General features: G+C 48.7%; 1 protein-coding gene across 1 annotated transcript; it reads right to left on the reverse strand.

Moving 5' to 3' along the window:
- Positions 1 to 270: 270 nt before the first annotated feature.
- On the reverse strand, positions 271 to 27522 carry TRAM2 (translocation associated membrane protein 2). The gene is made up of 11 exons (XM_069728361.1): positions 27340 to 27522; positions 14287 to 14350; positions 12904 to 13013; positions 10964 to 11080; positions 8361 to 8419; positions 8124 to 8208; positions 3904 to 3974; positions 3637 to 3741; positions 1714 to 1857; positions 1420 to 1589; positions 271 to 480 (listed from the first exon to the last, which is right to left on the reverse strand). The coding sequence occupies exons 1-11, from the start codon at positions 27454 to 27456 to the stop codon at positions 407 to 409; spliced, it is 1116 nt and encodes a 371-aa protein (XP_069584462.1). The 5' UTR covers positions 27457 to 27522; the 3' UTR covers positions 271 to 406.
- Positions 27523 to 72089: the final 44567 nt, after the last annotated feature.

Raw genomic sequence — 72089 nt, forward strand, 5'->3', positions numbered from 1 at the left:
GATGGAGGTAGTGCCCCAGGTGAAACGTGCGATGGTGTAACTGGCGTCGGGAAAAGTTCACTGTACGAAGGATTCCAAAAAAAGAGAAAATACTGTAACTCGCCCAGAAGGAGAGAATGTCCACGTTCCGGGGACTCGAGGGTACCAGGTACAGGCTAAAGGCAAGTTCGGCACGTAGCGGAATTTTTTGAATATTGTTTTAAATACCATAACAAAAAGTTACTAATGAGGATTCTTAGAAGGCACTTTTTAATTCTCGCCCAGACGGGGCACAGAAGGTGATCATATCCGGGGCAGGGTTCTAGTCCTGCTTCTCCACATGCCCCTGATTCTGTCACACCAGGGTTTGGCTTCGTTTTAGATGTGTGTTTTTTTTTTTTGTGTGTGTGTTTGTTTCATGCTTTTATTACGGAATTTTGATCTTTTTCGGTCGAGGCGTGGAACCATTCTCAGCTTTTATCAATCCGTTTTCATGATAACCTAACACGGCAAAAAAAAAGAAAAGAAAAAACAAATGAGCAATGTAAAAAAGATGTCACAAACATTCCAAAGACGTTCCGAAGGATGTTGGCCTATTAAAGGGGACATTTTCAGAAGTAAAAAGTCATCACCTAGCCTTAAGTTAGGCAATAACTTTTAGACCAGTTGGGTCCGATCGCAAGAACGGGGGCTTGTTTAATCCAGTTAGAAAGGAGAGCACGAGTGCCTGGGTGACCACTCCTCCATCCATGGTGCAGAGCTCTGGTAGTCCAGATAGTGTCATAATATAAAAGTCCATCGTTCCATAATCGTTGTGGGTTCCAGTGGTCGGACCCTCACTAATTTAAAATTCTTCATCTATCGCCTGGATAGATTATTTCGACCACCAAAAGGACCCTTTATCAAGTGCAATCTCATTGCCAGTATGAAGTCTCTGGCCAGTAGTCAATATGATTGGGGAGAAAAGGTGGTCATCCTTTGAGCATCCCATTAGACTTCTAAGATGGTATGCATGACCATCGAAGTGGTGGCACAACTTGGTAGACTCTTAAAAACTGTTATGGCAGAAGTGTCTGGGCTTATTATTCTCTTAGAAAGTACTGTCATCCCAGTAGGCGCCCCATCTAAGAACCGGAACAAACAATCGCTCTGCAGGGGTGGTTCCTGTTCTGACACAGTCGGTGTATGGCACGGTCACCAGTTCTTCTGGTTCAGCTAGCTGAATTATCTGGTAAATCGGGATCTGGAATGATTAACCCAATCCTGAGGTCCATGAACAGCTTTAGGCTTGTAGAGAAGACCGGGTTCATGGTGTCTCATGTGGACCACCAAAAATCTGACGATAACCATGGTCGGTCATTGAGTCTCGGCCACTCAAGCCGCCAACCACTCCTAATAGAAGGGCTCACAGATCATTTTTTTTGAGCCTCGGACTCTTACCTGAATCCCTTTTAAGTATCTTGATCTGTTGCTTGGCCATCACAGGTAAGGGAAGCCTCTTCTTAGAAGCTTGTTCTTTACAGCACTCCCGCCAACGACGCAACTGGAAGTGGATGAATCGCCACATCATCCAGGTCTGCGACACGCACATCAAAAGCAACACAATCATCCTGTGGTAGACAGAAGGCCCCAGATCTCAGGAAACCATGCCGAAAATTAAAAAGACTACTTAGTCTAAACACTGGCAATCAGAGTTGTCCGAGCCCCACCAGTGGTCTTAGTGGTCTAACTTACCTGAAAAGTAATGTATTGAAGTTGCCTTTGTCCGGGTTGAAAGTGTGGATCTCCGCTCTAGCAAGTCCAAACCCGATCGTCAAGACAGAAAGGGTTAAAGTAAACAGCCGGGTGACTACAAACACCACCGCCCAGGCATTAAAACTGCAGAGAGAACAAAGAGATCGCTTGAAGGCTGGTTTAATGCTGAAGAGATTAACACAGGTGGGTGAATCTGGTCTCCAATTAGACAATACTCTGAGCTAAAAAGCCCGAACTCCAGACTGATGCAATGTACTCATCCAGAGCAAACCAGGACAAAGTGTGGCTCGCAGACCACGGCCGGCCCTTTGGCTATTCCTGTTCGGCCCTAAGAATGGGACCGGCGAAGATGCTGAAAACAGTGACCTATGGGCTACACGGTGCGGCCACCCTCCCCTACCGGATTTCCCCAATATTTGCATCCTCATATGCAGACAACGGTGGAGAACATTGAGGACCATCATGCTGTCTGTGGGGGACCATCATATAGTATGTGGGGGCCATCATACTGGGGGGGGGGGGCGCTGTGAGGACCATCGTATTATCAGTGAGGTCCATCATACTGTGTGTGAGGTCCATCACAATGTGTGGGGGACTGTGGGGTCCATCATACTGTATGTGAGGTCCATCACACTCTGTGGTGGACTGTGGGGTCCATCATACTGTTTGTGGGGATCTGTGAAGACCATCGTATTATCAGTGAGGTCCATCATACTGCATGTGGTAGTCTCTGGTTTCCATTAGACTGTATGTGTAGACAATTACACTGTGTGGGGGACTGTGCGGTCCATCATACTGTGTGGGGGGGATGTGAAGACCATATTATTATCAGTGAGGTCCATCACACTGTGTGGAGGACTGTGGGGTCCATCATACTGTATGTGAGGTCCATAACACTGTGTGGGGGACTGTGGGGTCCATCATACTGTATGTGAGGTCCATAACACTGTGTGGGGGTCTGGGGCCCATCATACTGTATATGGGGTCCATCATACTGTATGTGGTGGACTGTGCGGTCCATCATACTGTGTGGGGGTCTGGGGTCCATCATACTGTGTAGGGGACTGTGGTGTCCATCATACTGTATGTGAGGTCCATCACACTGTGTGGGGGACTGTGGGGTCCATCATACTGTTTGTGTTGATCTGTGAAGACCATTATCAGTGAGGTCCATCACACTGTGTGGAGGACTGTGGGGTCCATTATACTGTATGTGAGGTCCATCACACTGTGTGGGGGACTGGGGCCCATCATACCGCATGTGTGGGGGACTGGGGCCCATCATACCGCATGTGTGGGGGACTGGGGCCCATCATACCGCATGTGTGGGGGACTGGGGCCCATCATACCGTCTGTGTGGGGGACTGGGGCCCATTTGTGTGGGGGACTGGGGCCCATTATACCGCATGTGTGGGGGACAGGGGCCCATCATACCGCATGTGTGGGGGACAGGGGCCCATCATACCGCATGTGTGGGGGACAGGGGCCCATCATACCGCATGTGTGGGGGACAGGGGCCCATCATACCGCATGTGTGGGGGACAGGTGCCCATCATACCGCATGTGTGGGGGACAGGGGCCCATTATACCGCATGTGTGGGGGACAGGGGCCCATCATACCGCATGTGTGGGGGACTGGGGCCCATCATACCGCATGTGTGGGGAACTGGGGCCCATCAAACCGCATGTGTGGGGGACAGGGGCCCATCATACCGCATGTGTGGGCCAATTCATATTCTAATTATTATGACATGTAATTGATACGTTCATATTAACATTGAGCAGATATCCTTTCAGCCTATTGCTTTGCTGGATCATGGTCCTCATCTCACAGGGAGGGATAAACGAGCAACGTGGCCCCTACACAAGGTCCCATAATGCTCCGCAGACTGCGACACTTACAGCTTTTGATTGTTTTCATCAGTAAAGTAGAAAAGCCGCGCGACATGGAAGAGGAACTCGGCCACCGCCTGCAGCAAGAGCAAAATCAACCCCAAACGGGTTAAACTGTGGAGAGAAAAAAAAAAAAAAGCGAGGTAACCCTGAGGTGCAATGATTGGTGGAGGCAACGCCAACGTTATTATTGGATATTTTTGGCATTATACGTTATATGGAGGTGCAGGAGGGGCTACGACAATGTACAGGATGGACGGGCGCAGAACGACTCACTTGAGTAAATACGCGCCTCCTATATGAAGTAGATACAGTACAATATACTGGAGCTGCCGAGGAATTTCCTCCTGAAAAAAAAAAAAAGAAATTAAAAATACAAAACGTTTTATTAAAAGAGCAGCATGATATATCGTCACATGCAAGGTCCCGCCCCCGCGGAGCTCACAATCCCTGCACCGCACTCTTATACTGGCACAGTATCTCAGATTTTGGGGCATCCAGCAGGAGAGGACTGTGATGACCTCGTGGGAGGCAGCGACCTGTCCATTTACTACACCGGCTTTATATCAGGAGCCATCGGGTCACCCGTCCTGGGACCAAAGCCTTTGTTTTTTTTTACCAAGTACTTGAAAATTTCTCCCTTGTCGTTTTTTCTCAAACTATCAGAATGGTGACAGTATTTAGCAAATATATAGCAATGTGCGGCTCTATTATACATGCACTGTATGGCGGCATCATTTATTTTATACATATAACTAAAGTGGCTGTGATATACAACATCTATTCTCATAAAGTCAGTGTGGCACCATTATTTATGCTAAGCATGGCTGTATTCTAAAGGAGTTCAGTGGGTCACTACTATGTAGGCATTATGTAGCTGGATTATTTTGCCATATGATATTCTCACAAGCTCACTATATGGCACTATTATGTATGCACTGTATGGTGGTATATATCCACATGATAAGATTCTGTAGGGTGTGGCGGTATTTATCTAAATGATACCATTTTAATTAGTTCACTTTGTGGCACTATTATGTATGTACCGTATGGTAATACAGTGCCTTGCGAAAGTATTCGGCTCCCTGGAACTTTTCAACCTTCTCCCACATATCATGCTTCAAACATAAAGATACCAAATGTAAATTTTTGGTGAAGAATCAACAACAAGTGGAACACAATTGTGAAGTTGATCGAAATTTATTAGTTATTTTAAATTTTTGTGGAAATTCAAAAACTGAGAAGTGGGGCGTGCAATATTATTCGGCCCCTTTGACTTAATACTTTGTTGCGCCACCTTTTGCTGTGATTACAGGTGCAGTCGCTTGGGGTATGTCTCTATCAGTTTTGTACATCGAGAGACTGAAATTCTCGCCCGTTCTTCCTTGGCCAACAGCTCGACCTCAGTGAGGTTTGATGGAGATCGTTTGTGATCAGCAGTTTTCAGCTCTTTCCACAGATTCTCGATTGGATTGAGGTCTGGACTCTGACTTGGCCATTCTAACACCTGGATACGTTTATTTGTGAACCATTCCATTGTAGATTTTGCTTTATGTTTGGGATCATTGTCTTGTTGGAAGACAAATCTCTGTCCCAGTCTCAGGTCTTTTGCAGACTCCAACAGGTTTTCTTCAAGAATGGTCCTGTATTTGGCTCCATCCATCTTCCCATCAATTTTAACCATCTTCCCTGTCCCTGCTGAAGAAAAGCAGGTCCAAACCATGATGCTGCCACCACCATGTTTGACAGTGGGGATGGTGTGTTCGGGGTGATGAGCTGTGTTGCCTTTACGCCAAACATATCGTTTGGCATTGTTGCCAAAAAGTTTGATTTTGGTTTCATCTTACTAGAGCACCTTCTTCCACATGTTTGGTGTCTCCCAGGTGGCTTGTTGCAAACTTTAAATGACACTTTTTATGGATATCTTTGAGAAATGGCTTTCTTCTCGTCACTCTTCCATAAAGGCCAGATTTGTGCAGGGTACGACTGATTGTTATCCTATGGACAGACTGTCCCACCTCAGCTGTAGATCTCTGCAGTTCATCCAGAGTGATCATGGGCCTCTTGGCTGCATCTCTGATCAGTCTTCTCCTTGTTTGAGATGAAAGTTTAGAGGGACGGACGGGTCTTGGTAGATTTGCAGTGGTAAGATACTCCTTCCATTTCGCTTGCACAGTGCTCCTTGGGATGTTTAAAGTTTTGGAAACCATTTTGTATCCAAATCCGGCTTTAATCTTCTCCACAACAGTATCACGGACCTGCCTGCTGTGTTCCTTGGTCTTCATGATGCTCTCTGTGCTTCATCCAGAACCCTGAGACTATCACAGAGCAGGTGCATTTATACGGAGACTTGATTACACACAGGTGGATTATATTTATCATCATTAGGGATTTAGGACGACATGGGATCATTCAGAGATCCACAATGATCTTCTGCACTGAAAGTAAAGGGTCCAAATAATATTACACGCCCCACTTTTCAGTCTTTGAATTTTCCCAAAAATTTAAAATAACCAATAAATTTCATTCAACTTCACAATTGTGTTCCACTTGTTGTTGATTCTTCACCCAAAATTGACATTTGGTATCTTTAGGTTTGAAGCATGATATGTGAGAAAATATTGAAAAGTTCAAGAGGGCTGAATACTTTCGCAAGGTACTGTGATAGATATATATATCTCCACATAAGAATGTGAAGAGTCAACATTATGTAGTATGTTGGCGGTATGATATACACACAATACAATTCTGTGGACATTATAGCAGCACTACATGATACTATTCTCAGGAGTTGTCTATGTGGCACCACTATTTTAGTTGTGTGTGGCGGTATTTATTTATATGATACCATTTTCATTAGTTCACTGCGTTGCACTATTATGTATGCGCTGTATGGTGGAATATGCACAGGATAAGATTCTGAGGAACTTACTTTGAGGAATCACTATGTATGTAGTGTGTGACGGTATTACACACACACGATACAATTTTGTGGACATTATAGCAGCACTACCTGTTCCCCTTCCTAGGAGATGGAAACAGTCAGCCACATCTCACAGTCTCATAATATAGTAGGGTAGAAGGAAGTGAGCAGCGCGCAGGGAGGCGATATCATGAAGTGGAATCTAGTGATCGGCCCACTCAGGGGGATTATGTGAGGACAGGGCTATACGAAGCATAACATGGAAGAGTATATGCTTTAGAGTGGGAAAAACAAGGGTTCTCAGCAGCACAGAGTACTTCAGGGGAGCTATGGTGCTGATCTTGTCATATATCACACTTTCCTATGTCAGTCCAATAATCTGTAACTTCTTAGAATTCAGAATCTCCCCAGTTCTGACGGACTCTGTGGCTCGTGTATCATTCGCGGTGAAGTCCACATCCTGCTCCAGTTCCGCACAATATAATTATCCGCCCCGCGCTCACCCTGTAGTCGTGGGACTATCATTAGTCTACTGAGCGGTTTCATCCTCCGCGCACACGGCAATATATATATATCGTGTCCTCATGTCAAGGTCACCAAACAGCGAGGACGTCTCTGACCATAATCCACCCTATGGGGGAAAACGGAGTCTCTTCACCGGCAATCTCAGCCATATACTCCAGGCAATGGAGGAGACCCACAACGCGTGGTACCATCCACACACGGCAGCGCTCCTTTCCAGTAGAGAAGATATGGAGCACACTCGGCGATTCTTAGGGGATTGGCAACTATGGACCTACCAAAACTCATTTCCATTTTTATCTCCCCATCTACCAAAAGAGCCAGAGATTAAAAGGGATATTTGAATCTCCCAAGAACCTATCCCAATATGTAGTAGTAATAATAATATTAGCAAATACCTCATTTTAAAAATGTAGTATAGTTCTTCTGATTTGCTATGTCTCTTTCCTCAGGTGCAGGCATTGCAGGACCTTAGGTATCCATGGTTATAAACATTAGCAACTAGCTGTCACTAAGTGGTCGTAACCATGGATACCTAAGGTCCTGCAATGCCTGCACATGAGGAAAGAAACATGGCAAAAATCAGAAGAACTATCCTACTTATCTAAATGGAGGCATTTAATATTATTATTGTGCCTGCTACATATTGGGATAGGATCTCGGAGATGGGAATACCCCATTAATTATATTCCCATCCACATAGATGAAAGCTTGAAGTTTTGAATGAACTTTGTAAAAAAATAAATAAATAAAATAAAATAAATATATATATATATATATATATATTTTATCTCCATTTTTTGCCATTGAACTTTCTGAGACCCAGAAGTTTTGACTTGTTCCATCTACTGATCCGACATTTTTTTTTTTTTTTTTGGGGGGGGGGGGGGGGGGAATGCACAAAGATGGCTGAGATGAGGGTCTTCAGCAAGCCCCCACCTCTGGGATTCGCACTTGTAGTGATGAGTGACGGAGCACGGCATCTCCTGCCCCTCTAGAGACCCAGCAGATCAGATATTATGACGGTAATGGACGCAGGCGCGGCTCTCACCTTCTTTACTTTTTGGAAATATAATTCTGGCAGGGCGTGCAGCCAATACGCCAGCTGGCACAGGTAGAAAAACTTCACTTGAAATCTTGAATGGGCGAAAAAAAAAAAAAAAAGTAAAAGTAAAATAAATGTATAAATTTTAAAACAAATGGAACAATTATTTATCCCCAAAATGGCTTTTGTCATTTAGAGAATGGCGGCGTGTTCTGAAGAGAGATGGACCCCGGCGACACTTACGGTAGATACACATGAGGATAACTTTCCCATAGGGTCTTTGGATTGGATAAATAACCTTCCTAGGGAGCAAAAAGAGCACAAAATGTTTTAAAGAAGCATTAAAGGTCTTCATCATCATCGCACAGTATTAAAATTAAAAAAATAAATAAATAAAAGTGATTTCCCATTCATAGGACAAGAGACAAATTGCTGATTGCTGGCGGAACGACCATTGGGAGCCCCAGAAATCACGAGATCGGAGGTATGGAGTTGATGTGCGCATGCTCAGCAGGTTCTAGAAGTCTCATAGGCAAAAAATGGCGCAGGGCTGAGCATGCGCACCTCCATGCTAGTCAGGATCGGTACCGGAGCCTCAATCTCAGCATTATTAGGGTCCCACCGGTGAGACCCCCCTGTGATCAGCAAGTTGTCCCCTATCCCCCTCAGCCCTGTGCGCACTGCATGAACAGAACCGGTTGACGCGGTGTGAATGCTCCATACAATCTGGGTGCTGGCTGTGCTGTGCAGCCATCACCTGAGCCCAAGTGCTCTGATCGCAGCAGTATAAACCTTTAAATGCCACGGTCCATTATGACAGCGGCATTTAAGAGGTTGGAAGTGGCGTGCTGATTGTTTTACCGTGGTAGCCAGGGGTCGACTGAAAGCGGGTGAAATAAGTATTGAACGCGCCACCATTTTTTTTTTTTATTAAATATGTATTTCTGAAGGTGCTAATGACATGAAATTCTCACCAGATGTTGGTAACAACCCGTCCAATCCACACAGGCAAAGAAATCACCATAGATAAATTATGTGTAATATTGAGAAATGACAGTGAAAAAGTATTGTACACGCTTACTGAAATTAATTTAATACTTTGCATAAAAGCCTTTATTAGTGATGAAGCTTCAAAACACATTCTGTATGGAGAAACTAGTCGCAGGCATTGCTCAGGTGTGATTTTGGCCCATTCTTCCCCACGATCACGCTTCACATCCTCAAGGTCCTGTCGGCTCCTTCTACGAACTCTGAGATTTAGTTCCTTCTATACATTTTCCATTGATTTTTGGTCCGGTGATCGGCACGGCCATTTTAGCAGATTTATTTTCTTTGAAACCAATTGATAGATAACTTGGCTGTGTGTTTAGGATCATTGTCTTGCTGAAATGTCCACTCTCGTTTAATCTTCATCATCCTGGTAGATGGAAGCAGATTTTTATCAGGAATGTCTCTGAACATATGTCCAGTCATCCTTCCTTCAAATTACATGAAATTTGCTAGAGCTGTGTGCTGAAAAACAGCCCAACACTATGATGGTCTCACCTCCAAACTTCACTGTTAGTATGGTGTTTTGGGGTGATATGCAGTGCCTTTTGGCCTCCAAGCATGACGTGTATTATGTCATCCAAAGAGTACTATTGGTCTCATCTGACCAGGACTATATCCTCCCAGTATTTCACAGGCTTGTCTAAATCCTGTTGAGCAAATTTTAAAAGTGCTTGAACATACTCTTTGTTGAGCAATGAAATGTTGCATGGTGAGCACGCATACAAGTCATGGAGGTTGTGTGGTGAGCATGCATACAGGCCAGAGAGGTTGTGTGGTGAGCGTGCATATAGTTCATGGGAGGCTGAGTGCATTACTTATAGTTTTCTTTGTAACAATTGTACCTGCTGTTTACAGGCCTTTCTGTAGCTCTTCATGGGTGGTTCTTGGACAACTCTTCTGATAATTATTTTCACCCCTTTGTCTGAAATCTGCAGGGAGCACCTGGTCGTTGCCGATTTATGGTAAAATGATGTTCTTTCCACTCCAGATTATGGCCCCAACAGTGCTCACTGGAACCTTCAGTAGTTCATAAATTCTTCTGTAACTAATGCCATCAGTATGTTTTTTTTGTTGTTTTTTTTAACAATAAGGTTGTTAAGGTCTTGAGACAGCTCACAGGTTTTACTCATCATGAGATGTTTCTTGCATGTCACCTTGGTAATGAGACCCATTTTAATAGGCCATAAGTTGAATCAGCTGATATTTTCATTAATTGGCAGGATTTCTTTTTAATTACTGATTTCAGCTGGTGTCATGACTTTCCGTGGCTTTTTGCACCGCTCTTTCTTCATGTGTTCAATGCTTTTTACCCGTGTCATTTCTCACTAATACACATAATTTATGGACATCTAGGGTGATTTCTTTGCCTGTGTGGATTGGATAGATTGTTACCGACATGTGTGAGAATTTCATGTCAATGGCGCCTTTAGAAACAGATTTGCTTAGAAAATTGGGAGGACATGTTCAATACTTCCTGAAAAAAAAAAATCCTGAAAGCAAAGATATGCCCCCGTGGTATTCTTTCACCCAAGGGTCTGCATAAACTTGGCCCTACTGTAAAACACATCCGGAGCTGCATTCAGAATTCTGCTCATCTCCCTTAAGCTCCAAGACTGAAGTGACAGACGTCTCAATGTGCACACTGCTGGGGTAGTAGTTGTACAACTCTATCACATCTGCACCCTTGAGATAGGCACGTCTGTCACAAGTGTCATTTATTACCATCTTATCAGGGGTCCTAATTATCACCCCATTAATTAGTACAGAGCCAAATACTACATCATAGTACGACTCACCGTGGCTGCAACATAGAGACCCCAAAACATGGAGGTCATATGAAACGCCGCCAGCTGCCCAGACTCATTAAAGCGGCTTTGTTTTACCTTTGACAGGTGGAGGCGCCGGTTAATTTTCTGTGGATGAGATAAAAACACAAATAAAAAACAAAACTCACATTATTTTCCAAGTGTCTTTAGTACTTATGCGAACCACAGAGCGCATAACCCAGCTGACAGGTCCTCTATAGCAGAGTCCCGCTGGCTGTTATAACCTGCTGCAAATGTGATGCATGCTGCCGGAAGCTGGTGGTTGGCTGTGCATGTGGAATCAGAGCCCCTTCTTCATGGTCACTTACATTCTTAGGTTGTTGGGAGAGTGATCCAAATTCTAAAGAGTAGAGATCATTGCTTGGTACAAACAAGGGAAAAGGATACAAACAAAATACAAAGACAATGAATGTTCCTAGAGATAGAGTTGGAAGCATGGTTCACAAGTTCAAACTCCTAAAAACACCGGCTACACCATCTGGACGTGGCAGAAAGAGGACGCTGTCACCGGCAGCCAACAGATTCCTAAGGCGGCCGGTGGTCAAAAACCCTCTAGTGACTACAAAAGACCTGCAGCAATATTTAGAGGCAGGTCTTTATACCCTGGACGTCACCTCCACTAACCATAAAGCCCAAGAAAAGTCTGAAACATGCTGAAAATCCTACAAATAAGTCTCAGAACATTTGTATCCTAAACAAACCTTGAATTTTTTTATTTCTACAGATGAGGGGTATGTCTGGAGGAGGCAGAATGAAGCTGAAAAGAACACCCTGCATTTAGGGAAGCATGGTGGTGGCTCAGTGATGCCTACAGTGATGAATGGTGGTGGCTTGGTGATGCCTACAGTAAAGCATGGCACTAGCTCAGTGAAACCCTCAGGAAAGCATGGTGTTGGTTCAGTGATGCCTACAATGATACTGGCTTGGTGCTTCCTTCTGTGAAGCACAGCAGTGGCTTGGTGGTGCCTTCAGTGAAGCACGGTGGTGTCTTTGTGATGCCTACAGTGATTGAGTAGCAATGGCTTGATGATACCTTCAAAAAAATTGGTGCTTGCTCAATGAGGTGTATACTGAAGTACAGCGGTGCCCTTGTGATGCCTACATTCATGAATGTAAGTAGTTTTCGGGCACCTACAGTAAAGCATGGTGGTGGTTCGGTGATGCTTTGCTTCCTAGCATGTGGAGGGCAAGATAGTTCTAAAAATGCCTTGTGTGATGAAGCTGAAACTTGGACGTAATTGGAGCTTCCAAAATGAGAATGATAAACACCTCAAAGTCCACCAAGGTTTGGTTTCAGAAGATGTCCTGGCAGACTCTGGATTGGTCGTCACTTTCACCCGATTTGAACCCCGTAAAAAGTCTTTGTAGGGATGTAATGAAGGCGGCTGCATCAGCAAATCCAGAGACACTAGTGTCCTGGAGACCACTGCATAAGCCGATAGCTAATGTCTGGCTATACATGTGTACAGCAGGTCATAACAGCCAAAGGGGCTCTACTAAGTTCTTGAGTTACTTGTCGATCCTGTGACCGCAGTAACCAGTACAAGCAATATTTTGGGCTGAATTTGGAGAAATCGCTTGTTATATTAGTTATTAGATTTTACATTGCAATAAAACAATGATACAAGAACAAAGTTTGTGAACTTTTCTAATAAATCAAATTTACAATGGGAGGTGGTGTTAATTTTAATTACAACTGAAGCCATTAATAAGGCCACCAGGGATCACACACTTGTCTATGGACAGGTGATAAAAGTCTTGGGTGGGAAAACCCTTTTAAGTCATAACATAAGGCCTAACTACAGGGGAAACGTATTAAGTTACTGGGGGGATTCGGCCTTTATATAATTTACTGCCCCCCCCCATTTCTAATACCCCGAGTGACTGGTTCTGGATAATCATCTACTTACATCTAGGACATACTCCTGGACGATGGCGTGTAGAATGATTGTGATGATAATGTAGAACAATATGGTGACCAGATCCTTGGCCCCATAGTGATAGTAGACAATCTCGCCATCTGGAAGGTAACGAGACCAGTTAGAATCCAAAGACAAAATTACTAGTGAAAACCACCCAAAAATCAGCTCACAAAATTTTCAATAACTAATTTGCATTGTTGTTCATAAAAACGTGGATTTTTTCATCCCTAACGTAAAAACCGTTTCCGTACACGATATGTGACTTATAGAAACCACGGCTCAGCATCACCACTGCATGGGTCTGATCCACATCAGATTTTTGTCCAGGACAGAGGGCAACGTGCAAGAGGGGGAGTGGTCCCCGACAGAGGGCAACGTCCAAGAGGAGAAGGGAGCGCTCCCCGACAGAGGGCAACGTGCAAGAGGAGAAGGGAGCGCTCCCCGACAGAGGGCAACGTGCAAGAGGAGAAAGGAGCGCTCGCCGACAGAGGGCAACGTACAAGAGGGGGACAGAGGGCAACGTGCAAGAGGGGAAGGGAGCGCTCCCCGAACAGAGGGCAATGTGCAAGAGGGGAAGGGAGTGCTCCCCGACAGAGGGCAACGTGCAAGAGGAGAAGGGAGCGCTCCCCGACAGAGGGCAACGTGCAAGAGGAGAAAGGAGCGCTCCCCGACAGAGGGCAACGTACAAGAGGGGGACAGAGGGCAACGTGCAAGAGGGGAAGGGAGCGCTCCCAGACAGAGGGCAACGTGCAAGAGGGGGACAGAGGGCAACGTGAAAGAGGGGAAGGAAGCGCTCCCAGACAGAGGGCAACGTGCAAGAGGGCAACGTGCAAGAGGGCAACGTGCAAGAGGGCAACGTGCAAGAGGGCAACGTGCAAGAGGAGAAGGGAGCGCTTGCCGACAGGGGGCACTTTGTAAAGGTGTACAGTGGTAGTATTAATAATAATCTTTATTTTTATATAGCGCTAACATATTCCATAGCGCTTTACAGTTTTGCACGCATTATCACATCTCTGTCCTGTAAACAAGGCAACTTAAAATACATGACAATATCCTGCTGGATTTAGTTGCAGCCGATTGGTATTGCGCTGCCATATAGTTTATTATCAAATAGTACAGCCAGATCCTTCACTATAAGGGACTCTCCTAGTTTTATTTTCTCTTGGACTCTCCTAGTTTTACAGACTATTAGTACACAGATGCAGAACCAAATATAAAGCAACGCCAGGACATCAACAATATAAACCACCACAATAAGGCACAGAGCAGAATATGGCCAAACAGCAACTGAACTCAGCGACCGGGCTGATCCCCAGCACAACGCCCCCAATAGTATCATAAAACATGGCTGAAGTAATGGAAGAAACTTACCGAGAGACTGGAGGCTGCTGTTATACTGAGGTAAGATGAAGATAAAGGCAGTTTTAGCGGTGACCTGTAATGGAACAAATATGTGACTGATCATTCTAAATAAGGAACATGACTTCTGTGTCGAGAACATTTATATATTAAAAAAATAAATAAATAAAAATAATGTGTCAAAAACAGCACAGAAAAATCATAACTAAAAAGGCACAACCCCCCCACCCACTTCCCCCTAATAATAATAATAATAATAATAATAATAATAATAATAATAATAATAATAATAATAATAATAAATAAAAAAAAAAAAAAAAAATCATGAACACTTGTGTTGGGCATCTTATGACTGACATGCCAGTAAGGAGTTAAATCCAGTATTTAATTAATTTTAAAAAAGCCATTACTTTTTGGAACAGCCAAAAGCGAGGGAGTGTTTCCCAGTAATTAAAAACCTCATTAGACGTGTTGATTATGTCATATTTATGGCTGGAGCCGCCAGGTATTAGCACATAAGCTTCTCCAAATACAATTTAGCAAACTTTTTCGACAAGTAATATTTTTGTTGGGCCGGGTCACACACTAGGACAGCGACGAGGGATTTACACTATATGGCGGCACCAAGTGGCCTAATAAAGCTATTTAGGCAGCCTTGGTCCATATACCCCATTAGGGAATACAGACCTCAGAGGGGGATACTCCGGACTCAAAGCCCCCAGGACAGAAAGCCGCCCCAAATATGCAATACACAGACCACCATTCATTTGAAAGCCGACCGTGTAATGCTACTTTTTTACCAATAGTGACATCTGCAGAGGAAATGAGCACAATAACCGGTGATTACCGAACTCGGGGCGAGAGAAATCAGACTATTTCTGCAGCATTATAGTAGTTATATTCTTGTACATAGGAGCAGTAATAATAATCTTTAATAATAATAATAATCTTTATTTATATAGCGCCAACATATTCCGCAGCGCTTTACAGTTTCAAACACAAAAGTCATAAGTAACAACGTTAACAATACAATAATTAAAGCAAAATAAGACGCCCCTGCTCGTGAGAGCTTACAATCTACAATGAGGTGGGGGAGATACAAAGTACTGGTGTGTATTTACAATGATGGTCCAGCCATCTTCAGGGGTTGGGGAATAGATCATAACATAACTTTGATTAGTGAACGTGATAGGCCGCTCTGAACAAATGTGTTTAGTATTATAGTGGTTATATTCTTGTCCATAGGAGCAGTATTATAGTAGTTATATTCTTGTCCATAGGAGCAGTATTATAGTAGTTATATTCTTGTACATAGGGAGCAGTATTATAGTAGTTATATTCTTGTACATAGGAGCAGTATTATAGTAGTTATATTCTTGTCCATAGGGGCAGTATTATAGTAGTTATATTCTTGTACATAGGGGCAGTATTATAGTAGTTATATTCTTGTACATAGGGGCAGTATTATAGTAGTTATATTCTTGTACATAGGGAGCAGTATTATAGTAGTTATATTCTTGTACATAGGAGCAGTATTATAGTAGTTATATTCTTGTACATAGGAGCAGTATTATAGTAGTTATATTCTTGTACATAGGGAGCAGTATTATAGTAGTTATATTCTTGTACATAGGAGCAGTATTATAGTAGTTATATTCTTGTACATAGGAGCAGTATTATAGTAGTTATATTCTTGTCCATAGGAGCAGTATTATAGTAGTTATATTCTTGTACATAGGGAGCAGTATTATAGTAGTTATATTCTTGTACATAGGGGCAGTATTATAGTAGTTATATTCTTGTACATAGGGAGCAGTATTATAGTAGTTATATTCTTGTACATAGGAGCAGTATTATAGTAGTTATATTCTTGTCCATAGGGGCAGTATTATAGTAGTTATATTCTTGTACATAGGGGCAGTATTATAGTAGTTATATTCTTGTACATAGGGGCAGTATTATAGTAGTTATATTCTTGTACATAGGAGCAGTATTATAGTAGTTATATTCTTGTACATAGGGGCAGTATTATAGTAGTTATATTCTTGTACATAGGGGCAGTATTATAGTAGTTATATTCTTGTACATATGAGCAGTATTATAGTAGTTATATTCTTGTACATAGGGAGCAGTATTATAGTAGTTATATTCTTGTACATAGGAGCAGTATTATAGTAGTTATATTCTTGTCCATAGGGGCAGTATTATAGTAGTTATATTCTTGTACATAGGGGCAGTATTATAGTAGTTATATTCTTGTCCATAGGGGCAGTATTATAGTAGTTATATTCTTGTACATAGGGGCAGTATTATAGTAGTTATATTCTTGTACATAGGGGCAGTATTATAGTAGTTATATTCTTGTACATAGGGGCAGTATTATAGTAGTTATATTCTTGTACATAGGGGCAGTATTATAGTAGTTATATTCTTGTACATATGAGCAGTATTATAGTAGTTATATTCTTGTACATAGGGGCAGTATTATAGTAGTTATATTCTTGTACATAGGGGCAGTATTATAGTAGTTATATTCTTGTACATATGAGCAGTATTATAGTAGTTATATTCTTGTACATAGGGGCAGTATTATAGTAGTTATATTCTTGTACATAGGAGCAGTATTATAGTAGTTATATTCTTGTACATATGAGCAGTATTATAGTAGTTATATTCTTGTACATAGGGGCAGTATTACAGTAGTTATATTCTTGTACATAGAGGCAGTATTACAGTAGTTATATTCTTGTGCATAGGAGCGGTATTATAGTAGTTATATTCTTGTACATAGGAGCGGTATTATAGTAGTTATATTCTTGTACATAGGGGCAGTATTATAGTAGTTATATTCTTGTACATAGGGGCAGTATTATAGTAGTTATATTCTTGTACATAGGGGCAGTATTATAGTAGTTATATTCTTGTACATAGGGGCAGTATTATAGTAGTTATATTCTTGTACATAGGGGCAGTATTATAGTAGTTATATTCTTGTACATAGGGGCAGTATTATAGTAGTTATATTCTTGTACATAGGGGCAGTATTATAGTAGTTATATTCTTGTACATAGGGGCAGTATTATAGTAGTTATATTCTTGTACATAGGAGCAGTATTATAGTAGTTATATTCTTGAACACAGAGGACAGTATTATATAAAAGTCTCCCTTCCGTACGCTGATGTCACACTTTCTGTCTGGAATAGCTTTTTATAACAAGCTTTAGACACTGTCACTATTTCAAGTCTGGTCCAATTTAAGTTCTTGTAATTCTCTAACCCATTAATATAAATGGACGGGTAATCCTTCCCTACCCAGTAATATTCACCTTCTCGTCTGACACTTCGGACAGTCGTACATTTACCATATTTCCTTGGATGCATTCTTTCTTGCGTTGCTTGGCAGCGCACAAACAATGTCCGGACAACACTGGGTGCCGAAGTCGGAGTGAATCTTCTCACAAGATCATTTTACCAGGGACCGGACACTTTCACAGGAGGATTCAGAACACATTGTGTCAGGGAAACTGCGCTTCTAAAAAACTGGGTTTAACCCTTTTAGTGTCTAGACCGATTCTGAAAAGATCCCAGCACATAAAAAAAAAAAAAAAAAAAAAAAGTGCAGTCTGTGCCAATTTATATATATTTTTTTTTTTTTTTATGGTTGCTTGACCAAGCCTCCATTCGCATGAGGCACTCTGGAGCCTCGTTCTCCCCTATAGGTGGGGTTCCCAGCAGTCTGACACCCAGCGATCAGCAATTTACCACCTATGTAAATAGGTGAGCATTCAAATCTTTACTACAATCCCTTTGAAGGCCGAGTGTCCGGAGTTCAGCGCCAAACGCCGAGTGTCCGGAGTTCAGCGCCGAGTGTCCGGAGTTCAGCGCCGAGTGTCCGGAGTTCAGCGCCGAGTGTCCGGAGTTCAGCGCCGAGTGTCCGGAGTTCAGCGCCGAGTGTCCGGAGTTCAGCGCCGAGTGTCCGGAGTTCAGCGCCGAGTGTCCGGAGTTCAGCGCCGAGTGTCCGGAGTTCAGCGCCGAGTGTCCGGAGTTCAGCGCCGAGTGTCCGGAGTTCAGCGCCGAGTGTCCGGAGTTCAGCGCCGAGTGTCCGGAGTTCAGCGCCAAACGCAGAGTGTCCGGAGTTAAGTATTGGCGGTTTAAAATTCAAATGACAGAAACAAAACGTTTGAATTTTGAATTTCCAACTGCCGACACTTTGAATTTTAAACTGACGATTCTATGAGTTATAAAGTGTCGGCAGTTGGAAATTCAAAATTCAAACGTTTTGTTTCTGTCATTTGAATTTCATACCGCAGATACTTAAGGAAATTAATCTAAGCGAAATGTAAAAATCATGAGAGGAGTAAGAAGTGAAGAAGAAGAAGTTATTACAAACTTATAATTCCCCCGTCTGGTGTGAGAGTATCTGACACGTGTGTGTTCCAGTTCATGTTTCGGTTATGCGCTGGAGAGGAAATACGTTTCTCACTTCTAGATTCGTAGAGAGCAGAAGGTCGGGGGTGTTATTCAATAAAAGGCATTTTTTCTTTTCTGGAGCCCCCCATCCCGCCCCTCCACACCCCCAATCACGCTGCTGCAGCTTTAATCCATTCAGTTTTGGAAACGTGGCAGGCAGGGAGGGGGGAGAGGAAGGGAAAAAAAAAAAAAAAAAGGAAAAATTTATGAAGAATCCCACCATTTAAAGCCATGAATAGGGAAGCAGGTTCCCCCCCACCATGAGCCAGGTGTACAAGAGCTGGGTTGTTTCAGACACTGCAGTCACTCAGATCCCTGAACTGCAGGGGAAAAAAAAAATTGCTCTCTTCTCAGGGAGAGAGAGACACATTCCAGTCATATTTTGGCAGAGGCGAGAGGCGCACACAGAGCCGGCTTTAACTTCCTGCATGGAGAGGAGGAAACTGAGAGGACGGCTTTATTCCAGCAGGATGGAAAAAACAACTGGAAGATAGGAGTCAAAAAGGATTTTATTAAAGGATTTAATTTTTTTTTCTTGCCGATTTAACAAATCACTTTTGTCGCTTGTTAAAGAGAAGGCTGCAATCTAAATAAATGATAAATCTGGATTTTCCTAAAAGGTCCCAGATCCTGCGGGACACTTCCGGATTTGGGAAGCAGTGCCATGTCCCAGTTTCGACAGTATATGTGTCCTATACTTTGGTGGAGCGGGGAGCGACAGTGGTGGAGCGGGGAGCGACAGTGGTGGAGCGGGGAGCGACAGTGGTGGAGCGGGGAGCGACAGTGGTGGAGCGGGGAGCGACAGTGGTGGAGCGGGGAGCGACAGTGGTGGAGCGGGGTGCGACAGTGGTGGAGCGGGGAGCGACAGTGGTGGAGCGGGGAGCGACAGTGGTGGAGCGGGGAGCGACAGTGGTGGAGCGCGGAGCGACAGTGGTGGAGCGCGGAGCGACAGTGGTGGAGCGCGGAGCGACAGTGGTGGAGCGCGGAGCGACAGTGGTGGAGCGCGGAGCGACAGTGGTGGAGCGCGGAGCGACAGTGGTGGAGCGCGGAGCGACAGTGGTGGAGCGCGGAGCGACAGTGGTGGAGCGCGGAGCGACAGTGGTGGAGCGCGGAGCGACAGTGGTGGAGCGCGGAGCGACAGTGGTGGAGCGCGGAGCGACAGTGGTGGAGCGCGGAGCGACAGTGGTGGAGCGCGGAGCGACAGTGGTGGAGCGCGGAGCGACAGTGGTGGAGCGCGGAGCGACAGTGGTGGAGCGCGGAGCGACAGTGGTGGAGCGCGGAGCGACAGTGGTGGAGCGCGGAGCGACAGTGGTGGAGCGCGGAGCGACAGTGGTGGAGCGCGGAGCGACAGTGGTGGAGCGCGGAGCGACAGTGGTGGAGCGCGGAGCGACAGTGGTGGAGCGCGGAGCGACAGTGGTGGAGCGCGGGGAGCAACCAGCTCCACAACAAGGTTTTTCATACATAAAATTTATAAAAGTTGTTTGTGTTCTTATAACAATTTTTTTTTTTTTTTTTTTTTTATTTCAAAAGCAGCAAACCGCGATCTTCAGCGTTAATCTAATGTAACGTCAATGTGTCACCACACCAGCGAAGTCTGTCGCAAGGCGGCGATTGCAGAACTTCCTATACAGAGTGTCTGAGAACCAGAGATAAATGACTGGGAAATATCTATTCTCCCCCAGTGACTACAATATGTGCACAATGTGGCAGCCGTGACCAGAGGCCACCGAGGTCCTTCACCGCTGCGGTCAATACCTCCCACTGGTGACCTGCAAATAATATTTGCTTCTAGAGAAAATGGGCAGCGCATGTCCAGACTCGAGGGGGCACAGGAGGTCGCTCACCACCTCCCACCACGCGACATGAAGGCACAGGACACATCATGTCGTCACCACTTCCCACCGCGCGACATGACGGCACAGGACACATGTCGTCACCACCTCCCACCGCACGACATGACGGCACAGGACATCATGTCGTCACCACCTCCCACCGCGCAACATGACGGCACAGGACACATCATGTCGTCACCACCTCCCACCGCGCGACATGACGGCACAGGACACATCATGTCGTCACCACCTCCCACCGCACGACATGACGGCACAGGACACATCATGTCACCACCTCCCACCGTGCGACATGACGGCACAGGACACATCATGTCACCACCTCCCACCGCGCAACATGACCGCACAGGAGACATGTCGTCACCACCTCCCACCGCGCGACATGACGGCAGAGGACACATCATGTCGTCACCACCTCCCACCGCGTGACATGATGGCACAGGACACATCATGTCGTCACCACCTCCCACCGCGCGACATGATGGCAAAGGAGACATGTCGTCACCACCTCCCACCTCGCGACATGACGGCAGAGGACACATCATGTCGTCACCACCTCCCACCGCGCGACATGATGGCAAAGGAGACATGTCGTCACCACCTCCCACCTCGCGACATGACGGCAGAGGACACATCATGTCGTCACCACCTCCCACCGCGCGACATGACGGCACAGGACACATCATGTCGTCACCACCTCCCACCGCACGACATGACGGCACAGGACACATCATGACCGCACAGGACACATCATGTCACCACCTCCCACCGCGCGACATGACGGCACAGGGCACATCATGACCGCACAGGACACATCATGTCACCACCTCCCACCGCACAACATGACGGCACAGGACACATCATGTCGTCACCACCTCCCACCGCACGACATGATGGCACAGGACACATCATGTCACCACCTCCCACCGCGCGACATGATGGCACAGGACACATCATGTCACCACCTCCCACCGCGCGACATGATGGCACAGGACACATCATGTCACCACCTCCCACCGCGCAACATGACGGCAGAGGACACATCATGTCACCACCTCCCACCGCGCGACATGACGGCAGAGGACACGTCGTCACCACCTCCCACCGCGCGACATGATGGCACAGGACACATCATGTCGTCACCACCTCCCACCGCGCGACATGACGGCAGAGGACACGTCGTCACCACCTCCCACCGCGCGACATGACGGCACAGGACACATCATGTCGTCACCACCTCCCACCACGCGACATGACGGCAGAGGACACATCATGTCGTCACCACCTCCCACCGCGTGTCATGATGGCAGAGGACACATCATGTCGTCACCACCTCCCACCGCGCGACATGACGGCACAGGACACGTTACCACCTCCCACCGCGCGACATGACGGCACAGGACACGTTACCACCTCCCACCGCGCGACATGACCGCACAGGACACGCCGTTGTCTCTATTCACATTACTTTTGGGTTTCTGTTTCAATAGCAGGAAATTTTTGGAGGGAAAGAAAATAAAATGTAGGATGTGACCTCATGAGGCTTTGCCACACAGCGTCACCTCTCCCGACATGGCACAGAGGGGTTGGTTCCCCCATGAAGCGGCACATCCCTCTGGCATGTCACAGAGGGGCACACCGGAGTACAAGACCACCCCACAGCATGGCACAAATGGGACAACCACAAAGTGCATAACATCCCACCACCACAGAGGGGCACGTCACCCCGAACACGAGGGGCTCCAAAGCTAAGGTTCCCCTCAATCACAAACAGTGGCCGTTAGAGAGCAGATTGTTCTTTTCCATCTTGGTTCATCTGCGCGTCTTTCACTTGAACGGTAAGGGTATGTTCACACGTTCAGGATTTCCATCCTTTTTTTTTCCTGACTGTTTTTTAAAAAACTGCAGCTCTTGGCAGAAAACGCAGGTCCTTTTTTTGGTCCTTTTTTGGTCCGTTTTTGATGCGTTTTTTGATGCGTTTTTTGATGCGTTTTTTTGATGCAGTTTTCTAGCCAGAGTCTGTGTGTTTTCTAGGAATTTTTTTAGGGTTAAAATGGCTGAAAATACCCTAACCCTACCCCTAACCCTAACCCTAACCCTACCCCTAACCCTAACCCTACCCCTAACCCTAACCCTACCCCTAACCCTAACCCTACCCCTAACCCTACCCCTAACCCTACCCCTAACCCTAACCCTAACCCTACCCCTAACCCTACCCCTAACCCTACCCCTACCCCTATTCTAACCTTAGTGAAAGAAAAAAAAAAAAAAATTCTTTATTTTTTTTATTGTCCCTACCTATGGGGGTGACAAAGGGGGGGGGGTGTCATTTACTATTTTTTTATTTTGATCACTGAGATAGGTTATATCTCAGTGATCAAAATGCACTTTGGAACGAATCTGCCGGCCGGCAGATTCGGCGGGCGCACTGCGCATGCGCCCGCCATTTTGCAAGATGGCGGCGCCCAGGGAGAAGACGGCCGGACGGACACCGGGACGCCGGGTGAGTATAAGGGGGGGAGATTAGGGCACGGGGGGGGCATCGGAGCACTGGGGGGGGGGGCATCGGAGCACTGGGGGGGGGCATCGGAGCACGGGGGGGCGGGATCGGAACACGGGGGGGCAGCCACACTCCGCCCACGCACTTCCGCCCGCTCCCCGCACTTCCTGCTGCAGCGGTTCTGCACATCAAATCGCAGTAAAACCCGCAGATATATTTTTGATCTGCGGGTTTTACTGCGGTTTGGACCTCACAATGGAGGTCTATGGGTGCAGAACCGCTGCGGCTCCGGAAAAAGAATTGACATGCTCCTTCTTTTTTCCGGGAGCTATTCAGCGCGTCTTTTTTTTAACAATTTCCGGACCATGTGCACAGTGTGTCCTGTTTTCCATAGGGTACAGTGTACTGTACCCTGCATGGAAAACAGCTGCGGAACCGCAGCGGCAAAACCGCCGCGGTTCCGCGGTAAAAAACGCACTGTGTGAACATGGCCTAACACACTACATTCACATTTGCGTTGTTGGGCGCAGCGTCGGATACCGACGCATGCGTCATGTGCCCCTATCTTTAACATGGGGGGCGCATGAACATGCGCCGGTATGCGTTGTAATGCGTTTTACGACGCATGCGTCATATTGACGCAAAAGACAGGGCGCAGAGGACGCTACTTGTATCGTTTTCCCTGCACGAAAGTTCCTGATCTTTACTATCTTATGACAACGCATGCGTCGCAAAATGCTGCCTTGTGTACATGCGTTGTTGGTTGCGTCGCCGACGCTGTGCCCAACAACGCAAATGTAAACGTAGCCTAACGCCGCACATGATCCACAATGGCGCTATGTCTGGGGGTTAAAAAAAAAAAATATATATATATTTCTGATCAACCCCTTTAAGTCTTCCTGCATCACACAGGACGGAGCTGTGTACCCGTGTGCACGGGCCCTTAATGTGCGCCCACGCCTCCACCTGAGATCAGCGGCGTCTGATGCATCAGAGAAGTACTAAAATTCCTAAGACCACGGAGGAGCCACAGATTCCAGAGCTCAGCGTCCGGCGCCATTCATCAGAATGACCAGTACCACCAAAGAACCAGTGGACCCAGGTTAAGGGGTCTGGTGCTGCCGGGGTCCGTCATATACTGCACAAGTCCTCTAACGTCATTTTGGCCAAACTTCTTGTGAGCTTGTAATCAGGGGTGTAGATGTTGGGGGAGCACAAGACCCTGGAGTCTTTTGGGGGCCCTATTGCAGATATTGTATTGCGTAGTCTTCCTGTGATTGGTGGCAGTCATTTTACAGTGCGACTGCCTCCATTCACTTGTAGTACTAAACCCAGCCATAACCACGTAGGTGGCGCTGTGGTTCTGGAATTCTTCAGATTCCTCCTGTAGGAATCCTCGCTGTTCGGAGAGTCGGGCCAGACACAAAGCGCCTGAATGTGACTGACGGACGTCACCCAGCTCTAGTCCAATCCACAGTGACCCCCCACCCTCCGCCATGTGTCCGGATATCCACACACCAAGTACACGGCAGAGGGGTGAGAGTACACACACTGCACCCGGGGTGCTAAGACTTACAGTACAAAGTTCAATCTTTATACTAGGACACTCATGGTTAAAGGGAATGACCCTGCTAGAAGAGGACTTTAAGGGGACTTCGATTTTGCAACGTTCAAGGGAAGACACTATGCAGTGGGCCGTTCCCAGTGCAGACATGTGGCCATGCTGGATTCTCATCTGGTCCTTGCGATGAGATGTCCTGCACCTCTGGCGGGCATGAACCTCTGGCGGTGTCCCTGCACCTCTGGCGGTGACCCTGCACATCTGGCAGCCTTGCACCTCTGGCGGGCATGAACCTCTGGCGGTGTCCCTGCACCTCTGGCAGCCTTGCACCTCTGGCGGGCATGAACCTCTGGCGGTGACCCTGCACCTCTGGCAGCGACCCTGCACCAATGGCAGCCATGCACCTCTGGCAGCGACCCTGCACCTGTGGTGGCCTTGCTCCTCTGGCAGGCATGAACCTCTAGCGGTGACCCTGCACCTTTGGCGGTCATGTACCTCTGGCAGAAACCCTGCACCTCAGGTGGCGACCCTGCTCTTCTCTTGGTGACCCTGTACCTCTGGCAGCGACCCCATATTCCTCTATCCATAGGAAGATGGCACAGCTCGGACGAACATTTCTGCTTTCAGCCATGGACGACTCCACTTTCGTCCAAAGGTAGGATCTGGTACTGCAGCGCAGCACAATCCCATTCATAAGTCATGGGCCATGGACAAGAGGGGCACTGCTCCTTTAAGAAAGCGGCCATGGTTTATAAATGACATCCAAGCATTTTCATAAAGGGGCGCTAGGACTTTTTGTAGCACAGACTAGCTATCACTAATTCCAGTAAATGGATTGTGGGAGATTATGCTCCGAGCTGCAATACCGGACAAAACCTATCGGCAAGGGTGGCGCTGTGACCAGGAAAAAAATAAATGTGCCCCCTCTACAAACGAATTATATTCACCCCCTTTAAAAGTTCTGACCCCCAATGACCAGATGGCAGAAAAAAGTGCCCCTCTCCTCACCAGCCCTGAATTTGAGGATGGTATGACATGCTGGGATTTGTAGTGCCACAACATCTGTAGATTCCTGTCCCTACACACGCCTGCAGTATGACAGGCCGCCCTCCATGATCTTCTTGGTGGGGTCTACTCTGGGGTTGTGTGGGGACATGGGGCAGGCGCGGCCCAAACATCTAGCAGGCAGGGAGAGGGTTAACTTCAGGGATACAGCCTCATGCAAATATAGGGGTTAACCCTCTCACCGCCGGGGATTAGTGACAGGTAAATCACAGCTGACAGAATGCTTATTCCATACACAGGCAGCAGGTGTTCTGCAGACATTACATTGGTTGTGCCCCACCACCAGGGGGCGCCATGGAGTCAAAGGCTGAGGAGGGAGATGGACACATCAACAAAAGAGTGTTAAAGGGGTTCAGAAACTTTTTAATATGAACAACAGAGATAGGATTGGGGTATAAAGTCATAAATGTGAATATTAAAGTAATGTAGGAAAAAAAAAGACGCTAGCGCTCCCCACCCCCTGAAGGATTAACAAGCTTAAAGGGCCGGGAAATGCAACACAGTGAATCTGCATGAGATCTGTGGCACTGCCTGCAGGTGGAGGAGTGAGAATATAGGAGTCTGAGAAGTCACTACATACCCCACCACCAGGGGGAGCCCAAGAGTAATGCACTGGGGGAGGCAGAAGAAGAGGACGACGACACATCAGCAATAGTCACCAGGAAAGGGTTAACGGGCTGGATACAAAGTAACATCTGCAGGGATCTACAATCAGTGCAGGGGAAACACAGGGATACAAGAGGAGGGGGGGCGGAGGGGGGTGCAAGAGGAGGGGGGCACAGGAGGGTGCAGGGGAGGGGGGCACAGGGGGGTGCAAGAGGAGGGGGGCACAGGGGGGTGCAAGAGGAGGGGGGCACAGGGGGGTGCAAGAGGAGGGGGGCACAGGGGGGTGCAGGGGAGGGGGGCACAGGGGGGTGCAAGAGGAGGGGGGCACAGGGGGGTGCAGGGGAGGGGGGCACAGGGGGGTGCAAGAGGAGGGGGGCACAGGGGGGTGCAAGAGGAGGGGGGCACAGGGGGGTGCAGGGGAGGGGGGCACAGGGGGGTGCAAGAGGAGGGGGGTGCAAGAGGAGGGGGGCACAGGAGGGTGCAGGGGAAAGGGGACACAGGGGGGTGCAAGAGGAGGGGGGCACAGGGGGGGCAGAGGAGGGGGGCACAGGAAGGTGCAGAGGAGGGGGGTGCAGAGGAGGGGGGCACAGGGGGGTGCAGAGGAGGGGGGCACAGGGGGGTGCAGAGGAGGGGGGCAGAGGAGGGGGGGCAAAGGGGGGGGCAGAGGAGGGGGGCACAGGAGGATGCAGGGGAGGGGGGCACGGGGGGCAGAGGAGGGGGGCACAGGAAGGTGCAGAGGAGGGTGCAGGAGAGGGGGGCACAGGAGGGTGCAGAGGAGGGGGGGCACAGGAGGGGGGCACAGGAGGGTGCAGAGGAGGGGGCACAGAAGGGTGCAGAGGAGGGTGCAGGAGAGGGGGGCACAGGAGGGTGCAGAGGAGAGTGCAGGAGAGGGGGGCACAGGAGGGTGCAGAGGAGGGGGGGGGCACAGGAGGGTGCAGAGGAAGGGGGGACACAGGAGGGAGCAGAGGAGGAGGGCGCACTGGGGGTACCAGGGGGCGCAGCCGGACTCCTACCTCAAACATGAGACCGATGAGGACGCACAGGACGAAGAAGAAGCCGATGTCCGCATGATTGTGGATGACAAACTCCTGGCTGAAGATGGGGTAACTTTTCCTTCTTCTGAAAGCCATAACGTCCCAGGAATCTGCCGCCCCCTCCCTGCTCCTCTCTCCACCCTTCCTCCACTCACTCTCCCCTCACTGAGGATGAGGAGGATACAATGTAACAAGTAGCCAGAGACGGGGAACCTCTCCTCCTCCTCCTCCCAGGCCCCCCCTCCTTAACCCCTCGTGCCCCGGCTGCTCCTGACATTCCCGCACACGTCATGTGACTGCAGGAGACCGAAGTGTCAGTGAGGAGAAGAGCAGAGACGGGGGGTAAGGACAGACGACAGACTATGGGGGCGCTATTATAGGGGCGCTGTGGATGGGTCTGTTATGGTGGCACTATGGGGGCACTATTATAGGGGCGCTGTGGATGGGTCTGTTATGGTCGCACTATGGGGGCACTATTATAGGGGCACTGTGGATGGGTCTGTTATGGGGGCACTATGGCTCACTATTATAGGGGCACTGTGGATGGGTCTGTTATGGGGGCACTATGGCTCACTATTATAGGGGCACTGTGGATGGGTCTGTTATGGTCGCACTATGGCTCACTATTATAGGGGCGCTGTGGATGGGTCTGTTATGGGGGCACTATGGCTCACTATTATAGGGGCACTGTGGATGGGTCTGTTATGGTCGCACTATGGCTCACTATTATAGGGGCACTGTGGATGGGTCTGTTATGGGGGCACTATGGCTCACTATTATAGGGGCGCTGTGGATGGGTCTGTTATGGTCGCACTATGGCTCACTATTATAGGGGCACTGTGGATGGGTCTGTTATGGTCGCACTATGGGGGCACTATTATAGGGGCACTGTGGATGGGTCTGTTATGGGGGCACTATGGCTCACTATTATAGGGGCACTGTGGATGGGTCTGTTATGGTCGCACTATGGGGGCACTATTATAGGGGCACTGTGGATGGGTCTGTTATGGTGGCACTATGGCTCACTATTATAGGGGCGCTGTGGATGGGTCTGTTATGGGGGCACTATGGCTCACTATTATAGGGGCACTGTGGATGGGTCTGTTATGGTCGCACTATGGCTCACTATTATAGGGGCACTGTGGATGGGTCTGTTATGGGGGCGCTATTATAGGGGCGCTGTGGATGGGTCTGTTATGGTGGCACTATGGGGGCACTATTATAGGGGCGCTGTGGATGGGTCTGTTATGGGGGCACTATGGGGGCACTATTATAGGGGCACTGTGGATGGGTCTGTTATGGGGGCACTATGGGGGCACTATTATAGGGGCACTGTGGATGGGTCTGTTATGGTGGCACTATGGCTCACTATTATAGGGGCGCTGTGGATGGGTCTGTTATGGGGGCACTATGGCTCACTATTATAGGGGCGCTGTGGATGGGTCTGTTATGGTCGCACTATGGCTAACTATTATAGGGGCGCTGTGGATGGGTCTGTTATGGTCGCACTATGGCTCACTATTATAGGGGCACTGTGGATGGGTCTGTTATGGTGGCACTATGGGGGCACTATTATAGGGGCACTGTGGATGGGTCTGTTATGGGGGCACTATGGGGGCACTATTATAGGGGCACTGTGGATGGGTCTGTTATGGTGGCACTATGGTTCACTATTATAGGGGCGCTGTGGATGGGTCTGTTATGGGGGCACTATGGCTCACTATTATAGGGGCACTGTGGATGGGTCTGTTATGGTCGCACTATAGCTCACTATTATAGGGGCGCTGTGGATGGGTCTGTTATGAGGGCACTATGGCTCACTATTATAGGGGCACTGTGGATGGGTCTGTTATGGTCGCACTATGGCTCACTATTATAGGGGCACTGTGGATGGGTCTGTTATGGTGGCACTATGGGGGCACTATTATAGGGGCACTGTGGATGGGTCTGTTATGGGGGCACTATGGCTCACTATTATAGGGGCACTGTGGATGGGTCTGTTATGGTGGCACTATGGCTCACTATTATAGGTGCACTGTGGATGGGTCTGTTATGGTCGCACTATGGCTCACTATTATAGGGGCACTGTGGATGGGTCTGTTATGGGGGCACTATGGGGGCACTATTATAGGGGCACTGTGGATGGGTCTGTTATGGTGGCACTATGGCTCACTATTATAGGGGCGCTGTGGATGGGTCTGTTATGGTGGCACTATGGCTCACTATTATAGGGGCACTGTGGATGGGTCTGTTATGGTTGCACTATGGCTCACTATTATAGGGGCACTGTGGATGGGTCTGTTATGGTGGCACTATGGCTCACTATTATAGGGGCACTGTGGATGGGTCTGTTATGGTGGCACTATGGGGGCACTATTATAGGGGCACTGTGGATGGGTCTGTTATGGTGGCACTATGGCTCACTATTATAGGGGCACTGCGGATGGGTCTGTTATGGTCGCACTATGGCTCACTATTATAGGGGCGCTGTGGATGGGTCTGTTATGGTCGCACTATGGCTCACTATTATAGGGGCACTGTGCATGGGTCTGTTATGGTGGCACTATGGCTCACTATTATATGGGGCGCTGTGGATGGGTCTGTTATGGTCGCACTATGCGTCACTATTATAGGGGCACTGTGGATGGGTCTGTTATGGTGGCACTATGGCTCACTATTATAGGGGCACTGTGGATGGGTCTGTTATGGTGGCACTATGGCTCACTATTATAGGGGCACTGTGGATGGGTCTGTTATGGTGGCACTATGGCTCACTATTATAGGGGCGCTGTGGATGGGTCTGTTATGGGGGCACTATTATAGGGGCACAGTGGATGGGTCTGTTATGGTGGCACTATGGCTCACTATTATAGGGGAACTGTGGATGGGTCTGTTATGGGGGCACTATGGCTCACTATTATAGGGGCACTGTGGATGGGTCTGTTATGGGGGCACTATGGCTCACTATTATAGGGGCACTGTGGATGGGTCTGTTATAGTCGCACTATGGCTCACTATTATAGGGGCACTGTGGATGGGTTTGTTATGGGGGCACTATGGTTCACTATTATAGGGGCACTGTGGATGGGTCTGTTATGGGGGCACTATGGCTCACTATTATAGGGGCACTGTAGATGGGTCTGTTATGGGGGCACTATGGCTCACTATTATAGGGGCGCTGTGGATGGGTCTGTTATGGTCGCAAAATGGCTCACAATTATAGGGGCGCTGTGGATGGGTCTGTTATGGTCGCACTATGGCTCACTATTATAGGGGCACTGTGGATGGGTCTGTTATGGTGGCACTATGGGAGCACTATTATAGGGGCACTGTGGATGGGTCTGTTATGGGGGCACTATGGGGGCACTATTATAGGGGCACTGTGGATGGGTCTGTTATGGTGGCACTATGGCTCACTATTATAGGGGCGCTGTGGATGGGTCTGTTATGGGGGCACTATGGCTCACTATTATAGGGGCACTGTGGATGGGTCTGTTATGGTCGCACTATGGCTCACTATTATAGGGGCACTGTGGATGGGTCTGTTATGGTGGCACTATGGGGGCGCTATTATAGGGGCGCTGTGGATGGGTCTGTTATGGTGGCACTATGGGGGCACTATTATAGGGGCGCTGTGGATGGGTCTGTTATGGTGGCACTATGGGGGCACTATTATAGGGGCGCTGTGGATGGGTCTGTTATGGGGGCACTATGGCTCACTATTATAGGGGCACTGTGGATGGGTCTGTTATGGTCGCACTATGGGGGCACTATTATAGGGGCACTGTGGATGGGTCTGTTATGGGGGCACTATGGGGGCACTATTATAGGGGCACTGTGGATGGGTCTGTTATGGTGGCACTATGGCTCACTATTATAGGGGCGCTGTGGATGGGTCTGTTATGGGGGCACTATGGCTCACTATTATAGGGGCGCTGTGGATGGGTCTGTTATGGTCGCACTATGGCTCACTATTATAGGGGCGCTGTGGATGGGTCTGTTATGGTCGCACTATGGCTCACTATTATAGGGGCACTGTGGATGGGTCTGTTATGGTGGCACTATGGGGGCACTATTATAGGGGCACTGTGGATGGGTCTGTTATGGGGGCACTATGGGGGCACTATTATAGGGGCACTGTGGATGGGTCTGTTATGGTGGCACTATGGCTCACTATTATAGGGGCGCTGTGGATGGGTCTGTTATGGGGGCACTATGGCTCACTATTATAGGGGCACTGTGGATGGGTCTGTTATGGTCGCACTATGGCTCACTATTATAGGGGCGCTGTGGATGGGTCTGTTATGGGGGCACTATGGCTCACTATTATAGGGGCACTGTGGATGGGTCTGTTATGGTCGCACTATGGCTCACTATTATAGGGGCACTGTGGATGGGTCTGTTATGGTGGCAATATGGGGGCACTATTATAGGGGCACTGTGGATGGGTCTGTTATGGGGGCACTATGGCTCACTATTATAGGGGCACTGTGGATGGGTCTGTTATGGTGGCACTATGGCTCACTATTATAGGGGCACTGTGGATGGGTCTGTTATGGTCGCACTATGGCTCACTATTATAGGGGCACTGTGGATGGGTCTGTTATGGGGGCACTATGGGGGCACTATTATAGGGGCACTGTGGATGGGTCTGTTATGGTGGCACTATGGCTCACTATTATAGGGGCGCTGTGGATGGGTCTGTTATGGTGGCACTATGGCTCACTATTATAGGGGCACTGTGGATGGGTCTGTTATGGTGGCACTATGCGGGCACTATTATAGGGGCACTGTGGATGGGTCTGTTATGGTGGCACTATGGCTCACTGTTATAGGGGCACTGTGGATGGGTCTGTTATGGTGGCACTATGGCTCACTATTATAGGGGCACTGTGGATGGGTCTGTTATGGTGGCACTATGGGGGCACTATTATAGGGGCACTGTGGATGGGTCTGTTATGGTGGCACTATGGCTCACTATTATAGGGGCACTGCGGATGGGTCTGTTATGGTCGCACTATGGCTCACTATTATAGGGGCGCTGTGGATGGGTCTGTTATGGTCGCACTATGGCTCACTATTATAGGGGCACTGTGCATGGGTCTGTTATGGTGGCACTATGGCTCACTATTATATGGGGCGCTGTGGATGGGTCTGTTATGGTCGCACTATGCGTCACTATTATAGGGGCACTGTGGATGGGTCTGTTATGGTGGCACTATGGCTCACTATTATAGGGGCACTGTGGATGGGTCTTTTATGGTGGCACTATGGCTCACTATTCTAGGGGCACTGTGGATGGGTCTGTTATGGTGGCACTATGGCTCACTATTATAGGGGCGCTGTGGATGGGTCTGTTATGGTGGCACTATGGGGGCACTATTATAGGGGCACAGTGGATGGGTCTGTTATGGTGGCACTATGGCTCACTATTATAGGGGAACTGTGGATGGGTCTGTTATGGGGGCACTATGGCTCACTATTATAGGGGCACTGTGGATGGGTCTGTTATGGGGGCACTATGGCTCACTATTATAGGGGCACTGTGGATGGGTCTGTTATGGTCGCACTATGGCTCACTATTATAGGGGCACTGTGGATGGGTCTGTTATGGGGGCACTATGGCTCACTATTATAGGGGCACTGTGGATGGGTCTGTTATGGAGGCACTATGGCTCACTATTATAGGGGCACTGTAGATGGGTCTGTTATGGGGGCACTATGGCTCACTATTATAGGGGCGCTGTGGATGGGTCTGTTATGGTCGCACTATGGCTCACTATTATAGGGGCGCTGTGGATGGGTCTGTTATGGTCGCACTATGGCTCACTATTATAGGGGCACTGTGGATGGGTCTGTTATGGTGGCACTATGGGGGCACTATTATAGGGGCACTGTGGATGGGTCTGTTATGGTGGCACTATGGCTCACTATTATAGGGGCGCTGTGGATGGGTCTGTTATGGGGGCACTATGGCTCACTATTATAGGGGCGCTGTGGATGGGTCTGTTATGGGGGCACTATGGCTCACTATTATAGGGGCACTGTGGATGGGTCTGTTATGGTCGCACTATGGCTCACTATTATAGGGGCACTGTGGATGGGTCTGTTATGGTGGCACTATGGGGGCGCTATTATAGGGGCGCTGTGGATGGGTCTGTTATGGTGGCACTATGGGGGCACTATTATAGGGGCGCTGTGGATGGGTCTGTTATGGTGGCACTATGGGGGCACTATTATAGGGGCGCTGTGGATGGGTCTGTTATGGGGGCACTATGGCTCACTATTATAGGGGCACTGTGGACGGGTCTGTTATGGTCGCACTATGGGGGCACTATTATAGGGGCACTGTGGATGGGTCTGTTATGGGGGCACTATGGGGGCACTATTATAGGGGCACTGTGGATGGGTCTGTTATGGTGGCACTATGGCTCACTATTATAGGGGCGCTGTGGATGGGTCTGTTATGGGGGCACTATGGCTCACTATTATAGGGGCGCTGTGGATGGGTCTGTTATGGTCGCACTATGGCTCACTATTATAGGGGCGCTGTGGATGGGTCTGTTATGGTCGCACTATGGCTCACTATTATAGGGGCACTGTGGATGGGTCTGTTATGGTGGCACTATGGGGGCACTATTATAGGGGCACTGTGGATGGGTCTGTTATGGGGGCACTATGGGGGCACTATTATAGGGGCACTGTGGATGGGTCTGTTATGGTGGCACTATGGCTCACTATTATAGGGGCGCTGTGGATGGGTCTGTTATGGGGGCACTATGGCTCACTATTATAGGGGCACTGTGGATGGGTCTGTTATGGTCGCACTATGGCTCACTATTATAGGGGCGCTGTGGATGGGTCTGTTATGGGGGCACTATGGCTCACTATTATAGGGGCACTGTGGATGGGTCTGTTATGGTCGCACTATGGCTCACTATTATAGGGGCACTGTGGATGGGTCTGTTATGGTGGCAATATGGGGGCACTATTATAGGGGCACTGTGGATGGGTCTGTTATGGGGGCACTATGGCTCACTATTATAGGGGCACTGTGGATGGGTCTGTTATGGTGGCACTATGGCTCACTATTATAGGGGCACTGTGGATGGGTCTGTTATGGTCGCACTATGGCTCACTATTATAGGGGCACTGTGGATGGGTCTGTTATGGGGGCACTATGGGGGCACTATTATAGGGGCACTGTGGATGGGTCTGTTATGGTGGCACTATGGCTCACTATTATAGGGGCGCTGTGGATGGGTCTGTTATGGTGGCACTATGGCTCACTATTATAGGGGCACTGTGGATGGGTCTGTTATGGTGGCACTATGCGGGCACTATTATAGGGGCACTGTGGATGGGTCTGTTATGGTGGCACTATGGCTCACTGTTATAGGGGCACTGTGGATGGGTCTGTTATGGTGGCACTATGGCTCACTATTATAGGGGCACTGTGGATGGGTCTGTTATGGTGGCACTATGGGGGCACTATTATAGGGGCACTGTGGATGGGTCTGTTATGGTGGCACTATGGCTCACTATTATAGGGGCACTGCGGATGGGTCTGTTATGGTCGCACTATGGCTCACTATTATAGGGGCGCTGTGGATGGGTCTGTTATGGTCGCACTATGGCTCACTATTATAGGGGCACTGTGCATGGGTCTGTTATGGTGGCACTATGGCTCACTATTATATGGGGCGCTGTGGATGGGTCTGTTATGGTCGCACTATGCGTCACTATTATAGGGGCACTGTGGATGGGTCTGTTATGGTGGCACTATGGCTCACTATTATAGGGGCACTGTGGATGGGTCTTTTATGGTGGCACTATGGCTCACTATTCTAGGGGCACTGTGGATGGGTCTGTTATGGTGGCACTATGGCTCACTATTATAGGGGCGCTGTGGATGGGTCTGTTATGGTGGCACTATGGGGGCACTATTATAGGGGCACAGTGGATGGGTCTGTTATGGTGGCACTATGGCTCACTATTATAGGGGAACTGTGGATGGGTCTGTTATGGGGGCACTATGGCTCACTATTATAGGGGCACTGTGGATGGGTCTGTTATGGGGGCACTATGGCTCACTATTATAGGGGCACTGTGGATGGGTCTGTTATGGTCGCACTATGGCTCACTATTATAGGGGCACTGTGGATGGGTCTGTTATGGGGGCACTATGGCTCACTATTATAGGGGCACTGTGGATGGGTCTGTTATGGAGGCACTATGGCTCACTATTATAGGGGCACTGTAGATGGGTCTGTTATGGGGGCACTATGGCTCACTATTATAGGGGCGCTGTGGATGGGTCTGTTATGGTCGCACTATGGCTCACTATTATAGGGGCGCTGTGGATGGGTCTGTTATGGTCGCACTATGGCTCACTATTATAGGGGCACTGTGGATGGGTCTGTTATGGTGGCACTATGGGGGCACTATTATAGGGGCACTGTGGATGGGTCTGTTATGGGGGCACTATGGGGGCACTATTATAGGAGCACTGTGGATGGGTCTGTTATGGTGGCACTATGGCTCACTATTATAGGGGCGCTGTGGATGGGTCTGTTATGGGGGCACTATGGCTCACTATTATAGGGTCACTGTGGATGGGTCTGTTATGGTGGCACTATGGCTCACTATTATAGGGGCACTGTGGATGGGTCTGTTATGGTGGCACTATGGGGGCGCTATTATAGGGGCGCTGTGGATGGGTCTGTTATGGTGGCACTATGGGGGCACTATTATAGGGGCGCTGTGGATGGGTCTGTTATGGGGGCACTATGGGGGCACTATTATAGGGGCGCTGTGGATGGGTCTGTTATGGGGGCACTATGGCTCACTATTATAGGGGCACTGTGGATGGGTCTGTTATGGTCGCACTATGGGGGCACTATTATAGGGGCACTGTGGATGGGTCTGTTATGGGGGCACTATTATAGGGGCACTGTGGATGGGTCTGTTATGGTGGCACTATGGCTCACTATTATAGGGGCGCTGTGGATGGGTCTGTTATGGGGGCACTATGGCTCACTATTATAGGGGCGCTGTGGATGGGTCTGTTATGGTCGCACTATGGCTCACTATTATAGGGGCGCTGTGGATGGGTCTGTTATGGTCGCACTATGGCTCACTATTATAGGGGCACTGTGGATGGGTCTGTTATGGTGGCACTATGGGGGCACTATTATAGGGGCACTGTGGATGGGTCTGTTATGGGGGCACTATGGGGGCACTATTATAGGGGCACTGTGGATGGGTCTGTTATGGTGGCACTATGGCTCACTATTATAGGGGCGCTGTGGATGGGTCTGTTATGGGGACACTATGGCTCACTATTATAGGGGCACTGTGGATGGGTCTGTTATGGTCGCACTATGGCTCACTATTATAGGGGCACTGTGGATGGGTCTGTTATGGTGGCACTATGGCTCACTATTATAGGGGCACTGTGGATGGGTCTGTTATGGTGGCACTATGGCTCACTATTATAGGGGCACTGTGGATGGGTCTGTTATGGTGGCACTATGGCTCACTATTATAGGGGCGCTGTGGATGGGTCTGTTATGGTGGCACTATGGGGGCACTATTATAGGGGCACAGTGGATGGGTCTGTTATGGTGGCACTATGGCTCACTATTATAGGGGAACTGTGGATGGGTCTGTTATGGGGGCACTATGGCTTACTATTATAGGGGAACTGTGGATGGGTCTGTTATGGTGGCACTATGGCTCACTATTATAGGGGCACTGTGGATGGGTCTGTTATGGTGGCACTATGCGGGCACTATTATAGGGGCACTGTGGATGGGTCTGTTATGGTGGCACTATGGCTCACTGTTATAGGGGCACTGTGGATGGGTCTGTTATGGTGGCACTATGGCTCACTATTATAGGGGCACTGTGGATGGGTCTGTTATGGTGGCACTATGGGGGCACTATTATAGGGGCACTGTGGATGGGTCTGTTATGGTGGCACTATGGCTCACTATTATAGGGGCACTGCGGATGGGTCTGTTATGGTCGCACTATGGCTCACTATTATAGGGGCGCTGTGGATGGGTCTGTTATGGTCGCACTATGGCTCACTATTATAGGGGCACTGTGCATGGGTCTGTTATGGTGGCACTATGGCTCACTATTATATGGGGCGCTGTGGATGGGTCTGTTATGGTCGCACTATGCGTCACTATTATAGGGGCACTGTGGATGGGTCTGTTATGGTGGCACTATGGCTCACTATTATAGGGGCACTGTGGATGGGTCTTTTATGGTGGCACTATGGCTCACTATTCTAGGGGCACTGTGGATGGGTCTGTTATGGTGGCACTATGGCTCACTATTATAGGGGCGCTGTGGATGGGTCTGTTATGGTGGCACTATGGGGGCACTATTATAGGGGCACAGTGGATGGGTCTGTTATGGAGGCACTATGGCTCACTATTATAGGGGCACTGTAGATGGGTCTGTTATGGGGGCACTATGGCTCACTATTATAGGGGCACTGTGGATGGGTCTGTTATGGGGGCACTATGGCTCACTATTATAGGGGCACTGTGGATGGGTCTGTTATGGGGGCACTATGGCTCACTATTATAGGGGCACTGTGGATGGGTCTGTTATGGAGGCACTATGGCTCACTATTATAGGGGCACTGTAGATGGGTCTGTTATGGGGGCACTATGGCTCACTATTATAGGGGCGCTGTGGATGGGTCTGTTATGGTCGCACTATGGCTCACTATTATAGGGGCGCTGTGGATGGGTCTGTTATGGTCGCACTATGGCTCACTATTATAGGGGCACTGTGGATGGGTCTGTTATGGTGGCACTATGGGGGCACTATTATAGGGGCACTGTGGATGGGTCTGTTATGGGGGCACTATGGGGGCACTATTATAGGAGCACTGTGGATGGGTCTGTTATGGTGGCACTATGGCTCACTATTATAGGGGCGCTGTGGATGGGTCTGTTATGGGGGCACTATGGCTCACTATTATAGGGTCACTGTGGATGGGTCTGTTATGGTGGCACTATGGCTCACTATTATAGGGGCACTGTGGATGGGTCTGTTATGGTGGCACTATGGGGGCGCTATTATAGGGGCGCTGTGGATGGGTCTGTTATGGTGGCACTATGGGGGCACTATTATAGGGGCGCTGTGGATGGGTCTGTTATGGGGGCACTATGGGGGCACTATTATAGGGGCGCTGTGGATGGGTCTGTTATGGGGGCACTATGGCTCACTATTATAGGGGCACTGTGGATGGGTCTGTTATGGTCGCACTATGGGGGCACTATTATAGGGGCACTGTGGATGGGTCTGTTATGGGGGCACTATTATAGGGGCACTGTGGATGGGTCTGTTATGGTGGCACTATGGCTCACTATTATAGGGGCGCTGTGGATGGGTCTGTTATGGGGGCACTATGGCTCACTATTATAGGGGCGCTGTGGATGGGTCTGTTATGGTCGCACTATGGCTCACTATTATAGGGGCGCTGTGGATGGGTCTGTTATGGTCGCACTATGGCTCACTATTATAGGGGCACTGTGGATGGGTCTGTTATGGTGGCACTATGGGGGCACTATTATAGGGGCACTGTGGATGGGTCTGTTATGGGGGCACTATGGGGGCACTATTATAGGGGCACTGTGGATGGGTCTGTTATGGTGGCACTATGGCTCACTATTATAGGGGCGCTGTGGATGGGTCTGTTATGGGGACACTATGGCTCACTATTATAGGGGCACTGTGGATGGGTCTGTTATGGTCGCACTATGGCTCACTATTATAGGGGCACTGTGGATGGGTCTGTTATGGTGGCACTATGGCTCACTATTATAGGGGCACTGTGGATGGGTCTGTTATGGTGGCACTATGGCTCACTATTATAGGGGCACTGTGGATGGGTCTGTTATGGTGGCACTATGGCTCACTATTATAGGGGCGCTGTGGATGGGTCTGTTATGGTGGCACTATGGGGGCACTATTATAGGGGCACAGTGGATGGGTCTGTTATGGTGGCACTATGGCTCACTATTATAGGGGAACTGTGGATGGGTCTGTTATGGGGGCACTATGGCTTACTATTATAGGGGCACTGTGGATGGGTCTGTTATGGGGGCACTATGGCTCACTATTATAGGGGCACTGTGGATGGGTCTGTTATGGTCGCACTATGGCTCACTATTATAGGGGCACTGTGGATGGGTCTGTTATGGGGGCACTATGGCTCACTATTATAGGGGCACTGTGGATGGGTCTGTTATGGAGGCACTATGGCTCACTATTATAGGGGCACTGTAGATGGGTCTGTTATGGGGGCACTATGGCTCACTATTATAGGGGCGCTGTGGATGGGTCTGTTATGGTCGCACTATGGCTCACTATTATAGGGGCGCTGTGGATGGGTCTGTTATGGTCGCACTATGGCTCACTATTATAGGGGCACTGTGGATGGGTCTGTTATGGTGGCACTATGGGGGCACTATTATAGGGGCACTGTGGATGGGTCTGTTATGGGGGCACTATGGGGGCACTATTATAGGGGCACTGTGGATGGGTCTGTTATGGTGGCACTATGGCTCACTATTATAGGGGCGCTGTGGATGGGTCTGTTATGGGGGCACTATGGCTCACTATTATAGGGGCGCTGTGGATGGGTGTTATGGCTGGCAATCAGGCAACACAGCGTGCAGTAATCAGCGCACATACAGAGATCTGGCAATAACCAAAAACAATAGGACGAGCTCTGAGACGTGGAATCTCTGTAGACTGCAGTACCTAATCTATCCTCACACAACTATAAGCAGCAGTGGATTGCGCCTATCACTACCTATGCAACTCGGCACTGCCTGAGGAGCTGACTAGCCTGAAGATAGAAATACAAGCCTGACTTACCTCAGAGAAATACCCCAAAGGAATAGGCAGCCCCCCACATATAATGACTGTTAGCAAGATGAAAAGACAAACGTAGGAATGAAATAGATTCAGCAAAGTGAGGCCCGATATTCTAGACAGAGCGAGGATAGGAAAGAGAACTATGCAGTCTACAAAAAACCCTAAAACGAAAACCACGCAAAGGGGCAAAAAGACCCACCGTGCCGAACTAACAGCACGGCGGTGCACCCCTTTGCTTCTCAGAGCTTCCAGCAAAAGTTAATAGCAAGCTGGACAGAAAAAACAGAAAACAAACTAGAAGCACTTATCTAGCAGAGCAGCAGGCCCAAGGAAAGATGCAGTAGCTCAGATCCAACACTGGAACATTGACAAGGAGCAAGGAAGACAGACTCAGGTGGAGCTAAATAGCAAGGCAGCCAACGAGCTCACCAAAACACCTGAGGGAGGAAGCCCAGAGACTGCAATACCACTTGTGACCACAGAAGTGAACTCAGCCACAGAATTCACAACAGTACCCCCCCCTTGAGGAGGGGTCACCGAACCCTCACCAGAACCCCCAGGCCGACCAGGATGAGCCACATGAAAGGCACGAACAAGATCTGGGGCATGGACATCAGAGGCAAAAACCCAGGAATTATCTTCCTGAGCATAACCCTTCCATTTGACCAGATACTGGAGTATCCGTCTAGAGACACGAGAATCCAAAATCTTCTCCACAATATACTCCAATTCCCCCTCCACCAAAACAGGGGCAGGAGGCTCCACAGATGGAACCATAGGTGCCACGTATCTCCTCAACAACGACCTATGGAATACATTATGTATGGAAAAGGAGTCTGGGAGGGTCAGACGAAAAGACACCGGATTGAGAATCTCAGAAATCCTATACGGACCAATAAAACGAGGTTTAAATTTAGGAGAGGAAACCTTCATAGGAATATGACGAGAAGATAACCAAACCAGATCCCCAACATGAAGTCGGGGTCCCACACGGCGTCTGCGATTAGCGAAAAGCTGAGCCTTCTCCTGGGACAAGGTCAAATTGTCCACTACCTGAGTCCAGATCTGCTGCAACCTGTCCACCACAGAATCCACACCAGGACAGTCCGAAGACTCAACCTGTCCTGAAGAGAAACGAGGATGGAACCCAGAATTGCAGAAAAATGGAGAGACCAAGGTAGCCGAGCTGGCCCGATTATTAAGGGCGAACTCAGCCAACGGCAAAAATGACACCCAATCATCCTGGTCAGCGGAAACAAAACATCTCAGATATGTTTCCAAGGTCTGATTGGTTCGTTCGGTCTGGCCATTAGTCTGAGGATGGAAGGCCGAGGAGAAAGATAGGTCAATGCCCATCCTACCACAAAAGGCTCGCCAGAACCTCGAGACAAACTGGGAACCTCTGTCAGAAACAATATTCTCAGGAATGCCATGTAAACGAACCACATGCTGGAAGAACAAAGGCACCAAATCAGAGGAGGAAGGCAATTTAACCAAGGGCACCAGATGGACCATTTTAGAAAAGCGATCACAGACCACCCAAATGACCGACATCTTTTGAGAAACGGGAAGGTCAGAAATGAAATCCATCGAAATATGTGTCCAAGGCCTCTTCGGGACCGGCAAGGGCAAAAGCAACCCACTGGCACGTGAACAGCAGGGCTTAGCCCTAGCACAAATTCCACAGGACTGCACAAAAGCACGCACATCCCGTGACAGAGACGGCCACCAGAAGGATCTAGCAACCAACTCCCTTGTACCAAAGATTCCTGGATGACCGGCCAGCACCGAACAATGAAGTTCAGAGATAACTTTACTAGTCCACCTATCAGGGACGAACAGTTTCTCGGCCGGACAACGATCAGGTTTATTAGCCTGAAATTTCTGCAACACTCTCCGCAAATCAGGGGAGATGGCAGACACAATGACTCCTTCCTTGAGGATACTCGCCGGCTCAGATAACCCCGGAGAGTCGGGCACAAAACTCCTAGACAGAGCATCCGCCTTCACATTTTTAGAGCCCAGAAGGTATGAAATCACAAAATCAAAACGAGCAAAAAATAACGACCAACGGGCCTGTCTAGGATTCAAGCGCTTGGCAGACTCAAGATAAGTAAGGTTCTTATGATCAGTCAAAACCACCACGCGATGCTTAGCACCCTCAAGCCAATGACGCCACTCCTCGAATGCCCACTTCATGGCCAGCAACTCTCGGTTGCCCACATCATAATTACGCTCAGCAGCAGAAAATTTCCTGGAAAAGAAAGCACATGGTTTGAACACTGAGCAACCAGAACCTCTCTGTGACAAAACCGCCCCTGCACCAATCTCAGAAGCATCAACCTCAACCTGGAACGGAAGAGAAACATCAGGCTGACACAACACAGGGGCACAGCAAAAACGACGCTTCAACTCCTGAAAAGCTTCCACGGCAGCAGAAGACCAATTAACCAAATCAGCACCCTTCTTGGTCAAATCGGTCAATGGTCTGGCAATGCTAGAAAAATTACAGATGAAGCGACGATAAAAATTAGCAAAGCCCAGGAATTTCTGCAGACTTTTTAGAGATGTCGGCTGAGTCCAATCCTGGATGGCCTGAACCTTAACCGGATCCATCTCGATAGTAGAAGGGGAAAAGATGAACCCCAAAAATGAAACTTTCTGCACACCGAAGAGACACTTTGATCCCTTCACGAACAAGGAATTAGCACGCAGTACCTGGAAAACCATTCTGACTTGCTTCACATGAGACTCCCAATCATCTGAGAAGATCAAAATGTCATCCAAGTAAACAATCAAGAATTTATCCAGATACTCACGGAAAATGTCATGCATAAAAGACTGAAAAACAGATGGAGCATTGGCAAGTCCGAACGGCATCACCAGATACTCAAAATGACCCTCGGGTGTATTAAATGCCGTTTTCCATTCATCTCCCTGCCTGATTCTCACCAGATTATACGCACCACGAAGATCAATCTTAGTAAACCAACTAGCCCCCTTAATCCGAGCAAACAAGTCAGAAATCAATGGCAAGGGATACTGAAACTTAACAGTGATCTTATTAAGAAGGCGGTAATCAATACACGGTCTTAGCGAACCATCCTTCTTGGCTACAAAAAAGAACCCTGCTCCCAATGGTGACGACGATGGGCGAATATGTCCCTTCTCCAGGGACTCCTTCACATAACTGCGCATAGCGGTGTGTTCAGGTACGGACAAATTAAATAAACGACCCTTAGGGAATTTACTACCAGGAATCAAATCGATAGCACAATCACAATTCCTATGCGGAGGTAGGGCATCAGACTTGGACTCTTCAAATACATCCTGAAAGTCCGACAAGAACTCTGGGATGTCAGAAGGAATGGATGACGAAATAAACAAAAATGGAACATCACCATGTACCCCCTGACAACCCCAGCTGGTTACCGACATAGAGTTCCAATCCAATACTGGATTATGGGTTTGTAGCCATGGCAACCCCAACACGACCACATCATGCAAATTATGCAGTACCAGAAAGCGAATAACTTCCTGATGTGCAGGAGCCATGCACATGGTCAGCTGGGCCCAGTACTGAGGCTTATTCTTGGCCAAAGGTGTAGCATCAATTCCTCTCAACGGAATAGGACACCGCAAAGGCTCCAAGAAAAATCCACAACGTTTAGCATAATCCAAATCCATCAGATTCAGGGCAGCGCCTGAATCCACAAACGCCATGACAGAATACGATGACAAAGAGCACATTAAGGTAATGGACAAAAGGAATTTGGACTGTACAGTACCAATAACGGCAGAGCTATCGAACCGCCTAGTGCGTTTAGGACAATTAGAAATAGCATGAGTAGAATCACCACAATAGAAACACAGTCTGTTCAGACGTCTGTGTTCTTGCCGTTCTACTTTAGTCATAGTCCTGTCGCACTGCATAGGCTCAGGTTTACTCTCAGACAATACCGCCAGATGGTGCACAGATTTACGCTCGCGCAAGCGACGACCGATCTGAATGGCCAAGGACATAGACTCATTCAAACCAGCAGGCATAGGAAATCCCACCATTACATCCTTAAGAGCTTCAGAGAGACCCTTTCTGAACAAAGCCGCTAGTGCAGATTCATTCCACTGAGTGAATACTGACCACTTCCTAAATTTCTGACAATATACTTCTACATCATCCTGACCCTGGCATAAAGCCAGCAGATTTTTCTCAGCCTGATCCACTGAATTAGGCTCATCGTAAAGCAATCCCAGCGCCTGGAAAAATGCATCAACATTACTCAATGCAGAATCTCCTGGTGCAAGAGAAAACGCCCAGTCCTGTGGGTCGCCGCGCAAAAAAGAAATAATAATCAAAACCTGTTGAATAGGATTACCAGAAGAATGAGGTTTCAAGGCCAAAAATAGCTTACAATTATTTCTGAAGCTCAGGAACTTAGTTCTGTCACCAAAAAACAAATCAGGAATCGGAATTCTTGGTTCTAGCATCGATTTCTGATCAATAGTATCTTGAATCTTTTGTACATTTACAACGAGATTATCCATTGAGGAGCACAGAGCCTGAATATCCATGTCCACAGCTGTGTCCTGAAGCACTCTAATGTCTAGGGGAAAAAAAAGACTGAAGACAGAGCTAAGAAAAAAAAATGATGTCAGGATTTCTTTTTTCCCTCTATTGGGAATCATTGGTGTGGCTCCTTGTACTGTTATGGCTGGCAATCAGGCAACACAGCGTGCAGTAATCAGCGCACATACAGAGATCTGGCAATAACCAAAAACAATAGGACGAGCTCTGACACGTGGAATCTCTGTAGACTGCAGTACCTAATCTATCCTCACACAACTATAAGCAGCAGTGGATTGCGCCTATCACTACCTATGCAACTCGGCACTGCCTGAGGAGCTGAAACCGGTACGGGGAGGTAACTGGGACCAGCTGTTGTTGCAACGTGAGGCCAAATGGATCTTTTATTTGAATACAGTGAGTCCACAAGGCCTGAATGATCAAATTAATTATAGCTGTTTTATCTGATTTCTCCCTTTATGCTTTTGAATTTTTGTCCTTCCTCAGGTGTGATACAGTCAGTGTTATCTTAGTATGCCTAAGTCCTTTTTTTCACCCAATTCTGTTATGGGATTTTCATGATCAACAATTGTTTTATTTATTAACATACCGTAATTCGATCTCGGTACGGGTTCTTATATGGCATTCTTTCAAAAAAAATTTTTTTTTTTTTTTTTTGCTATTTGGTTAATCATTCGAATTATATCCAGGACTGTAGTATATCAGACCCACCCCAGCTCATGAGGCGCCTTTTCTCTGGATTTCTATTCCATTGTTTTGGGGCTTTGATTGTGGGTTATTTATACAGCCTGGTGGCCGCTTTTTTTGTGGCTACAGGTGCCTAGGTACGTGTGTCTAGCTTTATACATGATGCTTCCGCTGTCTCGGGGTTTTTTTTCGCCCGGACATGCGGTGTCTAATTTGTTATCAATTCATGCTTGGGCATACAGTACGTAGCGTTGCATTCCCTTAGGCATATCGGGCAATTGGTTTTATGTGTATTTTGCCCATTGATCTTATGTAGGGGTATATCATTAGTATCGCGGCATATTCTTGCGAAGCCTTATGGGTTCCCTCATTACCATGAAACCCTACCTAAAGCTGCCAGCTCTTTATACTGATTTATTGTTATTAGGTGCTTCACTGTATTTCTGCGCTTAGCGTCCATCTCTTGCCTAGCAATTTTATTCACAGGCACTTTAGTGCGCCCTTTTGTCACTTAGTAAACCTTTCCCTCCGGTGCGTACGTCGGTCATTTGAGCTATAGTTTGCTCTTTCCGGCGCGCTGGCACTCGGGGGGTGGGTTGTCAGTGTGGCGCCTGTGTCTCTATGTGCCGCCCAGCCATGCCGTTGTATTTCGGCTGCGGCTGTTGTCTTCGTTGCCCGGCAATGCCTACTTCCGGCGCTTAACACGCAAGGAGGAATGATCTCAGTTGGTGGTCATTTCCTGCGCCTTGTGGGTTGCCGGGTAACCTTAACATCCGGAGCGCCTGCTGCGTTCCGGCCGATAGCGTCGGCGGCTGGCGTCTCCGTTGCCTGGCAACGCTTACTTCCGGCGCTCGGATACGCTAGGTGTAATGGCCTGAACCACAGATTTTTGCGCACAGCGTCATGCGGGCTGCCCGGTAACTAGAACATCCGGGGCGTTCCTTGCCACAGTAAATACTGGCGGTGTCACGTTATGTATGATGGCTTCTTCCTTCTGAAGTTATAGTGCGGTATCAGGCCTGCAGCATAGCAGGGGCCCTCTTGTAATCAATATAGGGGTGCATTGCTAGGTAATATTGCCGCTTGACATTGTGGCTTGTAATGTACGCCTCTGGCACAATATATGACAACGTATAGTGGGTTCCCTTATTTGGTTTACCCAGTCGTCATGGTTACCTTTAGCTGCCATATGATTCCCCATGGGAAGTGGTCATACTAACACATGGTATCCTCCTCCCCTTTCTGCTATATAAGCATTAGCCCATTGCCGTGCTCACTCTCTGCAGGACAGCATTGAGGGTGGCAGGACTTAGTGTCCCTCCTTTTTAGCACTCTATCTCCATGCACAAGAAAGTCCCCTGAAGATTCTGCTCAGATGAAACGCGTCGGGACGGACCATACAGGGAGAGTGCAGGGCATGTTTGGACAGGGGTAGCTGTGGTCTGCCCTTGTAAGGGCAGGAGCTGTGGGGATAGTCTATCGATAGCCCCATAGGGACTGACACAGGGACTGTCGTCTCCGGTATTTTTCCGGACTTTCTTCTGACCAGAAAATTATCCGGTGCTCCTGGGCCCTCATCTTGGAACCGGTGAGATTGTTCCTTTTTATATTACTTACAGCCATCAATGGCACTGTGTACATGCGGTTATTGATGGCTTTTATTGCTTGTTCATGCAACTAGTTTGACGTTTTGTGCTGTTTGACGTTATTTTACTCCAGCTCTTATGTCAATTTCTAGTTTTTATGATATCTCCAATATACTGTGGAGGATATCATTCTGTCCTTTCTGGGGATAATCAATCTCTGTGGTAACTACACTACTGCCTGAGACTCAGCCCCAGTATTTTTATCCACTTGGGTGTTTGGTTTAAGTTTTTTTTGTGTGTGTGACTTTAGTCAAAATAAAAGTTACGTTTTATTTTTTCCACTTTTGCTTTGTTAGATTTATGATTTATAGTGGTATTGTCTATGTGACTTGCAGTCAATATATAGACTTTGCTTTGACTCTAGTTTTCAATTCAGGATATGGCTGGCTTTTTGACTGTGGGCCTTAACACCGATAGTTGGATATCAGAGGCTAAGGAGGTGTTTTCAGAACAAGCGTTTATACAAAAAAAGTACCTTCCCACTTATAATGTAGCCTTTAAGGAACTCCAGCAAATCTATCGTGACCAAATCACCTCGTGGTGGGAGGTTCAGAGCTTGGAGAGTTACCTGAAGGCAAAAATTGTCCCCCGAGGCTTGCGTATCAACCTTTCAACAGGCAACCGGCATAAAAGCCCCACATTTACACATAAGTGGGAGAAAGAGGCAACAGAGAGCTCTCTCCGTTTTATGCAGTTATTACTTGAGGAGGAGAAGTTGTCTCTGTCTGCCCTAAATGATAAACTCAGGGAGCAGATAGAGATAACAAAAAAATTTTCCTCGGAAACTGATTTTGCATTAAAGGAGACTAAATTACAGACACATATCGAGCGTTTCCAATATCACCTTAAAGAAAGGAAACATCGTCAGTACATGCGAGACACGCAAGATTTTAAGGACAACAAGGCCTATCTTGTATTGAGTTCTAGACCCACTCCCCTCGATCGTGACACCGATTTTTCTTCAACAGATACTGACCTCTCTGAACCCGAAAACAGGGGAAAATCTAATAGAGGTAGAAATCGGGGGAGAGGGAGAGGTCGAGGAACAAAAGTTCATTCTGATAGATCAGAGAATATCCCTGGTGGGGGTTTTTTAGATCAGGTCTATGCTCTAAGAAACAGACCCCCCCAAGTGAGGAAATGATCCCAGGGGTGTCCTCTAGTACTGTCTCCATTGTTGATCCCACTATTAGGGTCACCGATAAAAATATTCAGATCATCAATCTCTCAGTTAGAGACATTGATGCTGATGAAGTGTCTGTTCTCAAGAAAGGCCTCTCTTTTGTCCCTAATAGTGACTTTGATTTGTTCAGAGCGGTTAAGGATTTGAATCTTTTTTTACGTAAAGTGAGGTGGAAGAAATATTTCCATAAACAGGAATCCCGTACCTGCTCTGAACTTGGTATTCCAATAGATATGCTTGCTGACGTGAGACTGTTACATAGTATTGGCGAAAGAGACCCCAATTCACAAGGCCAAGGCCCTTTCACACATCTAAAGGAGAAAAGCCACAGAATGCCTCCTCCAACCGGTGATTTATCAGCTATTGACATTTTTTCTAATTTGGTAACATCTGAATTGGTAACCTTGTCGCAATCACGAATACCGTGCAGGTTTAACTGCTCCAAGAAGGAGATGGAAGCAATAAACCGTCTCGAACGTGATGACTCTGTTGCCATTAAGCCCTCAGATAAGGGTGGCAATATAGTCATCCTAGACACAACCCATTATCAGCAGATGTGTGAAAATATTCTTCTGGACAGAGGCTCTTATGAGATCCTTCAAAATGATCCCGGTGGTATATTTAGAGAAGAACTTCGTCTTATCTTGCAGGATGGTTTGGAGAGTGGCGTCATAAGTAAGACCGAGTTTGACTTTATTCTACCGGATCATCCTGTTATGGCGACTTTCTACTGCCTCCCCAAGGTACACAAGGGCCTCAATCCTCTGAAAGGCAGGCCGATTGTGTCTGGGGTAGGCAGTTTGTGTCAAAACGCGGGTATCTATCTGGATCGTGTGCTGTGTCCTTTTGTGTCTGCATTGCAATCCTTTGTTAAGGATACTCCAGATCTCCTCCGTCGTTTGGAGGGCCTCACCATCGAGCCAGATGCTTTCTTGGCGAGTATTGATGTGGAGGCCCTCTATTCTTCTATCCCTCATGAAAAGGGTTTAGAGGCTGTAAATTTCTTTCTGCAAACAAGAGGTTGCCAATTTCGTGAACACAACCACTTTATTTTAAGACTCCTGAGGTTTTGTTTGACACACAATGTTTTCACGTTCAACCGCAGGATCTACCACCAGCTGAGGGGGACGGCAATGGGGAGCCCTTGTGCCCCTACTTATGCCAATCTCTTCCTCGGCTGGTGGGAGGAGACTGTGGTTTGGAGTGAGGAGCCTGGTAGTCCTTTCTCTGTGTATCGTGTCCCTGAAATTTGGACACGATACATAGATGATGTCTTCTTGATTTGGACGGGTTCCACTAATGATTTTGAGGCTTTTGTAAATAAACTTAATCACAATGATGTTGGATTGTTCTTCACGTCTGTAATTGAGCCCTCTTCTTTACCATTTTTGGATATTCTGATTACCAAGGGGGCCAATGGCATTCTGGAGACGTCCAACTATAAGAAACCTACGGCCACAAATGCGCTCCTCCATTGGAACAGCCACCATCCAGTCCATCTCAAAAGAGGGATCCCTAAGGGTCAATACCTTAGGGTCCGGAGAAATTGCTCGGATGACACAAATTTTGAGACCCATGCAAGGGAATTGAGGAACAACTTTCTAGACAGAGGGTACCCACCCACCATCTTGAAAAAGGCTTACCATGAAGCGAGGAGTAGAGACAGAACGACACTTTTGAATCCTACAAACAAGACGCAGGATGATGATACAGTGCGCTTTGTCACTACTTACGACAACGGGGCCATACAGGTAAGGGAGATCATCAAAAAACATTGGTCCATTTTACAAATGGACTCTGATATCTCCAATTATCTTAGTGATACACCTGCTATTACCTACAGAAAGGCCCGCTCGCTTAACGACAGACTGGTTCATAGCCATTTTGTTAGCCCTAGCAATGAGAGTTGGCTAAAAAGCAGTGTAACGGGCTGTTATAAATGTGGTCATTGTGTAGCCTGCCAGTACATCGGCACAGGTACCCATTTTGTGAGTAATGTCACAGGAAAGAGCTACAAAATACACCAGTTCATGAACTGTAGCACTAAGGGGGTAATCTATAAGATCTCTTGTTCTTGTGGTATTGAATACGTGGGAAAGACCATTAGGGAGTTTAAAAGAAGAGTTTTGGAACACATTGGTGATGTGGAACATGGGCGAGACACCTCTGTCTCTAGGCACGTGAATGCCGCTCATAATGGCCAGAAGAGTCATTTGAAATTTACAGCAATTGAAAAAGTCTTGAAACCGGTACGGGGAGGTAACTGGGACCAGCTGTTGTTGCAACGTGAGGCCAAATGGATCTTTTATTTGAATACAGTGAGTCCACAAGGCCTGAATGATCAAATTAATTATAGCTGTTTTATCTGATTTCTCCCTTTATGCTTTTGAATTTTTGTCCTTCCTCAGGTGTGATACAGTCAGTGTTATCTTAGTATGCCTAAGTCCTTTTTTTCACCCAATTCTGTTATGGGATTTTCATGATCAACAATTGTTTTATTTATTAACATACCGTAATTCGATCTCGGTACGGGTTCTTATATGGCATTCTTTCAAAAAAATTTTTTTTTTTTTTTTTTTTGCTATTTGGTTAATCATTCGAATTATATCCAGGACTGTAGTATATCAGACCCACCCCAGCTCATGAGGCGCCTTTTCTCTGGATTTCTATTCCATTGTTTTGGGGCTTTGATTGTGGGTTATTTATACAGCCTGGTGGCCGCTTTTTTTGTGGCTACAGGTGCCTAGGTACGTGTGTCTAGCTTTATACATGATGCTTCCGCTGTCTCGGGGGTTTTTTTCGCCCGGACATGCGGTGTCTAATTTGTTATCAATTCATGCTTGGGCATACAGTACGTAGCGTTGCATTCCCTTAGGCATATCGGGCAATTGGTTTTATGTGTATTTTGCCCATTGATCTTATGTAGGGGTATATCATTAGTATCGCGGCATATTCTTGCGAAGCCTTATGGGTTCCCTCATTACCATGAAACCCTACCTAAAGCTGCCAGCTCTTTATACTGATTTATTGTTATTAGGTGCTTCACTGTATTTCTGCGCTTAGCGTCCATCTCTTGCCTAGCAATTTTATTCACAGGCACTTTAGTGCGCCCTTTTGTCACTTAGTAAACCTTTCCCTCCGGTGCGTACGTCGGTCATTTGAGCTATAGTTTGCTCTTTCCGGCGCGCTGGCACTCGGGGGGTGGGTTGTCAGTGTGGCGCCTGTGTCTCTATGTGCCGCCCAGCCATGCCGTTGTATTTCGGCTGCGGCTGTTGTCTTCGTTGCCCGGCAATGCCTACTTCCGGCGCTTAACACGCAAGGAGGAATGATCTCAGTTGGTGGTCATTTCCTGCGCCTTGTGGGTTGCCGGGTAACCTTAACATCCGGAGCGCCTGCTGCGTTCCGGCCGATAGCGTCGGCGGCTGGCGTCTCCGTTGCCTGGCAACGCTTACTTCCGGCGCTCGGATACGCTAGGTGTAATGGCCTGAACCACAGATTTTTGCGCACAGCGTCATGCGGGCTGCCCGGTAACTAGAACATCCGGGGCGTTCCTTGCCACAGTAAATACTGGCGGTGTCACGTTATGTATGATGGCTTCTTCCTTCTGAAGTTATAGTGCGGTATCAGGCCTGCAGCATAGCAGGGGCCCTCTTGTAATCAATATAGGGGTGCATTGCTAGGTAATATTGCCGCTTGACATTGTGGCTTGTAATGTACGCCTCTGGCACAATATATGACAACGTATAGTGGGTTCCCTTATTTGGTTTACCCAGTCGTCATGGTTACCTTTAGCTGCCATATGATTCCCCATGGGAAGTGGTCATACTAACACATGGTATCCTCCTCCCCTTTCTGCTATATAAGCATTAGCCCATTGCCGTGCTCACTCTCTGCAGGACAGCATTGAGGGTGGCAGGACTTAGTGTCCCTCCTTTTTAGCACTCTATCTCCATGCACAAGAAAGTCCCCTGAAGATTCTGCTCAGATGAAACGCGTCGGGACGGACCATACAGGGAGAGTGCAGGGCATGTTTGGACAGGGGTAGCTGTGGTCTGCCCTTGTAAGGGCAGGAGCTGTGGGGATAGTCTATCGATAGCCCCATAGGGACTGACACAGGGACTGTCGTCTCCGGTATTTTTCCGGACTTTCTTCTGACCAGAAAATTATCCGGTGCTCCTGGGCCCTCATCTTGGAACCGGTGAGATTGTTCCTTTTTATATTACTTACAGCCATCAATGGCACTGTGTACATGCGGTTATTGATGGCTTTTATTGCTTGTTCATGCAACTAGTTTGACGTTTTGTGCTGTTTGACGTTATTTTACTCCAGCTCTTATGTCAATTTCTAGTTTTTATGATATCTCCAATATACTGTGGAGGATATCATTCTGTCCTTTCTGGGGATAATCAATCTCTGTGGTAACTACACTACTGCCTGAGACTCAGCCCCAGTATTTTTATCCACTTGGGTGTTTGGTTTAAGTTTTTTTTGTGTGTGTGACTTTAGTCAAAATAAAAGGCCTCAGAGAAATACCCCAAAGGAATAGGCAGCCCCCCCACATATAATGACTGTTAGCAAGATGAAAAGACAAACGTAGGAATGAAATAGATTCAGCAAAGTGAGGCCCGATATTCTAGACAGAGCGAGGATAGCAAAGAGAACTATGCAGTCTACCAAAAACCCTAAAACGAAAACCACGCAAAGGGGCAAAAAGACCCACCGTGCCGAACTAACAGCACGGCGGTGCACCCCTTTGCTTCTCAGAGCTTCCAGCAAAAGTTAATAGCAAGCTGGACAGAAAAAACAGAAAACAAACTAGAAGCACTTATCTAGCAGAGCAGCAGGCCCAAGGAAAGATGCAGTAGCTCAGATCCAACACTGGAACATAGACAAGGAGCAAGGAAGACAGACTCAGGTGGAGCTAAATAGCAAGGCAGCCAACGAGCTCACCAAAACACCTGAGGGAGGAAGCCCAGAGACTGCAATACCACTTGTGACCACAGAAGTGAACTCAGCCACAGAATTCACAACAGATGGGTCTGTTATGGTCGCACTATGGCTCACTATTATAGTGGCACTGTGGATGGGTCTGTTATGGTCGCACTATGGCTCACTATTATAGGGGCACTGTGGATGGGTCTGTTATGGTGGCACTATGGGGGCGCTATTATAGGGGCGCTGTGGATGGGTCTGTTATGGTGGCACTATGGGGGCACTATTATAGGGGCGCTGTGGATGGGTCTGTTATGGTGGCACTATGGGGGCACTATTATAGGGGCGCTGTGGATGGGTCTGTTATGGGGGCACTATGGCTCACTATTATAGGGGCACTGTGGATGGGTCTGTTATGGTCGCACTATGGGGGCACTATTATAGGGGCACTGTGGATGGGTCTGTTATGGGGGCACTATGGGGGCACTATTATAGGGGCACTGTGGATGGGTCTGTTATGGTGGCACTATGGCTCACTATTATAGGGGCGCTGTGGATGGGTCTGTTATGGGGGCACTATGGCTCACTATTATAGGGGCGCTGTGGATGGGTCTGTTATGGTCGCACTATGGCTCACTATTATAGGGGCGCTGTGGATGGGTCTGTTATGGTCGCACTATGGCTCACTATTATAGGGGCACTGTGGATGGGTCTGTTATGGTGGCACTATGGGGGCACTATTATAGGGGCACTGTGGATGGGTCTGTTATGGGGGCACTATTATAGGGGCACTGTGGATGGGTCTGTTATGGTGGCACTATGGCTCACTATTATAGGGGCGCTGTGGATGGGTCTGTTATGGGGACACTATGGCTCATTATTATAGGGGCACTGTGGATGGGTCTGTTATGGTCGCACTATGGCTCACTATTATAGGGGCGCTGTGGATGGGTCTGTTATGGGGGCACTATGGCTCACTATTATAGGGGCACTGTGGATGGGTCTGTTATGGTCGCACTATGGCTCACTATTATAGGGGCACTGTGGATGGGTCTGTTATGGTGGCACTATGGGGGCACTATTATAGGGGCACTGTGGATGGGTCTGTTATGGGGGCACTATGGCTCACTATTATAGGGGCACTGTGGATGGGTCTGTTATGGTGGCACTATGGCTCACTATTATAGGGGTACTGTGGATGGGTCTGTTATGGTCGCACTATGGCTCACTATTATAGGGGCACTGTGGATGGGTCTGTTATGGGGGCACTATGGGGGCACTATTATAGGGGCACTGTGGATGGGTCTGTTATGGTGGCACTATGGCTCACTATTATAGGGGCGCTGTGGATGGGTCTGTTATGGTGGCACTATGGCTCACTATTATAGGGGCACTGTGGATGGGTCTGTTATGGTGGCACTATGCGGGCACTATTATAGGGGCACTGTGGATGGGTCTGTTATGGTGGCACTATGGCTCACTATTATAGGGGCACTGTGGATGGGTCTGTTATGGTGGCACTATGGCTCACTATTATAGGGGCACTGTGGATGGGTCTGTTATGGTGGCACTATGGGGGCACTATTATAGGGGCACTGTGGATGGGTCTGTTATGGTGGCACTATGGCTCACTATTATAGGGGCACTGCGGATGGGTCTGTTATGGTCGCACTATGGCTCACTATTATAGGGGTGCTGTGGATGGGTCTGTTATGGTCGCACTATGGCTCACTATTATAGGGGCACTGTGCATGGGTCTGTTATGGTGGCACTATGGCTCACTATTATATGGGGCGCTGTGGATGGGTCTGTTATGGTCGCACTATGCGTCACTATTATAGGGGCACTGTGGATGGGTCTGTTATGGTGGCACTATGGCTCACTATTATAGGGGCACTGTGGATGGGTCTGTTATGGTGGCACTATGGCTCACTATTATAGGGGCACTGTGGATGGGTCTGTTATGGTGACACTATGGCTCACTATTATAGGGGCGCTGTGGATGGGTCTGTTATGGTGGCACTATGGGGGCACTAATATAGGGGCACAGTGGATGGGTCTGTTATGGTGGCACTATGGCTCACTATTATAGGGGCGCTGTGGATGGGTCTGTTATGGGGGCACTATGGCTCACTATTATAGGGGCGCTGTGGATGGGTCTGTTATGGTCGCACTATGGCTCACTATTATAGGGGCGCTGTGGATGGGTCTGTTATGGTCGCACTATGGCTCACTATTATAAGGGCACTGTGGATGGGTCTGTTATGGTGGCACTATGGGGGCACTATTATAGGGGCACTGTGGATGGGTCTGTTATGGGGGCACTATGGGGGCACTATTATAGGGGCACTGTGGATGGGTCTGTTATGGTGGCACTATGGCTCACTATTATAGGGGCGCTGTGGATGGGTCTGTTATGGGGACACTATGGCTCATTATTATAGGGGCACTGTGGATGGGTCTGTTATGGTCGCACTATGGCTCACTATTATAGGGGCGCTGTGGATGGGTCTGTTATGGGGGCACTATGGCTCACTATTATAGGGGCACTGTGGATGGGTCTGTTATGGTCGCACTATGGCTCACTATTATAGGGGCACTGTGGATGGGTCTGTTATGGTGGCACTATGGGGGCACTATTATAGGGGCACTGTGGATGGGTCTGTTATGGGGGCACTATGGCTCACTATTATAGGGGCACTGTGGATGGGTCTGTTATGGTGGCACTATGGCTCACTATTATAGGGGTACTGTGGATGGGTCTGTTATGGTCGCACTATGGCTCACTATTATAGGGGCACTGTGGATGGGTCTGTTATGGGGGCACTATGGGGGCACTATTATAGGGGCACTGTGGATGGGTCTGTTATGGTGGCACTATGGCTCACTATTATAGGGGCGCTGTGGATGGGTCTGTTATGGTGGCACTATGGCTCACTATTATAGGGGCACTGTGGATGGGTCTGTTATGGTGGCACTATGCGGGCACTATTATAGGGGCACTGTGGATGGGTCTGTTATGGTGGCACTATGGCTCACTATTATAGGGGCACTGTGGATGGGTCTGTTATGGTGGCACTATGGCTCACTATTATAGGGGCACTGTGGATGGGTCTGTTATGGGGGCACTATTATAGGGGCACTGTGGATGGGTCTGTTATGGTGGCACTATGGCTCACTATTATAGGGGCACTGCGGATGGGTCTGTTATGGTCGCACTATGGCTCACTATTATAGGGGTGCTGTGGATGGGTCTGTTATGGTCGCACTATGGCTCACTATTATAGGGGCACTGTGCATGGGTCTGTTATGGTGGCACTATGGCTCACTATTATATGGGGCGCTGTGGATGGGTCTGTTATGGTCGCACTATGCGTCACTATTATAGGGGCACTGTGGATGGGTCTGTTATGGTGGCACTATGGCTCACTATTATAGGGGCACTGTGGATGGGTCTGTTATGGTGGCACTATGGCTCACTATTATAGGGGCACTGTGGATGGGTCTGTTATGGTGGCACTATGGCTCACTATTATAGGGGCGCTGTGGATGGGTCTGTTATGGTGGCACTATGGGGGCACTATTATAGGGGCACAGTGGATGGGTCTGTTATGGTGGCACTATGGCTCACTATTATAGGGGAACTGTGGATGGGTCTGTTATGGGGGCACTATGGCTCACTATTATAGGGGCACTGTGGATGGGTCTGTTATGGGGGCACTATGGCTCACTATTATAGGGGCACTGTGGATGGGTCTGTTATGGTCGCACTATGGCTCACTATTATAGGGGCACTGTGGATGGGTCTGTTATGGGGGCACTATGGCTCACTATTATAGGGGCACTGTGGATGGGTCTGTTATGGGGGCACTATGGCTCACTATTATAGGGGCACTGTAGATGGGTCTGTTATGGTGGCACTATGGCTCACTATTATGAGGGCACTGTGGATGGGTCTGTTATGGTGGCACTATGGCTCACTATTATAGGGGCGCTGTGGATGGGTCTGTTATGGTGGCACTATGGGGGCACTATTATAGGGGCACAGTGGATGGGTCTGTTATGGTGGCACTATGGCTCACTATTATAGGGGAACTGTGGATGGGTCTGTTATGGGGGCACTATGGCTCACTATTATAGGGGCACTGTGGATGGGTCTGTTATGGGGGCACTATGGCTCACTATTATAGGGGCACTGTGGATGGGTCTGTTATGGTCGCACTATGGCTCACTATTATAGGGGCACTGTGGATGGGTCTGTTATGGGGGCACTATGACTCACTATTATAGGGGCACTGTGGATGGGTCTGTTATGGTGGCACTATGGCTCACTATTATAGGGGCGCTGTGGATGGGTCTGTTATGGTCGCACTATGGGGGCACTATTATAGGGGCACTGTGGATGGGTCTGTTATGGTCGCACTATGGCTCACTATTATAGGGGCACTGTGCATGGGTCTGTTATGGTGGCACTATGGCTCACTATTATATGGGGCGCTGTGGATGGGTCTGTTATGGTCGCACTATGCGTCACTATTATAGGGGCACTGTGGATGGGTCTGTTATGGTGGCACTATGGCTCACTATTATAGGGGCACTGAGGATGGGTCTGTTATGGTGGCACTATGGCTCACTATTATAGGGGCACAGTGGATGGGTCTGTTATGGTCGCACTATGGCTCACTATTATGGGGGCACTGTGGATGGGTCTGTTATGGGGGCACTATGGCTCACTATTATAGGGGCACTGTGGATGGGTCTGTTATGGGGGCACTATGGCTCACTATTATAGGGGCACTGTAGATGGGTCTGTTATGGTGGCACTATGGCTCACTATTATGAGGGCACTGTGGATGGGTCTGTTATGGGGGCACTATTATAGGGGCACTGTGGATGGGTCTGTTATGGTGGCACTATGGCTCACTATTATAGGGGCACTGCGGATGGGTCTGTTATGGTCGCACTATGGCTCACTATTATAGGGGTGCTGTGGATGGGTCTGTTATGGTCGCACTATGGCTCACTATTATAGGGGCACTGTGCATGGGTCTGTTATGGTGGCACTATGGCTCACTATTATATGGGGCGCTGTGGATGGGTCTGTTATGGTCGCACTATGCGTCACTATTATAGGGGCACTGTGGATGGGTCTGTTATGGTGGCACTATGGCTCACTATTATAGGGGCACTGTGGATGGGTCTGTTATGGTGGCACTATGGCTCACTATTATAGGGGCACTGTGGATGGGTCTGTTATGGTGGCACTATGGCTCACTATTATAGGGGCGCTGTGGATGGGTCTGTTATGGTGGCACTATGGGGGCACTATTATAGGGGCACAGTGGATGGGTCTGTTATGGTGGCACTATGGCTCACTATTATAGGGGAACTGTGGATGGGTCTGTTATGGGGGCACTATGGCTCACTATTATAGGGGCACTGTGGATGGGTCTGTTATGGGGGCACTATGGCTCACTATTATAGGGGCACTGTGGATGGGTCTGTTATGGTCGCACTATGGCTCACTATTATAGGGGCACTGTGGATGGGTCTGTTATGGGGGCACTATGGCTCACTATTATAGGGGCACTGTGGATGGGTCTGTTATGGGGGCACTATGGCTCACTATTATAGGGGCACTGTAGATGGGTCTGTTATGGTGGCACTATGGCTCACTATTATGAGGGCACTGTGGATGGGTCTGTTATGGTGGCACTATGGCTCACTATTATAGGGGCGCTGTGGATGGGTCTGTTATGGTGGCACTATGGGGGCACTATTATAGGGGCACAGTGGATGGGTCTGTTATGGTGGCACTATGGCTCACTATTATTGGGGAACTGTGGATGGGTCTGTTATGGGGGCACTATGGCTCACTATTATAGGGGCACTGTGGATGGGTCTGTTATGGGGGCACTATGGCTCACTATTATAGGGGCACTGTGGATGGGTCTGTTATGGTCGCACTATGGCTCACTATTATAGGGGCACTGTGGATGGGTCTGTTATGGGGGCACTATGACTCACTATTATAGGGGCACTGTGGATGGGTCTGTTATGGTGGCACTATGGCTCACTATTATAGGGGCGCTGTGGATGGGTCTGTTATGGTCGCACTATGGGGGCACTATTATAGGGGCACTGTGGATGGGTCTGTTATGGTCGCACTATGGCTCACTATTATAGGGGCACTGTGCATGGGTCTGTTATGGTGGCACTATGGCTCACTATTATATGGGGCGCTGTGGATGGGTCTGTTATGGTCGCACTATGCGTCACTATTATAGGGGCACTGTGGATGGGTCTGTTATGGTGGCACTATGGCTCACTATTATAGGGGCACTGAGGATGGGTCTGTTATGGTGGCACTATGGCTCACTATTATAGGGGCACAGTGGATGGGTCTGTTATGGTCGCACTATGGCTCACTATTATGGGGGCACTGTGGATGGGTCTGTTATGGTCGCACTATGGGTCACTATTATAGGGGCACTGTGGATGGGTCTGTTATGGTCGCACTATGGGGCACTATTATAGGGGCACTGTGGATGGGTCTGTTATGGTGGCACTATGGCTCACTATTATAGGGGCGCTGTGGATGGGTCTGTTATGGTGGCACTATGGCTCACTATTATAGGGGCACTGTGGATGGGTCTGTTATGGTGGCACTATGGCTCACTATTATAGGGGCGCTGTGTATGGGTCTGTTATGGTGGCACTATGGCTCACTATTATAGGGGCACTGTGGATGGGTCTGTTATGGTGGCACTATGGCTCACTATTATAGGGGCACTGTGGATGGGTCTGTTATGGTGGCACTATGGCTCACTATTATAGGGGCGCTGTGGATGGGTCTGTTAAGGTCGCACTATGGCTCACTATTATAGGGGCACTGTGCATGGGTCTGTTATGGTGGCACTATGGCTCACTATTATATGGGGCGCTGTGGATGGGTCTGTTATGGTCGCACTATGCGTCACTATTATAGGGGCACTGTGGATGGGTCTGTTATGGTGGCACTATGGCTCACTATTATAGGGGCACTGTGGATGGGTCTGTTATGGTGGCACTATGGCTCACTATTATAGGGGCACAGTGGATGGGTCTGTTATGGTCGCACTATGGCTCACTAATATAGGGGCACTGTGGATGGGTCTGTTATGGTCGCACTATGGCTCACTATTATAGGGGCACTGTGGATGGGTCTGTTATGGTGGCACTATGGCTCACTATTATAGGGGCACAGTGGATGGGTCTGTTATGGTGGCACTATGGCTCACTATTATAGGGGCGCTGTGGATGGGTCTGTTATGGTGGCACTATGGCTCACTATTATAGGGGCACTGTGGATGGGTCTGTTATGGTGGCACTATGGCTCACTATTATAGGGGCACAGTGGATGGGTCTGTTATGGTCGCACTATGGGGGCACTATTATAGGGGCACTGTGGATGGGTCTGTTATGGTCGCACTATGGCTCACTATTATAGGGGCGCTGTGGATGGGTCTGTTATGGTGGCACTATGGGGGCACTATTATAGGGGCGCTGTGGATGGGTCTGTTATGGGGGCACTATGGCTCACTATTATAGGGGCGCTGTGGATGGGTCTGTTATGGGGGCACTATGGCTCACTATTATAGGGGCACTGTGCATGGGTCTGTTATGGGGGCACTATGGCTCACTATTATAGGGGCACTGTGGATGGGTCTGTTATGGTGGCACTATGGCTCACTATTATAGGGGCACTGTGGATGGGTCTGTTATGGTGGCACTATGGCTCACTATTATAGGGGCACTGTGCATGGGTCTGTTATGGTGGCACTATGGCTCACTATTATATGGGGCGCTGTGGATGGGTCTGTTATGGTCGCACTATGCGTCACTATTATAGGGGCACTGTGGATATGTCTGTTATGGTGGCACTATGGCTCACTATTATAGGGGCACTGTGGATGGGTCTGTTATGGTGGCACTATGGCTCACTATTATAGGGGCACAGTGGATGGGTCTGTTATGGTCGCACTATGGCTCACTATTATAGGGGCACTGTGGATGGGTCTGTTATGGTCGCACTATGGCTCACTATTATAGGGGCACTGTGGATGGGTCTGTTATGGTGGCACTATGGCTCACTATTATAGGGGCACTGTGGATGGGTCTGTTATGGTGGCACTATGGCTCACTATTATAGGGGCACAGTGGATGGGTCTGTTATGGTGGCACTATGGCTCACTATTATAGGGGTGCTGTGGATGGGTCTGTTATGGTGGCACTATGGCTCACTATTATAGGGGCACAGTGGATGGGTCTGTTATGGTCGCACTATGGGGGCACTATTATAGGGGCACTGTGGATGGGTCTGTTATGGTCGCACTATGGCTCACTATTATAGGGGCACTGTGGATGGGTCTGTTATGGTCGCACTATGGCTCACTATTATAGGGGCGCTGTGGATGGGTCTGTTATGGTGGCACTATGGCTCACTATTATAGGGGCACTGTGGATGGGTCTGTTATGGTGGCACTATGGCTCACTATTATAGGGGCACAGTGGATGGGTCTGTTATGGTGGCACTATGGCTCACTATTATAGGGGCGCTGTGGATGGGTCTGTTATGGTGGCACTATGGCTCACTATTATAGGGGCGCTGTGGATGGGTCTGTTATGGTGGCACTATGGCTCACTATTATAGAGGCACTGTGGATGGGTCTGTTATGGTGGCACTATGGCTCACTATTATAGGGGCACTGTGGATGGGTCTGTTATGGTGGCACTATGGCTCACTATTATAGGGGCACTGTGGATGGGTCTATTATGGTCGCACTATGGCTCACTATTATAGGGGCACTGTGGATGGGTCTGTTATGGTGGCACTATAGCTCACTATTATAGGGGCACTGTGGATGGGTCTGTTATGGTGGCACTATGGCTCACTATTATAGGGGCGCTGTGGATGGGTCTGTTATGGGGGCACTATGGCACACTATTATAGGGGCACTGTGGATGGGTCTGTTATGGTCGCACTATGGCACACTATTATAGGGGCGCTGTGGATGGGTCTGTTATGGGGGCACTATGGCTCACTATTATAGGGGCGCTGTGGATGGGTCTGTTATGGTGGCACTATGGCTCACTATTATAGGGGCACTGTGGATGGGTCTGTTATGGTGGCACTATGGCTCACTATTATAGGGGCACTGTAGATGGGTCTGTTATGGTGGCACTATGGCTCACTATTATAGGGGCGCTGTGGATGGGTCTGTTATGGTCGCACTATGGGTCACTATTATAGGGGCACTGTGGATGGGTCTGTTATGGTGGCACTATGGCTCACTATTATAGGGGCACTGTGGATGGGTCTGTTATGGTGGCACTATGGCTCACTATTATAGGGGCGCTGTGGATGGGTCTGTTATGGTGGCACTATGGCTCACTATTATAGGGGCACTGTGGATGGGTCTGTTATGGTGGCACTATGGCTCACTATTATAGGGGCACAGTGGATGGGTCTGTTATGGTCGCACTATGGGGGCACTATTATAGGGGCACTGTGGATGGGTCTGTTATGGTCGCACTATGGCTCACTATTATAGGGGCACTGTGGATGGGTCTGTTATGGTGGCACTATGGCTCACTATTATAGGGGCACTGTGGATGGGTCTGTTATGGTGGCACTATGGCTCACTATTATAGGGGCACTGTGGATGGGTCTGTTATGGTGGCACTATGGCTCACTATTATAGGGGCACAGTGGATGGGTCTGTTATGGTCGCACTATGGGGGCACTATTATAGGGGCACTGTGGATGGGTCTGTTATGGTCGCACTATGGCTCACTATTATAGGGGCACTGTGGATGGGTCTGTTATGGTGGCACTATGGCTCACTATTATAGGGGCACTGTGGATGGGTCTGTTATGGGGGCACTATGGCTCACTATTATAGGGGCGCTGTGGATGGGTCTGTTATGGTGGCACTATGGCTCACTATTATAGGGGCACTGTGGATGGGTCTGTTATGGTGGCACTGTGGCTCACTATTATAGGGGCACAGTGGATGGGTCTGTTATGGTCGCACTATGGGGGCACTATTATAGGGGCACTGTGGATGGGTCTGTTATGGTCGCACTATGGATCACTATTATAGGGGCGCTGTGGATGGGTCTGTTATGGTGGCACTATGGCTCACTATTATAGGGGCGCTGTGGATGGGTCTGTTATGGTGGCACTATGGCTCACTATTATAGGGGCGCTGTGGATGGGTCTGTTATGGTGGCACTATGGCTCACTATTATAGGGGCGCTGTGGATGGGTCTGTTATGGTGGCACTATGGCTCACTATTATAGGGGCGCTGTGGATGGGTCTGTTATGGTGGCACTATGGCTCACTATTATAGGGGCACAGTGGATGGGTCTGTTATGGTCGCACTATGGCTCACTATTATAGGGGCACTGTGGATGGGTCTGTTATGGTGGCACTATGGCTCACTATTATAGGGGCACTGTGGATGGGTCTGTTATGGTGGTACTATGGCTCACTATTATAGGGGCACAGTGGATGGGTCTGTTATGGTCGCACTATGGGGCCACTATTATAGGGGCACTGTGGATGGGTCTGTTATGGTCGCACAATGGCTCACTATTATAGGGGCACTGTGGATGGGTCTGTTATGGTGGCACTATGGCTCCCTATTATAGGGGCGCTGTGGATGGGTCTGTTATGGTGGCACTATGGCTCACTATTATAGGGGCGCTGTGGATGGGTCTGTTATGGTGGCACTATGGCTCACTATTATAGGGGCGCTGTGGATGGGTCTGTTATGGTCGCACTATGGCTCACTATTATAGGGGCACTGTGGATGGGTCTGTTATGGTGGCACTATGGCTCACTATTATAGGGGCACAGTGGATGGGTCTGTTATGGTGGCACTATGGGGGCGCTATTATAGGGGCGCTGTGCATGGGTCTGTTATGGTGGCACTATGGCTCACTATTATAGGGGCGCTGTGGATGGGTCTGTTATGGTGGCACTATGGGGGCACTATTATAGGGGCACTGTGGATGGGTCTGTTATGGTCGCACTATGGCTCACTATTATAGGGGCACTGTGGATGGGTCTGTTATGGTGGCACTATGGCTCACTATTATAGGGGCGCTGTGCATGGGTCTGTTATGGTGGCACTATGGGGGCACTATTATAGGGGCTCTGTGGATGGGTCTGTTCTGGTCGCACTATGGCTCACTATTATAGAGGCACTGTGGATGGGTCTGTTATGGTGGCACTATGGCTCACTATTATAGGGGCCCTGTGCATGGGTCTGTTATGGTGGCACTATGGGGGCACTATTATAGGGGCACTGTGGATGGGTCTGTTATGGTCGCACTATGGGGGCACTATTATAGGGGCACTGTGGATGGGTCTGTTATGGTCGCACTATGGCTCACTACTATAGGGGCGCTGTGGATGGGTCTTATGGGGGCACTATGGCTCACTATTATAGGGGCACTGTGGATGGGTCTGTTATGGGGGCACTATGGCTCACTATTATAGGGGCACTGTGGATGGGTCTGTTATGGTGGCACTATGGCTCACTATTATAGGGGCACTGTGGATGGGTCTGTTATGGTGGCACTATGGCTCACTATTATAGGGGCACTGTGGATGGGTCTGTTATGGTGGCACTATGGCTCACTATTATAGGGGCACTGTGGATGGGTCTGTTATGGTGGCACTATGGGGGCGCTATTATAGGGGCGCAGTGGATGGGTCTGTTATGGTGGCATTATGGGGGCACTATTATAGGGGCACTGTGGATGGGTCTGTTATGGTCACACTATGGCTCACTATTATAGGGGCGCTGTGGATGGGTCTGTTATGGTGGCACTATGGCTCACTATTATAGGGGCGCTGTGGATGGGTCTGTTATGGTGGCACTATGGCTCACTATTATAGGGGCTCTGTGGATGGGTCTGTTATGGGGGCACTATGGCTCACTATTATAGGGGCATTGTGGATGGGTCTGTTATGGTCGCACTATGGGGCCACTATTATAGGGGCACTGTGGATGGGTCTGTTATGGTCGCACAATGGCTCACTATTATAGGGGCACTGTGGATGGGTCTGTTATGGTGGCACTATGGCTCACTATTATAGGGGCGCTGTGGATGGGTCTGTTATGGTGGCACTATGGCTCACTATTATAGGGGCGCTGTGGATGGGTCTGTTATGGTGGCACTATGGCTCACTATTATAGGGGCGCTGTGGATGGGTCTGTTATGGTCGCACTATGGCTCACTATTATAGGGGCACTGTGGATGGGTCTGTTATGGTGGCACTATGGCTCACTATTATAGGGGCACAGTGGATGGGTCTGTTATGGTGGCACTATGGGGGCGCTATTATAGGGGCGCTGTGCATGGGTCTGTTATGGTGGCACTATGGCTCACTATTATAGGGGCGCTGTGGATGGGTCTGTTATGGTGGCACTATGGGGGCACTATTATAGGGGCACTGTGGATGGGTCTGTTATGGTCGCACTATGGCTCACTATTATAGGGGCACTGTGGATGGGTCTGTTATGGTGGCACTATGGCTCACTATTATAGGGGCGCTGTGCATGGGTCTGTTATGGTGGCACTATGGGGGCACTATTATAGGGGCTCTGTGGATGGGTCTGTTCTGGTCGCACTATGGCTCACTATTATAGAGGCACTGTGGATGGGTCTGTTATGGTGGCACTATGGCTCACTATTATAGGGGCCCTGTGCATGGGTCTGTTATGGTGGCACTATGGGGGCACTATTATAGGGGCACTGTGGATGGGTCTGTTATGGTCGCACTATGGGGGCACTATTATAGGGGCACTGTGGATGGGTCTGTTATGGTCGCACTATGGCTCACTACTATAGGGGCGCTGTGGATGGGTCTGTTATGGGGGCACTATGGCTCACTATTATAGGGGCACTGTGGATGGGTCTGTTATGGGGGCACTATGGCTCACTATTATAGGGGCACTGTGGATGGGTCTGTTATGGTGGCACTATGGCTCACTATTATAGGGGCACTGTGGATGGGTCTGTTATGGTGGCACTATGGCTCACTATTATAGGGGCACTGTGGATGGGTCTGTTATGGTGGCACTATGGCTCACTATTATAGGGGCACTGTGGATGGGTCTGTTATGGTGGCACTATGGGGGCGCTATTATAGGGGCGCAGTGGATGGGTCTGTTATGGTGGCATTATGGGGGCACTATTATAGGGGCACTGTGGATGGGTCTGTTATGGTCACACTATGGCTCACTATTATAGGGGCGCTGTGGATGGGTCTGTTATGGTGGCACTATGGCTCACTATTATAGGGGCGCTGTGGATGGGTCTGTTATGGTGGCACTATGGCTCACTATTATAGGGGCTCTGTGGATGGGTCTGTTATGGGGGCACTATGGCTTACTATTATAGGGGCATTGTGGATGGGTCTGTTATGGTGGCACTATGGCTCACTATTATAGGGGCACTGTGGATGGGTCTGTTATGGTCGCACTATGGCACACTATTATAGGGGCACTGTGGATGGGTCTGTTATGGGGGCACTATGGCTCACTATTATAGGGGCACTGTGGATGGGTCTGTTATGGTCGCACTATGGCACACTATTAGAGGGGCACTGTGGATGGGTCTGTTATGGTCGCACTATGGCTCACTATTATAGGGGCGCTGTGGATGGATCTGTTATAGTGGCACTATGGCTCACTATTATAGGGGCACTGTGGATGGGTCTGTTATGGTTGCACTATGGCTCACTATTATAGGGGCGCTGTGGATGGGTCTGTTATGGTCGCACTATGGGGGCACTATTATAGGGGCACTGTGGATGGGTCTGTTATGGTGGCATTATGGCTCACTATTATAGGGGCACTGTGGATGGGTCTGTTATGGTCGCACTATGGCTCACTATTATAGGGGCACTGTGGATAGGTCTGTTATGGTCGCACTATGGGGGCACTATTATAGGGGCACTGTTAATGGGTCTGTTATGGTTGCACTATGGCTCACTATTATAGGGGCGCTGTGGATGGGTCTGTTATGGTCGCACTATGGCTCACTATTATAGGGGCGCTGTGGATGGGTCTGTTATGGTTGCACTATGGCTCACTATTATAGGGGCGCTGTGGATGGGTCTGTAATGGGGCACTATGGCTCACTATTATAGGGGCACTGTGGATGGGTCTGTTATGGTGGCACTATGGCTCACTATTATAGGGGCACTGTGGATGGGTCTGTTATGGTCGCACTATGGGTCACTATTATAGGGGCGCTGTGGATGGGTCTGTTATGGGGGCACTATGGCTCACTATTATAGGGGCGCTGTGGATGGGTCTGTTATGGGGGCACTATGGCTCATTATTATAGGGGCACTGTGGATGGGTCTGTTATGGGGGCACTATGGCTCACTATTATAGGGGCGCTGTGGATGGGTCTGTTATGGTGGCACTATGGCTCACTATTATAGGGGCATTGTGGATGGGTCTGTTATGGTGGCACTATGGCTCACTATTATAGGGGCACTGTGGATGGGTCTGTTATGGTGGCACTATGGCTCACTATTATAGGGGCGCTGTGGATGGGTCTGTTATGGTTGCCCTATGGCTCATTATTATAGGGGCACTGTGGATAGGTCTGGTATGGTGGCACTATGGCTCACTATTATAGGGGCACTGTGGATGGGTCTGTTATGGTCGCACTATGGGTCACTATTATAGGGGCACTGTGGATGGGTCTGATATGGTGGCACTATGGCTCACTATTATAGGGGCACTGTGGATGGGTCTGTTATGGTGGCACTATGGCTCACTATTATAGGGGCGCTGTGGATGGGTCTGTTATGGTGGCACTATGGCTCACTATTATAGTGGCACTGTGGATGGATCTATTACGGTGGCACTATGGGGGCGCTATTATAGGGGCGCTGTGCATGGGTCTGTTATGGTGGCACTATGGCTCACTATTATAGGGGCACTGTGGATGGGTCTGTTATGGTGGCACTATGGCTCACTATTATAGGGGCACTGTGGATGGGTCTGTTATGGTGGCACTATGGCTCACTATTATAGGGGTGCTGTGGATGGGTCTGTTATGGTCGCACTATGGCTCACTATTATAGGGGCACTGTGGATGGGTCTGTTTTGGTGGCAATATGGCTCACTATTATAGGGGCACTGTGGATGGGTCTGTTATGGTCGCACTATGGGTCACTATTATAGGGGCACTGTGGATGGGTCTGTTATGCTGGCACTATGGCTCACTGTTATAGGGGCACTGTGGATGGGTCTGTTATGGTGGCACTATGGCTCACTATTATAGGGGCACTGTGGATGGGTCTGTTATGGTCGCACTATGGGTCACTATTATAGGGGCGCTGTGGATGGGTTTGTTATGGGGGCACTATGGCTCACTATTATAGGGGCGCTGTGGATGGGTTTGTTATGGGGGCACTATGGCTCACTATTATAGGGGCACTGTGGATGGGTCTGTTATGGGGGCACTATGGCTCACTATTATAGGGGCACTGTGGATGGGTCTGTTATGGTGGCACTATGGCTCACTATTATAGAGGCACTGTGGATGGGTCTGTTATGGTGACACTATGGCTCACTATTATAGGGGCGCTGTGGATGGGTTTGTTATGGGGCACTATGGCTCACTATTATAGGGGCACTGTGGATGGGTCTGTTATGGTGGCACTATGGCTCACTATTATAGGGGCACTGTGGATGGGTCTGTTATGGTGGCACTATGGCTCACTATTATAGGGGCACTGTGGATGGGTCTGTTATGGTGGCACTATGGCTCACTATTATAGGGGCGCTGTGGATGGGTCTGTTATGGTCGCACTATGGCTCACTATTATAGGGGCACTGTGGATGGGTCTGTTATGGTGGCACTATGGCTCACTATTATAGGGGCACTGTGGATGGGTCTGTTATGGTGGCACTATGGGGGCGCTATTATAGGGGCGCTGTGCATGGGTCTGTTATGGTGGCACTATGGCTCACTATTATAGGGGCACTGTGGATGGGTCTGTTATTGTGGCACTATGGCTCACTATTATAAGGGCACTGTGGATGGGTCTGTTATGGTGGCACTATGGCTCACTATTATAGGGGCGCTGTGGATGGGTCTGTTATGGTCGCACTATGGCTCACTATTATAGGGGCACTGTGGATGGGTCTGTTATGGTGGCACTATGGCTCACTATTATAGGGGCACTGTGGATGGGTCTGTTATGGTCGCACTATAGGTCACTATTATAGGGGCACTGTGGATGGGTCTGTTATGGTGGCACTATGGCTCACTATTATAGGGGCACTGTGGATGGGTCTGTTATGGTGGCACTATGGCTCACTATTATAGGGGCACTGTGGATGGGTCTGTTATGGTCGCACTATGGGTCACTATTATAGGGGCGCTGTGGATGGGTCTGTTATGGGGGCACTATGGCTCACTATTATAGGAGCGCTGTGGATGGGTCTGTTATGGGGCACTATGGCTCACTATTATAGGGGCACGGTGGATGGGTCTGTTATGGGAGCACTATGGATCACTATTATAGGGGCGCTGTGGATGGGTCTGTTATGGTTGCACTATGGCTCACTATTATAGAGGCACTGTGGATGGGTCTGTTATGGGGGCACTATTATAGGGGCGCTGTGGATGGGTCTGTTATGGTGGCACTATGGCTCACTATTATAGGGGCACTGTGGATGGGTCTGTTATGGTCGCACAATGGCTCACTATTATAGGGGCGCTGTGGATGGGTCTGTTATGGTCGCACTATGGCTCACTATTATAGGGGCGCTGTGGATGGGTCTGTTATGGTCGCACTATGGCTCACTATTATAGGGGCGCTGTGGATGGGTCTGTTATGGTCGCACTATGGCTCACTATTATAGGGGCACTGTGGATGGGTCTGTTATGGTCACACTATGGCTCACTATTATAGGGGCGCTGTGGATGGGTCTGATATGGTCGCACTATGGCTCACTATTATAGGGGCGCTGTGGATGGGTCTGTTATGGTCGCACTATGGCTCACTATTGTAGGGGCGCTGTGGATGGGTCTGTTATGGTCGCACTATGGCTCACTATTATAGGGGCGCTGTGGATGGGTCTGTTATGGTGGCACTATGGCTCACTATTATAGGGGCGCTGTGGATGGGTCTGTTATGGGGGCACTATGGCTCACTATTATAGGGGCGCTGTGGATGGGTCTGTTATGGGGGCACTATGGCTCACTATTATAGGGGCGCTGTGGATTGGTCTGTTATGGTCGCACTATGGCTCACTATTATAGGGGCGCTGTGGATGGGTCTGTTATGGGGGCACTATGGCTCAGTATTATAGGGGCACTGTGGATGGGTCTGTTATGGTCGCACTATGGGGGCACTATTATAGGGGCACTGTGGATGGGTCTGTTATGGTGGCACTATGGCTCACTATTATAGGGGCACTGTGGATGGGTCTGTTATGGTGGCACTATGGCTCACTATTATAGGGGCACTGTGCATGGGTCTGTTATGGTGGCACTATGGCTCACTATTATATGGGGCGCTGTGGATGGGTCTGTTATGGTCGCACTATGCGTCACTATTATAGGGGCACTGTGGATATGTCTGTTATGGTGGCACTATGGCTCACTATTATAGGGGCACTGTGGATGGGTCTGTTATGGTGGCACTATGGCTCACTATTATAGGGGCACAGTGGATGGGTCTGTTATGGTCGCACTATGGCTCACTATTATAGGGGCACTGTGGATGGGTCTGTTATGGTCGCACTATGGCTCACTATTATAGGGGCACTGTGGATGGGTCTGTTATGGTGGCACTATGGCTCACTATTATAGGGGCACTGTGGATGGGTCTGTTATGGTGGCACTATGGCTCACTATTATAGGGGCACAGTGGATGGGTCTGTTATGGTGGCACTATGGCTCACTATTATAGGGGTGCTGTGGATGGGTCTGTTATGGTGGCACTATGGCTCACTATTATAGGGGTACTGTGGATGGGTCTGTTATGGTGGCACTATGGCTCACTATTATAGGGGCACAGTGGATGGGTCTGTTATGGTCGCACTATGGGGGCACTATTATAGGGGCACTGTGGATGGGTCTGTTATGGTCGCACTATGGCTCACTATTATAGGGGCACTGTGGATGGGTCTGTTATGGTCGCACTATGGCTCACTATTATAGGGGCGCTGTGGATGGGTCTGTTATGGTGGCACTATGGCTAACTATTATAGGGGCACTGTGGATGGGTCTGTTATGGTGGCACTATGGCTCACAATTATAGGGGCACAGTGGATGGGTCTGTTATGGTGGCACTATGGCTCACTATTATAGGGGCGCTGTGGATGGGTCTGTTATGGTGGCACTATGGCTCACTATTATAGGGGCGCTGTGGATGGGTCTGTTATGGTGGCACTATGGCTCACTATTATAGAGGCACTGTGGATGGGTCTGTTATGGTGGCACTATGGCTCACTATTATAGGGGCACTGTGGATGGGTCTGTTATGGTGGCACTATGGCTCACTATTATAGGGGCACTGTGGATGGGTCTATTATGGTCGCACTATGGCTCACTATTATAGGGGCACTGTGGATGGGTCTGTTATGGTGGCACTATAGCTCACTATTATAGGGGTACTGTGGATGGGTCTGTTATGGTGGCACTATGGCTCACTATTATAGGGGCGCTGTGGATGGGTCTGTTATGGGGGCACTA

Source organism: Ranitomeya imitator, chromosome 5, assembly GCF_032444005.1.
Source record: "Ranitomeya imitator isolate aRanImi1 chromosome 5, aRanImi1.pri, whole genome shotgun sequence".
Classification (NCBI taxonomy): Eukaryota; Metazoa; Chordata; class Amphibia; order Anura; family Dendrobatidae; genus Ranitomeya; species Ranitomeya imitator.

Bases quoted from the DNA above. Each gene is read 5' to 3' on its own strand.
- TRAM2 (XM_069728361.1), bottom strand. From the start codon at position 27,456: ATGGCTTTCAGAAGAAGGAAAAGTTACCCCATCTTCAGCCAGGAGTTT. The intron at 11,081-12,903 runs GTAAGTAGATGA...TCTCATCCACAG, and splicing joins TCCAGGAGTATGTCCTAGAT to AAAATTAACCGGCGCCTCCA. The intron at 1,590-1,713 runs GTAAGTTAGACC...TGTCTACCACAG, and splicing joins TTCAATACATTACTTTTCAG to GATGATTGTGTTGCTTTTGA.